Consider the following 72089-nt stretch of genomic DNA (forward strand, 5'->3'; position numbering starts at 1 on the left):
TTATTAATGAAACAATGTCAGTAAAAAACATCCTTAAAATTAAAGGTAACACATAATTAGGGTTATGTTAATGAAGTTAAATGACACCTACATAAACAACAACTAACATGAATCTAGATCATTTATAAAGAGTAATAAGTGTCATCTAATGTGAAAACAAAGAATTGACAAAGATATCAGATATAGACTTCTGTATTTTATTTCTCTGATTGTAAATTAAAAGAAAACATAAAGATTAAACAACATGACACTGACACCTTCTGAAGCTTTTATTAATGCTTATGTAGGTTTATGACAGTAGTAATGAAGGTGTGTTCTGAAGGCTGTGCCCTCTGTGGTGATGATAATCAGACAGAAATCACATGACACAAAGGTGTTTCTGTGCTGTTACCCTGCTCCTGCTCTGACCTGCACACCAAATAATGTGTCATTTTAATGTGACACACTATGACTCGTAGAGTAAAACCATCAGTTATGGTAAATTTAGTAGACATGTTTGTTACATATGTGACTATAATTCAGTTCTCATCAGGACTGTTTGCACACTAAATATAAACTTATATTGAGTATTTAAATGTTTTACCTTTAACATTAATCCAGATGTCTCTGTATTCCCTTAATCCAGTGCTGCACCTGTAGACTCTCTGATCCTCTTCTCTCAGGTCAGATATGACCAGAGACAGATTACCAGGAGAAGTGTGATTAAACAGCTGAAGTCTGTCACGATAGAGCTCATCATTTAACACGTCAGTCCAGTGTCCTGTTCTTTTAGTCGTCCATGTGAATGTCTGAGGATTGTTGTGCAGGTCAGAGCAGGAGCAGGGTAACAGAACTGAACCACCAGGGTGTCCATTAATAACTACCTGATGCTTATCACCAGAGAGATCACAGCCTACAGACACAAACATACAAACACTCAGAATCTACTGAATACAACATGAAGTACAAAGATCAGGACTGAAACATGGACCCTGGAGCTGTGAGGAGACAACACTACACACTGCATGGTGAAAAGTACATGTGAAATATAAGCTGTAGACACACAGAGTTTTGTTTGTGGTTGAGTTTGATTGAGAAAATAATTCATGATATTTTAAAAGTTGAGGTTATTCAATGATTTTGTGTAAAATTAAAGAAAAGTGCTACATAATTCAGTCCACATAGACCGCTGTTGTGTTCACTGTGTGAAAAGATTTAAAAATGTGAACATAGTATTGAGAAATAAATTTAACCAAAAAAATGTAATTAAAGCACAAAGTAGGAGGAGAAGCTGGTGATCACTGAACCGTCACTGATAAATAAAGTTCAAATATTACTTAAGGGACTTCTTCATAGGGCTAAATGGTTCCTTAATAAACTCCTAATAATAAGTGACATGAACCCAAATCAATATTTATAAAGACATGTATTTAAAAAGACTTCCTAATGTATCAGCTGATGTACAGACTGTGTTCATCAATGTTCATGTTAAATTAATATAAACACCAGGTCTAGTGTGTTATGTAGAGTTTCTTTGACTGTAAATTAGAGTTTGGTTTTAATGTTTAATGTCATATTAAAATTTATTCTGATGTATCAGATATTAAGATAAAAAACTCAAGTTGACAGTGACATCTAGTGAAGACTTTATTACTGTTTATGTCTTATGTCAGTTGACATGTAGCTCTATAAACACTACAATGTTATGAGAATAAATCTTAGTTTAGACTGAGAAATATCACAAATCCAATCCAACACCAGTCCAAAGTTCAGGTCAGTCTGATACCATAATCAGTATTTAATGTCATTTATAACTTAATACTGATGTGTCATAGACATTTTATTACATAGGGAACTATAATTTTAAGTATGATCAACGATGATTTTCTACTAAATATAAACTTTTATTGTGTATTTAAATCATTTACCTTTAACATTAATACGCATGTCTCTGTGTCCCTTCTCAGTTCTGCACCTGTAGTCTACATCATCCTCTTCTCTCAGGTCAGATATGAGCAGAGACAGATTACCAGGAGAAGTGTTATTAAACAGCTGAAGTCTGCCACGGTAGTGTTCATCATTTAACACGTCATTCAGACGTCCTCTTATGTAGGCCATCCAGGTGAATGTGTGAGGTTTGGTGTGCAGGTCAGAGCAGGAGCAGGGTAACAGAACTGAACCACCAGGGTGTTCACTGTAAACATATTTAGTTTGAGCAGAGAGATCACAGCCTACAGACACAAACATACAAACACTCAGAATCTACTGAATACATGAAGTACAATATTTTCAAATGCACTATTAAGGTAATATTTATTCTTCAGAACATTTAATTCATACATTTTGAAATGTCCCCTGGACATTTAATCCCCTCGACATTTAAATGCACCATCTCAGCTTTCCAAAGGATTTTTTTTTTTGCTTTAATACCGAATACATGTAGGCTAATACACCTCAAGAGGTGTGTTTTCAAATCCAGAAAATCTAGTGCTAAAAGTTTTGACCCCCCTCAAGATAAACTGAACCGATTACACGATTACCTTCGGACAGCTGTAATGTATGTAAAGATGGGTTTATTGTGGACTTTTAGCTCTATTGAGGGGAAGTGGCTCAGACTGGCATACAGTCATGCGCGCTGTGTCCTGTAGTTAGAGGTGGGGAGACTCCAAAACAAACTGAACACTGCTGGATTTGGATGTAATGAAATTCTATAGTGACATATAAATCAATTATATGAAGTTTTATAGTTCGGTAGCTGAGAAAACTCACATACAGAGGTGTGCCAACATGCACCCACTTGGCACAGGAGTGTGTGCCACTATTAAAACCTCTCTCTAATATCTCTTATACACAATAGATCAATAAATCTTGAACCAGTTAATGGTGAGATGTCATAAAATATATTTATGGAGTTTGAACATATATTTAATAATAATATTTTTTATATACTGTCTTCAAAGTTCGGGACATTTTAATCCCCTGGACATTTAAATGCACCATCTCAGCTCCATCCATCCATCCATCCATCCATCCATCCATCTTCTATCGCTTATCCGTGCCCGGGTCGCAGGGGCAGCAGTCTAAGCAGGGATGCCCAGACTTCCCTCTCCCCAGACACGTCCTCCAGCTCTCCCGGGGGAATACCGAGGCGTTCCCAGGCCAGCTGAGAGACATAGTCCCTCCAGCGTGTCCTAGGTCTTCCCCGGGGCCTCCTCCCGGTTGGACATGCCCGGAACACCTCCCCAGGGAGGCTTCCAGGAGGCATCCGAAACAGATGCCCGAGCCACCTCAGCTGACTCCTCTCGATGTGGAGGAGCAGCGGCTCTACTCTGAGCTCCTCCCGAGTGACTGAGCTCCTCACCCTATCTCTACAGGAGCGCCCAGCCACTCTGCGGAGGAAACTCATTTCGGCTGCCTGTATCCGGGATCTTGTCCTTTCGGTCATGACCCAAAGCTCATGACCATAGGTGAGGGTAGGAACGTAGATCGAATGGTAAATAGAGTTTCTTCACCAGAACAGACCGGTATATCGACCCCATCACTGCAGAAGATACACCAATCCGCCTGTCGATCTCCCGCTCCATCCTTCCCTAACTCGTGAACGAGACACCAATATACTTAAACTCCTCCACTTGAGGCAGGAGCTCTCCACCAACCTGAAGGGGGCAAGCCACCCTTTTCCGACTGAGAACCATGTCCTTGGACTTGGAGGTGCTGATTCTCATCCCCGCCGCTTCACACTCAGCTGCAAACCGTCCCAGTGCACGCTGAAGGTCCTGATTTGAGGAAGCCAGCAGGACATCATCATCTGCAAAAAGCAGAGACGAAATCCTGTGGTCCCCAAACCGGACTCCCTCCGGCCCCAGACTGCGCCTAGAAATCCTGTCCATATAAATAATGAACAGGACCGGTGACAAAGGGCAGCCCTGCCGGAATCCAACATGCCCCGGGAACAAGTCTGACTTACTGCCGGCAATGCGAACCAAACTCCTGCTCCGGTCATATAGGGACCGGACAGCCCTTAACAGAGGGCCCCAGACCCCATACTCCCAGAGCACCCCCCACAGGTCACCACAGGGGACACAGACGAATGCCTTCTCCAGATCCACAAAGCACATGTGAACTTGTTGGGCAAACTCCCATGAACTCTCCAGCAACCTGGCGAGAGTATAGAGATGGTCCAGTTTTCCACGACCCGGTCGTGGAACACTGGACCATCTCAGCTTTCCAAAGGATTTTCTTTTGCATTATTTTCGCTTTTTAAACGCAGAAATCGTGCTGAACCGAATACAGCTGGGATAAAACAACACAAGAGGTGTGTTTTCAAATCCAGAAATCAAAATAAAAAAATGTAAAATAGTTTATGTAATGGTTTAAAAAGATCAATATAATTAACTTAATGTGATGTTTATTATTGTTCTGTTGGTTAACTAACAATGTAATTCAAGGAGTGTCCAGTAGGGGGAACTCAAAGGCCGCCGGAGTTGCTGAGTCAAGCTATGCTGTGTGTCACAGCCAATACAGCTCAGCACACAGACAACAGCATATATATTTTATCCCCTTTTCAAGGTATGGAATTTTTATTAAAGTCTTCCGTATCATAAGTTAAGATTGCACAGTAGTTTGTAATGTTTTCTTTTATATTTGAACGTGTTTGGAATGTGAGGTAATGGTTTGATTGTCCTGTTAAACATGCTAATAGTTTGATTGTAATGTTACACATTATTAAAAATAGAAAACGTTATGAAGATGAACTGATAATCAGCTAATAATATTATTTTAATCATTTTATTTAGTTTTACAAAAAATAAAATTGAATCTATTTTAGTAAATTGTGTCAAAGAAATGAAAAGTGATATATAGGAGACCCCAAATATACCATTGTTGAGAGTGTTATGTTGTTAAATGCATGTAACTAATTCTAAAAAAAATAAAAACTCTAAATATGATTTAGGAAGTGGAGTGACATCAGTGACAGACAGCAGAAAAAGGTGTGAAATTCACACGCATCTATTTACAGCTAAGTCCAGAGTGAAGAAATGACCTACAAGTTACAGGAAATAACTTTTCTACTATGCTTTATGTGAGTTATTATAGATACATTCACATGATCAAATCTGATCTAAATAAGTACATTATAACACAAGGCATGTTGTGTATGTTTACCCATTTTTGAACAGTTTAATGAGAAGAACATTCTGGTCTAAAAATATACAATTTTAGTAAAAATGACATTAAAATACAAAACCACTAATAAATTACTTGTTAACGTTGTTAATTCTCTAATTAATAAACATTTGACAGTGTTTGGTTTATTTTTTAGGAACAGAGCTGAAATCCAGCCTACTGTAAACCCAGTCTGGACAGAAACCACATGAACTAAACACAAAGCAGCTGAAATAAGAACTGGATAATATTCTCTCTCCTTTCTGTAATAGAAAAGAAAAAATAACTTCACTCACCTGCAGTGACGTGAAACACGATATACAAAAGATATAAGCACTTCATCATTACTGATTCTTCTGCACACACACACCAGTCCCTCAGTGTGAAACACACACACTGACACACTGACTGAGTGTCTCTCTTTATACACTTTGTTTTTCAGGAAACCACAACAACCACTATGTCATTTCTCATTTAAAAAAAAACTTACTCCATTACACACACACACACACACACACACACACACACACACACACTAAATATATATATATATATATATATATATATAGAATTTACAAGCCAAACATGTCCTTAAGATATTTGAGAAGATGTACAACATTTAAAAAATGAGAAAATAATAATAATAATAAACAACTGGCATGAGCTGCAACATCAACTTCACTTTATAACACACAGGAATTCTAGTGTTTGGGACAAAGCTGTAATGTTCATCAGTATATTCACCAGCAAGTGTGTTTCCTGAGACTTACAGGAAGTCATAAAGACACATTTACAGCATGTGAGCTGAGGAGAACATAGAGGCTGGTCAAGAGTGATTATGAAAAGTAAGATTAATCAGAGGAGTATAATTTTAATTATTAACCTGTTTTACAGTTTAAAATGTTTTTAAAAAGTGATTAAATGTATTTATTTATTATTTGATTATAAAGCTACGGCTTAGTGACTAAGTAGCGACATCTTGTGTCTAGAAGCTGGTACTACAGCTGGGCTACAGATAATTAATCTAATAATTTAAGTGTACATCAAAATTCTACAAACAGAAGAAATAAGGTACTTTATCTGTTACTGATACCTATAACATTACTCGTACTATCACAACAAGCTTGATAATAATAATAATAATAATAATAATAATAATAATAATAATAATAATAATAGTAATAATAATAATAATAAGCCTGCTGAGATTGTAACTAAAGTAATCGCCATCTTGTGTTACAAATCTGCTACTACAGCTTAACTACAGATAATTTCTCATTAGCGATTTAAATCTAAATACAGATTTTTGCAGAAAGTAGAAAGAAGAGCCTTAATGTCACATGAACAGGAATAGGATAAAATTTCCTTCACATATTCCAGCTTGGTCAGAATTTGAAGTAAAATTTTTAAAGCTGCTTGTGACAATGTTTACTGTTAAAAGTCCTCTATAAATATCATTCTGTTGAATTAAACAGGACAATTTACTAAATCAAGTTCATTTTGTATTAGTTTTCTTTTTTCTCAGAGGAAGTCTGAATCTGATAATAAAATAATTTGAAATCAAGTTGGAGTAATATTCATCTGCAGCATTAATATTGTGTTTGTCAAGATTTGGGGGTCAGATGTAGGACCTGATTTGATCATTATTTTAAAACATCAAGTATCAAGACAATATTATAAATAAATAAATAAATAAATAAATAAATAAATAAATAGCAAGAAATCAAGAATTAAAATTATAAAGGATACAAAACAAGACTCCACGACATCATTAATACAACAGATATTAACCTCTCACTGAAAGGAACGATAAGCAACAAACGATGAACCAATCAGAGGAAACAAGTCAGGTGTGTTCAAGAAATCATTGAAACAACCGAGAAAGAAATTCAATCTACAAGAGACATTTACAAGGTCAATTTTATAAAGCATTAACGTAAACCTGTGATTTCAATTACAACCAGCACTACTGTTAGAGCTGCTGTTATAGAAAACTAATCAGCACCACGTGACCAATTAAATTAGAGAATTTCACACATACCATAACCTCAGTACAGCAACATGTAATTGTAAACAATGTCATGTAAATGTAAACATTTGAGAATTCTGCTTGAATTTGTCACATGTAAAAGTCCATGTTCTACATTGACCACTAGGTGGTGCCTTAACACTTAGAATAATAATGTGGTTCATTTACAGGTTTCTTTATTTAATGATCCCTTTGTGCTCCAGTTAAAGGAATCAGCTATTCATTAATGAATAACAAATAACTGGAAGATTGGTAGACTTCAAATGTCACATTTTATTTATTACACTATTTACTTACCACAAAATCCTGCTTTTGTGATTGTTTGGGAGATTCAGTTTAAATACTATAAATAATTCTATTGATGTAAAATTGTATTTATTTATTAAAAATAACACATTCAGTCCATGCAAATTTAACAATCCTCCTCTTTATTTTTGCTCAAGGTTTTAACAAGTCACAAACAAGAACTTCTTACACAAGCCTATTTACACAAAAGCCTTCTAGCACATTCAGTTCTTAACCTGATATATGCAAGAATGGGACACATAAGATGAGAAAAATGTCACAAACACTCAAAATATAGTTTGCAAATTTATCCATCAGAAGTTTTTAATGATTAACAGAAAAAGTGAATACAGAACAATACCCTTATCTAACATAATGAAGGTGAATATGAAGTAATTATCTGGAACCTTTTCCCTTTTTTAACAGTGCTCCAGTGATCATCTGGACCTGTGCTGCTCCAGCTGTGTTAATGTGGGCCAGTAGAGTAGCTGGTGTAAATGACAGTAGTAAATAAAGTGTCATCACACACAATCTGGGAACAGACAGAACATGTAAATTATACATACAGTAGTGTGAAAAAGTGTTGGCCCCTTCCTGTTTTTTTTTTTTTTTTGCATGTTTGTCACACTTTAATGTTTCAGATCATCAAACAAATGTAAATATTAGTCAAAGATAACAAGTAAACACAACATACCATTTTTAAATGAATGATTTTAAGGGAAAACAAAATCCAAGCCTAAATGGCACTGTGTAAAAAAGTGCTTGCAACCTAAACCTAATGTTAAAAACCGTGATTCTGTGGACCGTGTTCTGTACATGTCTGTGTGCAGGTGGATTCCAGGCCAGAGTTTCCAGCCTGCCTGTACTGTTGTTTTGTATATATTATTTATCTCTAAAATATACCAATACCCTTACCTAGAATTTCTATTTTGTGTTTTTTTCTGCCATTTATAAAAAGGTATCAAATCACTGAATCCCGAGCTATAACTCTGTGCAGCTCAACCCTAGACTGGGTTGTAACAGATTTGTATGACAGATTGGTTGGGCCACCCATAGCATCAAGAACTGCAGTCAAGCGTATGCGATAACGTGCAATGAGTCTGTCACAGCGCTGTGGGGGGAAATTTGGTCAGCCAAATTTGGAGGGTTTTAAAGCATGAACTGCCTTTGTAAGGTCATGCCACAGCAGCTCAATAGGATTCAGGTCAGGACCATGACCAAAGTCTTTATTTTGTTTTTCTTCAGCCAATCAGAGGTGGACTTCCTGAGGTGGCTCACCAGTGTTCCATGTGTTTGCAATTTGTGGATAATGGCTCTCACTGTGGGTCGCTGGAGTTCCAATGCTTTAGAAATGGCTTTATAACCTTTTCCAAACAGATAGATCTCAATTACTTTCTCTCTCATTTGTTCCTGAGTTTCTTTGGATCTCGGCATGATGTGAAGCTTTTTAGGATCTTTTGGTCTACTTCACTTGTCAGTCAGGTCTTATGTAAGTGATTTCTTGATTGTGAAGTGTGTGGCAGTAATCAGGCCTGGGTGTGGCTAGAGAAATTGAACTTGGGTGTAATAAACCAAAGCTAACTTGTGTTTTAACAGGGGGGGGGGGTTTAATGAGATGACCCTTAATTATGAAATTATATAATTTAAAAACTGCATGTTGTGTTTGATCTGAAACATTAAAGTGTGACAAATATGCAAAAAAAAAAAAAAAAAAAAAATCAGGAAGGGGGCCAACACTTTCACACCACTGTATATCACATAGAAATTCTGTGGCTTTTTTTACACTGTGTGTTGCTGGATGGAGACAAAAAGCTCTAATTTGCAATTTTTTGACTGATAACACAATTCTTCTGATAAACACGTACTTCTCTGTGAAACTGCAGAGTTTCTACCCAAAATACATAAAGGACAGCAGGTCTGTCTGCATGTATACTAACCTGTGTGTCCTGTGAATTTAATGTGAAGGGTAAGTCCCTGGTATTATCTTGTTGTCCCTTATAGTCCAGACAACCTTCAGTATTCACCTTCTCTCCACATCGTCCACCTAAAGAACAAATCATCAGAAATGAAACCTTTTAGTGGTAACGTCTGAAGGGATCATGTAACGTGTGCAGGCTGCCGTTCTGTTTCAACTCAAATACATTAATACTGAAAGCAAGATCACACACTGAGTGATACGAAGAGCTACGATTCAGAACTTATTGCCGTGCTTGTTATGAGATGGTATTTATACTGTATAGTGTTTTGGTCTAGAATGCTGGTGAACAGACTCACTGATTGACTGAGGTACTGGTACTGATACATACTGATTTCAAGACTGATTTACTGCCTGTCTTGTCCTGATTTCCAAGGAGGAATTTTGATGATTTTGTGTGAATATGAACCTCTGTTTTATTTCAGTATTAAATGAAGTATGATGTAAAGCTCATTTAAAACAACACCACAGTATCAAAATTCTACCAATTTTTAGTTGAATTTATATTAAAACTGTGTGTGTGTGTGAGTGTGTGAGTGTGTGTGTGTGTTTGTGTGTGTCTGTGTGTGTGTGTGTGTTTGTACCTCTGCATACCCAGCAAATAAATGCCACTACTCCAGGTATCAGCAGCAATAATACAAGCAGAATGCAGAAAACTGTTGAATAAAACACAACCAATATGGTAAAAAAAAAAAAACAGAAATGTGATTCACTGCTTTTTAAAAAGGAAATGTTTTGGCACCCAGAGGGAGGCTGCTGTGAGTTTGTTGTTTATCTTGTTCCAGTGTTGTTGAGGATGATGCAGGTGGAGAGTTTGTTGTTTTACTTGGAGGCTGTTCTGATGGAGGTCTTCTGTCTGTTTTCCCTGAGCGTGTTGAAGTTTCTCTTCTTCCTCCTGAAAACACAATCTTAAATAAATCTAAAGTCTGTTTTTAATCACTGTTAGTAATATCACATGACACACACACTTAGACATTAATGAAGCATTGTCTGTAAAAACCTCTTTAAAAATGAAGGTAAAACATAATCAGGGTCATGTTAATGAGGTTAAATGACACCTACAAAATTGACAAGTGACATGAACCTACATGAAGTTTAATAAAGTGTCAGCTGATGTGAAGACAGAGAATTAACAAAGATATCAGACATATATTTCTGATAAATCAGAAGAAAACATAAAGACAGATTAAACAACCGGACACTGACATCTTCTGAAGCTTTTATTAATGTTTATGTCAATAGTAATGAAGGTGTATTCTGAAGGCTGGGCTCTTTGTGGTGATGATAATCAGACAGAAATCACATGACACAAAGGTGTTTCTGTGCTGTTACCCTGCTCCTGCTATGACCTGCACACCAAATAAGAGTTAGATAATCTTATTACTAAAGCTAAACCAACAACTTGTTCACTAGACCCCATTCCAACTAAATTACTGAAAGAAGTGTTATACACTGTAAAGCTGGTGAGCCTCTTCTTAATATTATTAACGCCTCACTATCTTTAGGTCATGTCCCTAAATCTTTCAGGTTGGCAGTCATTAGGCCACTCACCAAAAAACCTAATTTAGATCCCAATGAACTATCAAATTACAGACCTATTTCACATCTTCCTATTATGTATAAAATACTAGAGAAGGTTGTGTCTGTTCAACTGAGCTCCTTCTTACAGGAGAACAATATCTTTGAAGAGTTTCAATCAGGTTTCAGGCTTCATCATAGCACAGAAACAGCACTTGTGCAAGTTACAAATTACTTGTTCCTAGCTTTAAACAAAGACTGTATGTCACTTTTAGTCCTACTTCACCTTAGTGCTGCATTCGACACTATAGATCACAACATTCTCCTAGATCGCTTACAAAATTACACAGGTATTCATAGACAGGCTTTAAGTTGGATTAGATCCTACCTGTCTGATCGATACCATTTTGTAGAATTAAATGGTGAATGGTGGATCAGTTCTAGGACCTCTGCTTTTTTCGATATTCATGCTTACATTAAGGAACAATATTAGAAGACATGGGATTAATTTCCACTGTTATGCTGACGATACACCGTTATATCTCATCAAATCCAGATGAAATAGCTAAATTGTCAGAATTAACTCAGTGCGTTAGAGAGATACAAGATTGGATGAGCTGTAACTTTCTGTTGTTAAACTCTGATAAGACAGAAATACTACTTATAGGTCCAAAAACCAGTATACAAACTCTCACAACTTAACTTCCATTTAGAGAGACGTACTGTTACTAGTAGCTCGACAGTGAAAGACCTGGGTGTTATATTAGATAGCAACTTGTCTTTTAAAAATCATATCACTCATACTACAAAAACAGCCTTCTTCCACCTTAGAAATATTGCCAAGCTGAGAAACATCCTGTCTGAGGCTGAGAAGCTAGTTCATGCGTTCATGACCTCTAGACTGGACTATTGTAATGCATTACTAGGTGGTTGTCCTGCATCTTTAATAAATAGGTTACAGTTAGTCCAAAACGCAGCTGCCAGAGTTCTCACTAGGACAAGAAAGTATGACCATATAACCCCAATTTTATCATCTCTACACTGGCTACCTGTTAAGTTTAGAATTGATTACAAACTGCTGCTACTTACATACAAGGCTCTTAATGGTTTAGCTCCCATGTATCTAACTAGTCTTCTAACACGTTACAATCCTTCATGCTCTCTGAGATCACAAAACTCAGGACCTCTGGTAGTTCCCAGAATATCTAAGTCTACTAAAGGCGGTAGACCGCTTTCTTATTTAGCTCCCAAACTTTGGAATAGTCTTCCTGATAGTGTTCGGGGCTCAGACACACTTTCCCAGTTTAAATGTAAATTAAAAACACACCTCTTTAGTCAGGCGTACACACACATAATACATCCTATAATACTGTGCACTATTACATCAGACTTGCACATTTTTATGAACAGCAGATATGTTAATTCCTCTCCACTGCTTCTCTCTTTCTACCCATCCCGAGGCATCCAGACATTGTCTTCTGAGCGATGAAGATTTTGGACCTCCATTGAGACGAGGCCGACTCTGTGAGAATCCTGATGCATCTAGAGATCTACCAGCTCCAGTTGGACTCTGTGATACTATAGAGATGTGAACTCCATTTGATCTTTTACATCAATACAACATTTATCAGACTGAATATTTATAATCACACCCCCCAGTGTCGCCCAGATGAGGATGAGGTTCCCCTTTGAGTCTGGTTCCTCTCAAGGTTTCTTCCTTTACCATCTAAGGGAGTTTTTCCTCCCCACAGTCACCTGAGTCACCTCAGACTTGCTCATTGGGGATGAATATCATTGGGCTCATTGGGGTTAGAAGAAATCTACATGGGTAATAATCTTTATATTTTTCTTATAATAACCCTTTGTTGTATGTTTATGTTCTGTAAAGCTGCTTTGACACAATGTCAAGTGTAAAATGCGCTATAAAAATAAACTTGAATTGAATTGAAATACAAACACATTGTGAATTAAATATATCCAATATTAATCTTGAATTTTGTATTCTATTAATCTTTTGTTCTATGTTTATGTTCTGTAAAGCTGCTTTGAGACAATGTCAATATGCTATACAAATAAACTTGAATTTAATTGAAATCTAATTGAAATAGGTGTCATTTTAATGTGACACTATGACTTGTAGAGTAAAACCATCAGTTATGGTAAATTTACTAGACATGTTTGTTACATATGTGACTACAATTCAGTTCTTATCAGGACTGTTTGCACACTAAATATAAACTTTTATTGAGTATTTAAATGTTTTACCTTTAACATTAATCCTGATGTCTCTGTATTCCTTTAATCCAGTGCTGCACCTGTAGACTCTCTGATCCTCTTCTCTCAGGTCAGATATGAGCAGAGACAGATTACCAGGAGAAATGTGATTAAACAGCTGAAGTCTGTCACGATAGTGTTCATCATTTAACACGTCAGTCCAGTGTCCTGTTCTGTTAGTCGTCCAGGTGAATATCTGAGGATCGGTGTGCAGGTCAGAGCAGGAGCAGGGTAACAGAACTGAACCACCAGGGTGTCCATTAATAACTACCTGATGTTTATCACCAGAGAGATCACAGCCTACAGACACAAACATACAAACACTCAGAATCTACTGAATACAACATGAAGTACAAAGATCAGGACTGAAACATGGACCCTGGAGCTGTGAGGAGACAACACTACACACTGCATGGTGAAAAGTACATGTGAAATATAAGCTGTAGACACACAGAGTTTTGTTTGCCATTGAGTTTGATTTAGAAAAAAATTCATGATATTTTAAAGTTGAGGTTATTCAATGATTTTCTGTAAAATTAAAGAAAAGTGATACATAATTCAGTCCACATAGACCACTGTTGTGTTCACTGTGTGAAAAGATTTAAAAATGTGAACACAGTATTGAGAAATAGATTTAACCAAAAAATGTAAATAAAGCACAAAGTAGGAGGTGAAGCTGGTGATCACTGAACCGTCACTGATAAATAAAGATAAAATATTACTTAAGGGACTTCTTCATAGGGCTAAATGGTTCCTTAATAAACTCCTAATAATAAGTGATATGAACCTAAATCAATATTTATAAAGACATGTATTTAAAAAGACTTCCTAATGTATCAGCTGATGTACAGACTGTGATCATCAATGTTCATGTTAAATTATTATAAACACCAGGTCTAGTGTGTTATGTAGAGTTTCTTTGACTGTAAATTAGAGTTTGATTTTAATGTTTAATGTCATATTAAAATTTATTCTGATGCATCAGATATTAATATTTAAAAAAACTCAACAAGTTGACAGTGAAGTCTTTATTACTGTTTATGTCTTATGTCAGTTGACATGTAGCTCTATAAACACTACAATGTTATGAGAATAAATCTTAGTTTAGACTGAGAAATATCACAAATCCAATCCAACACCAGTCCAAAGTTCAGGTCAGTCTGATACCATAATCAGTATTTAATGTCATTTATAACTTAAAACTGATGTGTCACTTATATATACATTTTATTTATTATACATATTTATACATATGACTCCTAAATTAATTCCCCTTCAGTCCCCTTCATCGTAAATGGAGTAGACATTTTATTACATATGTAACTATGATTCATTTTAAGTATGATCAAGGATGATTTTACACTAAATATAAACTTTTATTGTGTATTTAAATCATTTACCTTTACCACGAATATCCATGTCTCTGTGTCCCTTCTCAGTGCTGCACCTGTAGTCTACATCATCCTCTTCTCTCAGGTCAGATATGAGCAGAGACAGATTACCAGGAGAAGTGTGATTAAACAGCTGAAGTCTGCCACGGTAGTGTTCATCATTTAACATGTCATTCAGACCTCCTCTTATGTAGGCCATCCAGGTGAATGTGTGAGGTTTGGTGTGCAGGTCAGAGCAGGAGCAGAGTAACAGAACTGAACCACCAGGGAGTCCATTGTAACGATGTATAGTTTCAGCAGTGAGATCACAGCCTACAGACACAAACATACAAACACTCAGAATCTACTGAATACAACATGAAGTACAATATTTTCAAATTAACTATTAAGGTAATATTTATTCTTCAGTACATTTAATTCATAAATTTTGAAATGCAAGATAGTAAGCAAATGAGCTTCATAAGTATGTATTATATATCTAAACATGCAGCATGCTAAAACAGGAAAAAAATTTACCATGTGACTATAAACACGATTTCTAATAAAATAAAGCATTATTTCAACACCAAGCACTTAAATGGACACCCCCACACTTCATAAACATGTCATCTGTAGCACTTTATAATCCTGTAATCATCTGTTACGCGACACAAACACAACTTCTTCTTCATTGGCAGGTCGCATACCAACTTTATTACATACCTACACCACCTGTGCTGGAGTGTGAAGTGATTTCAGTCTAGAAGTATGTCAAAAGATGTCTATATCCTATTTCTAAGACCACTATGCTTAATGAATTTTAAAACTAACCTTACAATTTTCCCGGATCCAGGTTTTATGTTTAATAGGCTATTGATTGTAAATACTTTGCAACCTATTCCCTGTAGCTCTCTTATTAACTCATTCCTTTCCAGATCATACTTGGGGCAGAAAACCAGCACATGTTCAAATGTTTCCTTTACTTGGCATAATTCGCATAATCCTGTATCATGTTTCCTTATAATATAAAGTGTAGAATTGAGTTTATTATGTCCCATCCTTAGTCTTGATAAAATAACCCGATCCTCTCTACTTAAATTTAATGTCATATTACTTTGTCTTACAGTTTTATGTATATTATATAGTCTTCCTGTTTTACACTCATTCCAATTCATTTGCCATTTCTGATTACAAGCTTCTTTAATGATACTTTTCCCTTCCATCCTACTTAATGCAACAGTAATATTGGGGAAGTTCAGTTTAAGTGACTCTTTAGCCGTTCTATTCGATCTTTCATTTCCTGGTATATCTGCGTGAGCTGGTACCCACACAAATGCAATTATTATTCCAATTTGCTTTAATCTATACAAAATATTCAATATTTCTACATCAATATCAGATCTAACTGTTTGGTAAGTTAGTAGGCTTATAAGTGATGCCATAGAATCTGAACTTTGTTTGGCATCACCTCTTCCACCCAACTAAGTGCCATCTGAATTGCCACCAGTTCAGCAGTATATACTGAGGTCCCGTCAGTTAATCTCCCATATTTTCCTATTTTAAATTCAGGAACATAAAATGCTGATCCAGTACGACCTATCTCTGGGTTTCTTGATCCGTTCTTAATATCAATACTGCTGTTTTCTCTTCATCTACTACTACTGGTATATTCTGAGTTCTGTAAACCCCAACCATTTTTTGAGGACACCCCATACCTCTCCTAATTGGGTTTCCCTTGACTGCTTGAGTATATGATATATTCTGTACTGTTTTGAGCTTCATTGCTTCCGTTGCTTGCTTTTGGGCTTTACAGCCTATATACGCTGCACTGTGTGGCCCTCCACAATTACAACATTTAGGTTCAACCTCCACATTTTCCATAATCATGTTCTCCACCACATCTACAACATCTTTATTTCCAACATGCCCCAATCTTTGGCAATTAAAACATCTCAATGCTGGTCTAACAAATGGTCGTACCGTATAACACACATATACAATTTTAACATGTTCTGGTAAGTTTTTACAAGTGAAAGTTAGTACAACAGTCGTACTTCTCTCTTTTTTACCATTTCTGCTAGAAAGCAGACGCTTCACTTCTGTCACCTACCTCATTCTATTCTACCTCAATTTTCCTTACTTTGTTTATTCCTACTCTAGTATTGTCATCTGACTCAGAATCTCTATTTTTCCTTTTGTTTGTTGAATCCGTAATACAGGATATGACCATGCCTCACTATCAATTACTGAAGAATCATCTTCATCATCCATACTACCTGCTTCCATCCTCTCCAGTCTCATCACAGTTGATGCTAGCCCGCTTTTGTGTGTTTTCAGATTCTGAATTACCCGCCTGCTCTTACCTTCGGCAGGGCTGCAAACTTTTGAATTCAGCTTAGAGTGAGATTTTGGGGGCGGGTTTTGGTTATGGGGAGGGGCTTGTGGAGGGGCGTGGCTTGTTGTAGAAAAAAGAGAGAGAGAGAGAGAGAGAGAGAGAGAGAGAGAGAGAGAGAGAGAGAGAGAGAGAGAGAGAGAGAGAGAGAGATTATGACTGGTGTTTATTGTAAGTGTTTGCTGCCTTTTGGACTCCTTTATCATTTGTAATGTTGCTCCCATTTAAAACAGTTCGGCTCAAGCCCAGCCATTTTTAGGGTTATTATTGAGGACAATGTCCCGTCCAGAGACAAGCTGTTTTGTGTTGGGGTTTTGTTCACACACCGACCATCGAATATACCCTTTTTTCATTGGTTGTTGCGTTAAATCTTAACCAGATAGTGCTATCTTCTGATTGCCTATTGTGTAGCCTCTTTTTTTGATTGGCTGATAAGTGTCAGGCTCGACTAAGAACTCCAGGGGAGACACGCTTGATTCCTGCCCAGTTCCACAGAGACAGCAGTGCCGACAGAGACATTTTGGGCGCTGCGGCATATTTTATATCTGATAAATACTAAGTTTTTCTGCGTGAGAAATACAATGTGTGGCGAGAGAGCGTGACAAAAGACCCAAATGCGTGACTGTCACTCTCAATGCGTGACAGCTGACAGCCCTGAAGTTATGTAATAACTGACGCTGAATGTGTGAGAGTTGGCAGCCTTTGGCTTTCAGGATGATAAAACATATTCCAAGAGAAAATTCCGGTTATTTACAAAATTTCACTTCTCTGCCGCCAAAAGAAATTGCTGATTATTGTCTGTGTCCTTCTTGTAGTTGTCTGTGGCTGAACAAAGCCAAACACGAACTTTACTGCTTTAACATTAGATCAGGTTTCAAAACACACAAATCTGCTGATTCGAAAACTAGAGGGTAATTTTTTTTTTTTTTTTTTTTTTTTTTGCTTTATTTGGGCTTTTAAAAGCTTGCCTTTAGCTCTATCGAGGGGAAGCGGCTCAGACTGGCATACAGTCATGTGCGCTGTGTCCTGTAGTTAGAGGTGGGGAGACTCCAAAACAAACTGAACACTGTTGGATTTGGATGTAATGAACTCCTATAGCATGGGCGAGGCTAGCCCCCTTTTAGTTAAGGCTAAAGTAGAAATCAGCAGTACTTTTTTATTTGCTTTAAGACAAATGCATATTATTAAAAGACCTCTGACTTTTGAAAAGGTGAACAAAGTGTTTATACATTTACAATTAATTACATGCAAAAAAATAAAGACTTTAAATGTGATATAGGAAGTGAAGTCGGTGGTCAAAAAGACAGCAGTGACAGAGAGACATCAGAAAAAGGTGTGAAATTCACACATGTATTTACCACTAAGACCAGAGAGAAGAAGTGACCCAGAAGTTACACCAGGCCACCACACTGCTCATAGAGCCACACATTTATACTTTTGTAAAATAGTTTACACATTATTAAAAATAGAAAACGTTATGAAGATGAACTGATAATCAGCTAATAATATTATTTAGTCATTTTATTTACTTTTACAAAAATTAAAATTAAATCTATTTTAGTAAATTTTGTCAAAGAAATGTAAAGTGATATATAGGAGATTTCAAATATACCATTGTTAAGAGTTTTATGTTGTTAAATGCATGTAACTAATTCTGAAAAATAAAAACTAAATATGATGTAGGAAGTGGAGCGACATCAGTGACAGAGAGACAGCAGAAAAAAGGTGTGAAATTCCCACACATCTATTTACAGCTAAGACCAGAGTGACAAAGTGACCTACAAGTTACAGGAAGTAACTTTTCTACTATGCTTTATGTGATTTATTATAGATACATTCAATAAGATGGAAATTGTGAGAGATGTAATTCAGTAAATATGTAAAAACATACACTGTAATATTATAGGGATGTAAAATAATCTCACTGTAGAATCCTCCTTATTCATTAGCCCACCTCTCTTCATCAGTACATTTTAGACTGAAGTTAATCAGGAAGAAAAAGTCCACATGATCAAAGCTGAACAGGTCTAAATAAGGACATTATAACACAAGGCATGACGTGAATGTTTACCTTGTGTATAAAGATTAATGCTGTCTTAAAATTTACATATTTTATGTTATTTATTCTCTAATTAATAAACATTTGACAGTGTTTGATTTATTCTTTAGGACCAGAGCTGAACTCCACCCTACAGTAAACCCAGTCTGGACAGAAACCACATGAACTAAACACAAAGCAGCTGAAATAAGAACTGGATAATATTCTCTCTCCTTTCTGTAATAGAAAATAAAATATAACTTCACTCACCTGCAGACATTTGAAACACGACATACAAAAGATAAAAGCACTTCATCATTACTGATTCTTCTGCACACACACACACACCAGTCCCTCAGTGTGAAACACACACACTGACACACTGACTGAGTGTCTCTCTTTATACACTTTGGTTTTCAGGAAACCACAACAACCACTATGTCATTTCTCATTTTTTAATCTGTCTTTTATCACTTGCTGTATTATTATAGTAATAATACAAATAATAATAATACAAATAATAATAATAATAATAATAATAATAATAATAATAATAATAATAATAATAATAATAATAATAATAATAATAATAATAATAATAATAGATTATGTGACATTAGCAAATTTATTGAAAGCAAAATTTGGCACGAGCTGCAACATTAACCACAGGAATTCCAGTGTTTGGGACAAAGCTGTAATAAATTCATTTGTTTATTCTTTGATTAGAGACCTATGGCTTAGTGACAAATTGGTGATATCTTGTCTTACAAAGCAGAATTAAAGGTAAAAAGTAGCATTTCTAAATTTATATGAACTATTAAATCAATATGTGTTTGCTTTAGATCAGTAAACATACTGATATTCACTTTTTAAATCTATACCACTGACTATACAAGTCGTTGCAATGCAATGCAATGCAAGTCGTTTCCAGGGAAAGATGTCCATATGACAGTGAGATACTGTAAATACTGTGACATACTGTACATGACATCGCTTTGTGACTTGTGTTGAATTGTATCAGCATGTACACATGCAAACACTCACACAGGACAATATCTGGGTGATTTTCACCAACTGTGAGAAAGAACATTTTGTTGATAAGATGTTGATAAAAACACAGTTGTGCATATAACTAGTGTTCTCATGTTAGAGCCAGTGTGAGACACTCGGCATGTCAGAACGACCAGAAGACTGTGGTCAGGGCAGCATTGGGGCTGATGGGAGAATGAATACTTCCCCTTTCTCAGGTTTCAGTTAACCATCATTATGCCATGCACAGAATACTGTGTAATGCTCCACATTCAACGAACACACTCTCATACATCCTCCTGTTATTATTTTTATTTTTTCTTAATAAGTCAAAAAGGGGATTTCTGTAGCAGCCTATATACACAAAAGCCTTCTAGAGCATTCATTTCTTAACCTGATATATGTAAGAATACAAGATACAAAATGTCACAAATACTGAAAATATAAAAGTGAATAGGGAACAATACCCTTAGCTACCATAATGAAGATGAATATAACACAATAGGAACAGATCGTGGTCGGGGTGAGGAGTCGAACTTGGGTCTGCATTGTGAAAGTCAGAAATAGCTCCACAGTGTGAAGGACAAAAACAAGAAAAAATTCAACAGAAACAGATTCTCTAATCAAAAGGTAAAAATTCACAAAAATGGTTGAAATCATCTGCAAGGTAACAAACAGCAAAATTATTAATAGCCCAAAAAGTCTGGCCTTAATTTAACCCAACACCAAGCGACTAAATTGAGAAACAGAAGAAATAACCACAGGAGAAATGAGACACAGGTGACACCTTTAACAGACTGAGGGGAAAACACATGTGGGTCCAGACTATAGTAGTAACTGGTTTAATGATCCCTGGCTAACCAGAGTAAATACTAGTAGGTTTCAGGAAAAAAAAATGTTCATATGACAGTGATATTTATTGCAAATAGTATGTCATACATCACTTTGTGGATTTGGTGACTTTGTCTTAACATGCACGAGCACACACGCACATACAGAGAGCTACCTGTTGGCAGTTTTAACCACACGCAGAAATATCCACTTGCTCTCGTGGCACTTCAGAGCCAGTGTGAGACACTCAGCATGTCAGTGACCGCATGTCTAGTCAAGACAGTGTGGAGGCTGATGGGAAAATGACTAATTCCTCTTTCTCACAGCTTCAGTTAACCAACATTTTTATTGCCACACACAGGGTATCATAACATGTAACATCTGTAACAAACTACAAGGATTATTAGGCAAAATTTCACAAAAGCTAGGTCAAAAATACACAATTAATTTGGTCCAATTCAGTAATCATCCTTCCTTTATTTTTACCCAAAGTCTTTGTAGCCAAAGTCAAAGTCACAAAAAAGAACTTCTATAGCAGACTTCTTACACAACAGCATGACGGCAGAAGCTTTCAAGAGCATTTGATAATTAACCTGATATAGAATCTGTTTTATATATTTAAAATGTACATATAATTGTATTATACATACAAACTATTTGATGCAATTGTATATCCCATACTTGGCCATGGTGTGTAATCAATACATGTATTCAACATTATTCTATAACATCTGAGAATGTGTCTATATTTACATTGGATTAGTTTGTAACAATGTGCTCCAGTGATCATCTGGACCTGTGCTGCTCCAGCTGTGTTAATGTGGGCCAGTAGAGTAGCTGGTGTAAATGACAGTAGTAAATAAAGTGTCATCACACACAATCTGGGAACATTTTTAAATGAAGGTTTTTAAGGGAAAACAAAACCCAAGCCTAAATGGCACTGTGTAAAAAAGTGCTTGCAACCTAAACCTAATGTTAAAAACCGTGATTCTGTGGACCGTGTTCTGTACATGTCTGTGTGCAGGTGGATTCCAGGCCAGAGTTTCCAGCCTGCCTGTACTGTTGTTTTGTATATATTATTTATCTCTAAAATATACCAATACCCTTACCTAGAATTTCTATTTTGTGTTTTTATCTGCCATTTATAAAAAGGTATCAAATCACTGAATCCCGAGCTATAACTCTGTGCAGCTCAACCCTAGACTGGGTTGTAACAGATTTGTATGACAGATTGGTTGGGCCACCCATAGCATCAAGAACTGCAGTCAAGCGTATGCGATAACGTGCAATGAGTCTGTCACAGCGCTGTGGGGGGAAATTTGGTCAGCCAGATTGGAGGGTTTTAAAGCATGAACTGCCTTTGTAAGGTCATGCCACAGCAGCTCAATAGGATTCAGGTCAGGACCATGACCAAAGTCTTTATTTTGTTTTTCTTCAGCCAATCAGAGGTGGACTTCCTGAGGTGGCTCACCAGTGTTCCATGTGTTCGCAATTTGTGGATAATGGCTCTCACTGTGGTTCGCTGGAGTTCCAATGCTTTAGAAATGGCTTTATAACGTTTTCCAAACAGATAGATCTCAATTACTTTCTCTCTCATTTGTTCCTGAGTTACTTTGGATCTCGGCATGATGTGAAGCTTTTTAGGATCTTTTGGTCTACTTCACTTGTCAGTCAGGTCTTATGTAAGTGATTTCTTGATTGTGAAGTGTGTGGCAGTAATCAGGCCTGGGTGTGGCTAGAGAAATTTAACTTGGGTGTAATAAACCACAGCTAACGTGTTTTAACAGGGAGGGGGGGGATAACTTTTTAATGAGATGACCCTTAATTATGAAAATATATCATTTAAAAACTGCATGTTGCATTTACTTGTCTTATCTCTGACTAATATTTACATTTGTTTGATGATCTAAAACATTAAAGTGTGACAAATGTGCAAATAAAAAAAAATCAGGAAGGGGGCCAACACTTTCACACCACTGCATATCACATAGAAATTCTGTGGCTTTTTTTTTTACACTGTGTGTTGCTGGATGGAGACAAAAAGCTCTATTTTGCAATTTTTTGACTGATAACACAATTCTTCTGATAAACACTTCTAAGTACACTGATAAGAACTTCCCTGTGAAACTGCAGAGTTTCTACCCAAAATACATAAAGGACAGCAGGTCTGTCTGCATGTATACTAACCTGATCATCCTGTTGTCCCTTATAGTCCAGACAACCTTCAGTATTCACCTTCTCTCCACATCGTCCACCTAAAGAACAAATCATCAGAAATGAAACCTTTTAGTGGTAACGTCTGAAGGGATCATGTAACGTGTGCGGGCTGCCGTTCTGTTTCAACTCAAATACATTAATACTGAAAGCAAGATCACACACTGAGTGATACAAAGAGCTACGATTCAGAACTTATTGCCGTGCTTGTTATGAGATCGTATTTATACTGTATAGTGTTTTGGTCTAGAATGCTGGTGAACAGACTCACTGATTGACTGAGGTACTGGTACTGATACATACTGATTTCAAGACTGATTTACTGCCTGTCTTGTCCTGATTTCCAAGGAGGAATTTTGATGATTTTGTTTGAATATGAACCACTGTTTTGTTTCAGTATTAAGTGAAGTATGATGTAAAGCTCATTTAAAACAACACCACAGTATCAAAATTCTACCAATTTTTAGTTGAATTTATATTAAAACTGTGTGTGTGTGTGTGTATTTGTACCTCTGCATATCCAGCAAATAAATGCCACTACTCCAGGTATCAGCAGCAATAATACAAGCATAATGCAGAAAACTGTTGAATAAAACACAACCAATATGGTAAAAAAAAAAAAACAGAAATGTGATTCACTGCTTTTTAAAAAGGAAATGTTTTGGCACCCAGAGGGAGGCTGCTGTGTGGTGGTTGTTCATCTCGTTTCAGTGTTGTTGAGGATGATGCAGGTGGAGAGTTTGTTGTTTTACTTGGAGGCTGTTCTGATGGAGGTCTTCTGTCTGTTTTCCCTGAGCGTGTTGAAGTTTCTCTTCTTCCTCCTGAAAAGACAAACATAAGTAAATATCAAGTCTGTTTTTTAATCACTGTTAGTAATATCACGTGACACGCACACTTAGACATTAATGAAGCATTGTCTGTAAAAACCTCTTTAAAAATGAAGGTAAAACATAATCAGGGTCATGTTAATGAGGTTAAATGACACCTACAAAATTGACAAGTGACATGAACCTACATGAAATTTAATAAAGTGTCAGCTGATGTGAAGACAGAGAATTAACAAAGATCTCAGACATGTATTTCTGATAAATCAGAAGAAAACAAAGACAGATTAAACAACCTGACACTGACATCTTCTGAAGCTTTTATTAATGTTTATGTAGGTTTATGTTGGTAGTAATGAAGGTGTGTTCTGAAGGCTGTGCTCTCTGTGGTGATGATAATCAGACAGAAATCACATGACACAAAGGTGTTTCTGTGCTGTTACCCTGCTCCTGCTCTGACCTGCACACCAAATAAGAGTTAGATAATCTTATTACTAAAGCTAAACCAACAACTTGTTCACTAGACCCCATTCCAACTAAATTACTGAAAGAAGTGTTACATAAAGCTGGTGAGCCTCTTCTTAATATTATTAATGCCTCGCTATCTTTAGATTACGTCCCTAAATCTTTCAGGTTGGCAGTCATTAGGCCACTCACCAAAAAACCTAATTTAGATCCCAATGAACTATCAAATTACAGACCTATTTCACATCTTCCTTTTATGTATAAAATACTAGAAAAGGTTGTGTCTGTTCAACTGAGCTCCTTCTTACAGGGGAACAATATCTCTGAAGAGTTTCAATCAGGTTTCAGGCTCCATCATAGCACAGAAACAGCACTTGTGAAAGTTACAAATTACTTGTTCCTAGCTTTAAACAAAGACTGTATGTCACTTTTAGTCCTACTTGACCTTAGTGCTGCATTTGACACTATAGATCACAACATTCTCCTAGATTGCTTACAAAATTACACAGGTATTCATGGACAGGTTTTAAGTTGGATTAGATCTTTTGTTGTCTGATCGATACCATTTTGTAGAATTAAATGGTGAATGGTGGATCAGTTCTAGGACCTCTGCTTTTTTTCGATATACATGCTTCCATTAAGGAACAATATTAGAAGACATGGGATTAATTTCCACTGTTATGCTGACAATACACAGATGAAATAGCTAAATTGTCCAAATTAACTCAGTGCGTTTGAGAGATAAAAGATTGCATGAGCTGTAACTTTCGGTTGTTAAACTCTGATAAGACAGAAATACTACTTATAGGTCCAAAAACCAGTACACAGAAACTCTCACAACTTAACTTCCATTTAAAGGGATGTACTGTTACTAGTAGCTCGACAGTGAAAGACCTGGGTGTTATATTAGACAGTAACTTGTCTTTTGAAAATCATATCGCCCATACTACAAAAACAGCCTTCTTCCACCTTAGAAATATTGCCAAGCTGAGAAACATCCTGTCTGAGGCTGAGAAGCTAGTTCATGCGTTCATGACCTCTAGACTGGACTATTGTAATGCATTACTAGGTGGTTGTCCTGCATCTTTAATAAATAGGCTACAGTTAGTCCAAAATGCAGCTGCCAGAGTTCTCACTAGGACAAGAAAGTATGACCATATAACCCCAATTTTATCATCTCTACACTGGCTACCTGTTAAGTTTAGAATTGATTACAAACTGCTGCTACTTACGTACAAGGCTCTTAATGGTTTAGCTCCCATGTATCTAACTAGTCTTCTAACACGTTACAATCCTTCATGCTCTCTGAGATCACAAAACTCAGGACTTCTGGTAGTTCCCAGAATATCTAAGTCTACTAAAGGTGTTAGGGCGTTTTCTTATCTAGCTCCCAAACTTTGGAATAGTCTTCCTGATAGTGTTCGGGGCTCCTCTCCACTGCTTCTCTCTTTCTACCCATCCCGAGGCATCCAGACATTGTACGAGAAGACATTGTCTTCTGAGCGATGAAGATTTTGGACCTCCACTGAGACGAGGCCGACTCTGTGAGAATCCTGATGCATCTAGAGATCTACCAGCTCCAGTTGGACTCTGTGATACTATAGAGATGTGAACTCTGTTTGATCTTTTACATCAATACAACATTTATCAGACTGTATATTTATAATCACACCCTCCAGTGTCGCCCAGATGAGGATGAGGTTCCCCTTTGAGTCTGGTTCCTCTCAAGGTTTCTTCCGTTACCATCTAAGGGAGTTTTTCCTCCCCACAGTCACCTGAGTCACCTCAGACTTGCTCATTGGGGATGAATATCATTGGGCTCATTGGGGTTAGAAGAAATCTACATGGGTAATAATCTTTATATTTTTCTTATAATAACCCTTTGTTGTATGTTTATGTTCTGTAAAGCTGCTTTGACACAATGTCATGTGTAAAATGCGCTATAAAAATAAACTTGAATTGAAATACAAACACATTGTGAATTAAATATATCTAATATTAATCTTGAATTTTGTATTCTATTAATCTTTTGTTCTATGTTTATGTTCTGTAAAGCTGCTTTGAGACAATGTCAATATGCTATACAAATAAACTTGAATTTAATTGAAATTTAATTGAAATAGGTGTCATTTTAATGTGACACTATGACTTGTAGAGTAAAACCATCAGTTATGGTAAATTTAGTAGACATGTTTGTTACATATGTGACTATAATTCAGTTCTTATCAGGACTGTTTGCACACTAAATATAAACTTTTATTGAGTATTTAAATGTTTTACCTTTAACATTAATCCTGATGTCTCTGTATTCCGTTAATCCAGTGCTGCACCAGTAGACTCTCTGATCCTCTTCTCTCAGGTCAGATATGAGCAGAGACAGATTACCAGGAGAAATGTGATTAAACAGCTGAAGTCTGTCACGGTAGTGTTCATCATTTAACACGTCAGTCCAGTGTCCTGTTCTGTCTGTTGTCCAGGTGAATGTCTGAGGATTGGTGTGCAGGTCAGAGCAGGAGCAGGGTAACAGGACTGAACCACCAGGGTGTCCATTAATAACTACCTGATGTTTATCACCAGAGAGATCACAGCCTACAGACACAAACATACAAACACTCAGAATCTACTGAATACAACATAAAGTACAATATTTTCAAATGAACTATTAATGTAATATTTATTCTTCAGTACATTTACTTCATAAACTTTGAAATGCAAGATAATAATCAAATGAGCCTCATAAATATGTTAATGTATTATATATCTACACATGCAGCATGTTAAAACAACAGGAATAAACTTTACTATGTGACTATAAATATGATTTTTAATAAAATAAAGCATTATTTCAACACCAAGCACTTAAATGGACATCCCACACTTCATAAACATGTCATCTGTAGCACTTTATAATCCTGCAATCAGCTGTTACGTGACACAAACACAATCTTTCAGTGTTTCAGTCAGAAAGCCGAGATTCCACAGAATCCAACGGTATAAGGATCATCACTGTGTGACCAATATTCACAGATATACAAGGAAAACACCACAAAGCAACTGAGCAGCCATGGCACCACCTTTACTCTTACCTTTCTTCGTCTTCTTCTTCTTCTTCGGATTTATTGGCAGGTCGCATACCAACTTTATGGTGCATACTGTACCTAGACTACCTGTGCTGGAGTGTGAAGTGATTTCAGTCTAGAAGTATGTCAAAAGATGTCTATATCCTATTTCTAAGACCACTATGCTTAATGAATTTTAAAACTAACCTAACAATTTTCCCGGATCCAGGTTTTATGTTTAATAGGCTATTAATTGTAAATACTTTGCAACCTATTCCCTGTAGCTCTCTTATTAACTCATTCCTTTCTAGATCATACTTGGGGCAGAAAACCAGCACATGTTCAAATGTTTCCTTTACTTGGCATAATTCGCATAATCCTGTACCATGTGTCCTTATAATATAAAGTGTAGAATTGAGTTTATTATGTCCCATCCTTAGTCTTGATAAAATAACCCGATCCTCTCTACTTAAATTTAGTGTCATATTACTTTGTCTTACGGTTTTATGTATATTATATAAATGCCTTCCCATTTTACACTCATTCCAATTCATTTGCCATTTCTGGTTACAAGCTTCTTTAATGATACTTTTCCCTTCCATCCGACTTAATGCAACAGTAATATTGGGGAAGTTCAGTTTAAGTGACTCTTTAGCCGTTCTATTCGATCTTTCATTTCCTGGTATATCTGCGTGAGCTGGTACCCACACAAATGTAATTATTATTCCAATTTGCTTTAATCTATACAAAATATTCAATATTTCTACATCAATATCAGATCTAACTGTTTGGTAAGTTAGTAGGCTTATAAGTGATGCCATAGAATCTGAACTTTGTTTGGCATCACCTCTTCCACCCAACTAAGTGCCATCTGAATTGCCACCAGTTCAGCAGTATATACTGAGGTCCCATCAGTTAATCTCCCATATTTTCCTATTTTAAATTCAGGAACATAAAATGCTGATCCAGTACGACCTATCTCTGGGTTTCTTGATCCGTTCTTAATATCAATACTGCTGTTTTCTCTTCATTTACTACTACTGGTATATTCTGAGTTCTGTAAACCCCAACCATTTCTTGAGGACACCCCATACCTCTCCTACTTGGGTTTCCCTTGACTGCTTGAGCATATGATATATTCTGTACTGTTTTGAGTTTCATTGCTTCTGTTGCTTGCTTTTGGGCTTTACAGCCTATATACGCTGCACTGTGTGGCCTCCACAATTACAACATTTAGGTTCAACCTCCACATTTTCCATAATCATGTTCTCCACCACATCTACAACATCTTTATTTCCAACATGCCCCAATCTTTGGCAATTAAAACATCTCAATGCTGGTCTAACAAATGGTCGTACCGTATAACACACATATCCAATTTTAACACGTTCTGGTAAGTTTTTACTATTGAAAGTTAGTACAACAGTCGTACTTCTCTCTTTTTTACCATTTCTGCTAGAAAGCAGACGCTTCACTTCTGTCACCTACCTCATTCTATTCTACCTCAATTTTCCTTACTTTGTTTATTCCTACTCTAGTATTGTCATCTGACTCAGAATCTCTATTTTTCCTTTTGTTTGTTGAATCCGTAATACAGGATATGACCATGCCTCACTATCAATTACTGAAGAATCATCTTCATCATGCATACTACCTGCTTCCATCCTCTCCAGTCTCATCACAGTTGATGCTAGCCCGCTTTTGCGTGTTTTCAGATTCTGAATTTCCCGCCTGCTCTTACCTTCAGCAGGGCTGCAAACTTTTGAATTCAGCTTAGAGTGAGATTTTGGGGGCGGGTTTTGGTTATGGTGAGGGGCTTGTGGAGGGGCGTGGCTTGTTGTAGAAAAAAGAGAGAGAGAGAGAGAGAGAGAGAGAGAGAGAGAGAGAGAGAGATTATGACTGGTGTTTATTGTAAGTGTTTGTTGCCTTTTGGACTCCTTTATCAATTGTAATGTTGCTCCCATTTAAAACAGTTCAGCTCAAGCCCAGCCATTTTTAGGGTTATTATTGAGGACAATGTCCCGTCCAGAGACAAGCTGTTTTGTGTTGAGGTTTTGTTCACACACCGACCATCGAAAATACCCTTTTTTCATTGGTTGTTGCGTTAAATCTTAACCAGATAGTGCTATCTTCTGATTGCCTATTGTGTAGCCTCTTTTTTTGATTGGCTGATAAGTGTCAGGCTCGACTAAGAACTCCAGGGGAGACACGCTTGATTCCTGCCCAGTTCCATAGAGACAGCAGTGCGGATAGAGACATTTTGGGCGCTGCGGCTTATTAAATATATGATAAATACTAAGTTTTTCTGCGTGAGAAATACAATGTGTGGCGAGAGAGCGTGACAAAAGACCCAAATGCGTGACTGTCACTCTCAATGCGTGACAGTTGACAGCCCTGAACTTATGTAATAACTGATGCTGAATGTGTGAGAGTTGGCAGCCTTTGGCTTTCAGGATGATAAAACATATTCCAAGAGAAAAATCCGGTTATTTACAAAATTTCACTTCTCTGCCGCCAAAAGAAATTGCTGATTATTGTCTGTGTCCTTCTTGTAGTTGTCTGTGGCTGAACAAAGCCAAACACGAACTTTACTGCTTTAACATTAGATCAGGTTTCAAAACACACGAATCTGCTGATTCGAAAACTAGAGAGTCTTTTTTTTTTTTTTTTGCTTTATTTTGGCTTTTTAAAAGCTTGCCATTAGCTCTATCGAGGGGAAGCGGCTCAGACTGGCATACAGTCATGCGCGCTGTGTCCTGTAGTTAGAGGTGGGGAGACTCCAAAACAAACTGGACACTGTTGGATTTGGATGCAATGAACACCTATAGCATGGGCGAGGCTAGCCACCTTTTAGTTAAGGTTAAAGTAGAAATCAGCAGTACTTTTTTATTTGCTTTTATACAAATTCATATTATTAAAAGACCTTTTGACTTTTGAAAAGGTGAACAAAGTGTTTAAACATTTACAATTAGTTACATGCAAAAAAATAAAGACTTTAAATGTGATATAGGAAGTGAAGTCGGTGGTCAAAAGGACAGCAGTGACAGAGAGACATCAGAAAAAGGTGTGAAATTCACACACATGTATTTACCACTAAGACCAGAGAGAAGAAGTGACCCAGAAGTTACACCAGGCCACCACACTGCTCATAGAGCCACACATTTATACTTTTGTAAAATAGTTTACACATTATTAAAAATAGAAAACGTTATGAAGATGAACTGATAATCAGCTAATAATATTATTTAGTCATTTTATTTACTTTTACAAAAATTAAAATTGAATCTATTTTAGTAAATTGTGTCAAAGAAATGAAAAGTGATATATAGGAGAGTCCAAATATACCATTGTTAAGAGTGTTATGTTGTTAAATGCATGTAACTAATTCTGAAAAATAAAAACTCTAAATATGATGTAGGAAGTGGAGTGACATCAGTGACAGCGAGACACATCTATTCACAGCTAAGACCAGAGTGAAGAAGTGACCTGCAAGTTACAGAAAGTAACTTTTCTACTATGCTTTATGTGAGTTATTATAGATACATTCAATAAGATGGAAATTGTGAGAGATGTAATTCAGTAAATATATAAAAACATACACTGTAATATTATAGGGATGTAAAATAATCTCACTGTAGAATCCTCCTTATTCATTAGCCCACCTCTCTTCATCAGTACATTTTAGACTGAAGTTAATCAGGAAGAAAAAGTCCACATGATCAAAGATGAACAGGTCTAAATAAGGACATTATAACACAAGGCATGATGTGAATGTTTACCTCGTGTATAAAGATTAATGCTGTCTTAAAATTTACATATTTTATGTAATTAATTCTCTAATTAATAAACATTTGACAGTGTTTGGTTTATTTTTTAGAAACAGAGCTGAACTCCGGCCTACTGTAAACCCAGTCTGGACAGAAACCACATGAACTAAACACAAAGCAGCTGAAATAAGAACTGGATAATATTCTCTCTCCTTTCTGTAATAGAAAATAAAAAATAACTTCACTCACCTGCAGTGACGTGAAACATGACATACAAAAGATATAAGCACTTCATCATTACTGATTCTTCTGCACACACACACCAGTCCCTCAGTGTGAAACACACAGACTGACACACTGACTAAGTGTCTCTCTTTATACACTTTGGTTTTCAGGAAACCACAACAACCACTATGTCATTTCTTATTTCTGAAAACATAATTTAACACTTACTCCATTGCACGTACACACACACACACACACACACACACACACACACACACACACACACACACACACACACACATATATATATATATATATATATATATATATATATATAGATATATATATATATATATATATATATATATATATATATATATATATATATACGTATATATATATATATATATATAATTTACAAGCCAAATATGTCCTTAATATATTTTTTAAGATGTGAAAAATTAAAAACTTCACTTGCTGTAAAGCTGTAATGTTCATTAGTTTATTCACCAGCAAGTGTGTTTCCTGAAACTTACAGTAAGTCATAAAGACACATTTACCACATGTGAGCTGAGGAGAACTTAGAGGCTGGTCAAGAGTGATTATAAAAAGTAAGATTAATCAGAGGAGTATAATTTTATGTATTTACCTGTTTTACAGTTTAAAATGTTTTTAAAAAGTGATTAAATTTATTTACTTATTTGGTTATTCTTTGATTATAAAGCAACGGCTTAGTGACTAAGTAGCGACATCTTCTGTCTTTAAGCCGATACTACAGCTGGGCTACAGATAATTAATCTAATAATTTGTGTCCATCAAAATTCTACAAACAGAAGGAATAAGGTACTTTATCTCTTACTGATACCTATAACATATTACTCGTCCTATCACAACAAGCTTGATAATAATAATAATAATAATAATAATAATAATAATAATAATAATAATAATAATAATAATAATAATAATAATAATAAGCCTGTTAATATAGTAACTAAACTAAACGCCATCTTGTGTTACAAATCTGCTACTACAGCTTAACTACAGATAATTTCTCATTAGTGATCTAAATCTACATCCAGATTTTTGCAGGAAGAAGAAAGATGAGCCTTATTGTCACATGAACAGGAATAGGATAAAATTTCCTTCTCATATTCCAGCTTGGTCAGAATTTGAAGTAATTTTTTAAAGCTGCTTGTGACAATGTTTACTGTTAAAAGTCCTCTATAAATATCATTCTGTTGAATTAAAAAGGACGGTTTACTAAGTCATGTTCATTTTGTATTATAGTTTTCTTTCTTCTCAGAGGAAGTCTGAATTGTTAATAAAATAATTTGTAATAAAGTTGGAGTAATAATCATCTGCAGCATTAATATTGTGTTTTTGTCAAGATTTGGAGGTCAGATGTAGGACCAGATTTTAATCATTATTTTAAAACATCATCAAGTATCATCAAAAAAATATTATAAACAAACAAACAAATAAATAAATAGATAGATAGCTAGATAGATAGATAGATAGATAGATAGATAGATAGATAGATAGATAGATAGATAGATAGATAGATAGATAGATAGATAGATAATAATTAAAATTTAAAAAGGATACAAAACAGACTCACTGAAAGGAACGATAAGCAATAAATGACGAACCAATCAAGGAAACACAAGACAGGTGTGTTCAAGATATCAGTGAAACAACCGAGAAAGAAATTCAACCTTCAAGAGACATTTACAAGGTAAATTTTTATAAAGCATTAACATAAACCTGTGATTTTAATTACAACCAGCACTACTGTTAGAGCTGCTGTTATAGAAAACTAATCAGCACCACGTGACCAAATAAATTAGAGAATTTCACACATACCATAACCTCAGTACAGCAACTTGTAATTGTAAACAATGTCATGTAAATGTAAATATTTGAGAATTCTGCTTGAATTTGTCACATGTAAAAGTCCATGTTCTACCTTGACCACTAGGTGGTGCCTTAACACTTAGAATAATAATGTGGTTTATTGACAGGTTTCTTTATTTAATGATCCCTTTGTGCTCAAGTTAAATGAATCAGCTATTCATTAATGGATAACAAATAATTGGAAGATTGGTAGACTTCAAATGTCACATTTTATTTATTACACTATTTACTTACCACAAATTCCTGCTTTTGTGATTGGTTGGGAGATTCTGTTTAAATACTATAAATAATTCTATTGATGTAAAATTTTATTTACTTATTAAAAATAACACATTCAGTCCATGCAGATTTAACAATCATCTTTTTATTTTTGCTCAAGGTTTAAACAAGTCACAAACAAGAACTTCTTACACAAACTCATTTACACAAAAGCCTTCTAGCACATTCATTTCTTAACCTGATATATGCAAGAATGTGACACATAAGATGAGAAAAATGTCATGAACACTCAAAATACAGTTTGCAAATTTATCCATCAGCAGTTTTTAATGATTAACAGAAAAAGTGAATGCAGAACAAAACCCTTAGCTAACATAATGAAGGTGAATATGAAGTAATTATCTGGAACCTTTTCCCTTTTTTTAACAGTAAAATTAACCACATACAAAAATCCCACCAGAAATAATGTTTTCAGCATTATTCTATAATATCTGATAATATTTACATTGGATTACTTTGTTATAATGTTGGTGTTCTCAGTTTTCTGTCCAGTGTTAATCTGGACCTGAGCTGCTCCGGCTGTGTTAATGTGTTATTTAATACAGAAAGTGATAAGATCAGGTTCAGGCTGTGGAAAGACAGAAGAGGAAAATTACACATATAACACAAATTCTGTGGGTTTTGCTGTTCACTCCAAGAAGCAGGTAAAATCCTGTAAAGACGACACAAATCTCCAAATCTGACTTCTTTCTTTACACCATGTGTTGTTCTGATAGAAGCAGCAGAAGATCATTTCCTATAACTCAGTGTTCAGTGAAAGCATATGTGAGTCATGTGTGTTACCTGAAGAGTATCACAAATACAACAAAAACTCTAAAGATGGAAACAGATCTGTTATAACTTATTTTACGTTTGCTAACCTGATCTGTTGGCTTTCCCTTACAGTCCGGACGTCCTTCAGTAATCATGTTCTCTCCACATGTTCCTGGTGAAGAGAAATAAACCCTCAGAAATCACACCTCTAGTATTAACAACAATATTTTACTGTCTGAAGTGATCAGGAGGCTAAAGCTCTGTTTGTCTGAAACTCGGTGACGTGTGTGTGTGTGTGTGTGTGTGTGTGTGTGTGTGTGTGTGTGTGTGTGTGTGTCTTTGTGCTTTGAAATATCTACCAAACAGAATAGTAAAACTGTGTATTAATAAATAAATGTAAGAATGTAGATACGTTTTATCACTTCTGATTAAAAAGGAAAGTTAAGTCAACTAGAAGGAAGTTGATGTGAATTTGTTGTTTATCTTGTTCCAGTGTAGTTGAGGATGATGTAGGTGGAGAGTTTGTTGTTTTACTTGGAGGCTGTTCTGATGGAGGTCTTGAGTCTGTTTTCCCCGAGCGTGTTGATGTTTTTCTTCTTCCTCCTGAAAAGACAAACCTTAATAAATATAAAGTCTGTTTATAATCACTGTTAGTAATATGGCACATGATACTCACGCTCATTCATTAATGAAACAATGTCTGTAAAAACTTCTTTAAAAATAAAATTTAACATAATTAGGGTCATGTTCATGAGGTTAAATGACACCTACAGTACCCCAGAGTACCCAGAGGAAACCCCTGGGGCATGTGGAGAACATGCAAATTACACACACACAAGGCGGAGGCGGGAATTGAACCCCCAACCCTGGAAGTGTGAGAAGAACATGCTAACCGTGCCCCCCAGTTCTGTTGTGTTCACTGTGTGAAAAGATTTAAAAATGTGAACACAGTATTGAGAAAATAAAGCACAAAGTAGGAGGTGAAGCTGGTGATCACTGAACCGTCACTGATAAATAAAGTTAAAATATTACTTAAGGGACGTCTTCATGGGGCTAAATGGCTCCTTAATAAACTCCTAATAATAAGTGACATGAACCTAAATCAATATTTATAAAGACATGTATTTAAAAAGACTTCCTAATGTATCAGCTGATGTACAGACTGTGTTCATCAATGTTCATGTTAAATTAATATAAACACCAGGTCTAGTGTGTTATTGTTAGGCGAAGTGAAGGAGGCGGAAGCCGAGGCACCAGCAAAACAGAGTTTAATGAAAGAATACGCAGAGTATACACACTGGAAACAGTAAACAATAACGGACGCTGGAATGGAGCAAATGTCGTGCTTATATAGGCCAGTGAAATGAGGAGCAGGTGTGGTAATCAGTACGCTGGTGATGCGCTCCGCGCAGGCGGGGCGTGCACAGGAGAAGAAGCTGGGTGCTCCCTGACAGTTATGTAGAGTTTCTTTGACTGTAAATTAGAGTTTGGTTTTTTATGTTCAATGTCATATTACAATTTATTCTGATGCATCAGATATTAAGATAAAAAAAAAACACTCAACAAGTTGACAGTGACGTCTAGTGAAGTCTTTATTACTGTTTATGTCTTATGTCGGTTGACATGTAGCTATATAAACACTACAATGTTATGAGAATAAATCTTAGTTTAGACTGAGAAATATCACAAATCCAATCCAACACCAGTCCAAAGTTCAGGTCAGTCTGATACCATAATCAGTATTTAATGTCATTTATAACTTAATACTGATGTGTCACTATATGAATTAACTCCCCTTCAGTCTCCATTCATGGTAAATAGAGTAGACATTTTATTACATATGTAACTATAATTAATTTTAATTATATGATTTTACACTAAATATAAACTTTTATTGTGTATTTAAATCATTTACCTTTAACATAAATCCTCATGTCTTTGTGTCCCTTCTCAGTTTGACACCTGTAGTCTACATCATCCTCTTCTCTCAGGTCAGATATGAGCAGAGACAGATTACCAGGAGAAATGTTATTAAACAGCTGAAGTCTGCCACAGTAGTGTTCATCATTTAACATGTCAGTCGCAGGTCCTGTTCTGTAGGACATCCAGGTGAATGTGTGAGGTTTGGTGTGCAGGTCAGAGCAGGAGCAGGGTAACAGAACTGAACCACCAAAATGACCATTGTATTTATATTTAGTTTCATTAAAGAGATCACAGCCTACAGACACAAACATACAATCACAAATCAGAATTTACTGAACACAACATGAAGTACAATATTAACTATTAAGGAAATATTTATTCTTCAGTACATTTAATTCATAAATTTTGAAATGTCTCTGTTTTACTTCTACTAAGCCCCACAGACCCCAGAACCGGGGGCAAGATGAGCTTTATGTTTATGTATAGTATTATGTATCTACACATGCAGCATGCTAAAGCAACAGGAAAAACTTTACTATGTGACTATAAACATGATTTTTAATAAATTGAAGCAGTATTTCAACACCAGTCACTTAAATGGACACCCCACACTTCATAAACATTTCATCTGTAGGACTTTTTAATCCTGTAATCATAAACACAACCTTGGTTCAGTCAGAAAGCAGAGATTCCACAGAATCTAAGGATCATCACTGTGTGACCAATATTCACAGAAATACAAGGAAAAAACCACAAAGCAACCAAGCAGCCATGGCACCACCATTGCTCTTACCTCGCTTGATTCGAAAACTAGAGGCTTAGAGCTTTCTATAGAGGGTCAAACCTCAGGAAATTCTGTTGAGAAGTCGAGCTATCGATCTTCAACGTTCGGAAAATTTAAAAACACTGGACATTTAAATGCACCAAATCAGCTTTCCAAAGGATTTTTTTGCTTTATTTTGGCTTTTTAAAAGGCTGGCTTTTCGATTTGGATGCAATGAACTACTAGTGACATATAAATCATTTATATGAAGTTTTATAGTTCAGTAGCTGAGAAAACTCATATACAGAGATGAGCCAACATGCACCCACTTGGCACAGGCGTGTGTGCCACTACTAAAACCTCTCTCTAATATCTCTGATACACAATAGATCAATAAATTTGAAACCGGTTAATGGTGAGATGTTATTAAATATATTTATGGAATATTTAATATATATTCAATAACAATATTTTTGATATATTGTGTTCCATCCTCTCATATATATATACAGACCAAAAGTTTGGACACACCTCATTCAAAAAGTTTTCTTTATTTTCATGAATATGAAAATTGTAGATTCACAGTGAAGGCATCAAAACTATGAATTAACACGTGTGGGATTATATACGTACATAACAAAAAAGCGTGAAACAACTGAAAATATGTCATATTCTAGGTTCTTCAAAGTAGCCACCTTTTGCTTTGATTACTGCTTTGCACAATCTTGGCATTCTCTTGATGAGCTTCAAGAGGTCGTCACCTGAAATGGTCTTCCAACAGTCTTGAAGGAGTTCCCAGAGATGCTTAGCACTTGTTGGCCCTTTTGCCTTCACTATGCGGTCCAGCTCACCCCAAACCATCTCGATTGGATTCAGGTACAGTGACTGTGAAGGCCAGGTCATCTGGCGCAGCACCCCATCACTCTCCTTCATGGTATAATAGCCCTTACACAGCCTGGAGGTGTGTTTGGGGTCAAAAGGTGGTGTATCCAAACATTTGGAAGGTGTGTCCAAACCTTTGGTCTGTACTGTATATATACACACTTATTTTAACACTTCTGCAGCAATCCCACATGTGTTACCTTTATTTTGACACCAGAAGTACTGGAATACAACATGTGCCATCATGAAAACAGAAAGGTCGGCGTGGACATTCTTCTACAAAAACCTCTCTTTAATATCTCTGTTCCCCAATAGATAAATCTGGCTTTAAACAGTTAATGGTAAGGAGTTATATAATTGATTTCTGGAGTATGTACAGTAGGCGTCAGTATGAAGGTTTAGATGGGGCTATTCTCCTTTGGATTGAAAATTTTTGTCAGACAGAATTTGTTTTGACTTTTTTCTGTCTCCCAGCTTCTATTACTCTGGTCTGGTAATAGATTTACTTATTTTATATCTATTCTGCTGCACTTCTGCAGCAATCTCACAAGTGTTACCTTAATTTTGGTACCAGAATTATTCAAATACACCTTTTAGTTTTTGAGATACTCATTTAAATAGAGCGTCATTTTCAAAAACCAATCTAATTAAGAATTATTAGTTCATGTGAAAAATAGAGATAAATAAGTATTTAGTAATGAATAGAGAATTGGCACATCCAGCAAACAGATAATTTGTTTCTTTGTTTATACAGTAATTTGTTTATTTATAATTGTTCTATCTCAGTATTGGTATAATTAATAAAGGTTCACTGGTCAATATAAAGCTCACAGTTGATGGTAAGAGAAAAAATACAAGTCATGAGGTTGAAGAAATTGTCTAGTTTGTCATTAAGAGGTTTACTTAAACACACAGGGTCAGTAGTGGAACATCATCAGCTGATCTCAAAAAGTGAATCTTTTTGTTTCTCAGCCCAGTTCCTAACTACTGTGTGTGTTACACTATCCTGTGATCATGTGTGTATTTGTTCCACTTGCGTTTGACAACTACATCTGAAAATAAAGACCACTTGGAGAGAATAATACAACACAAAGTGCGGATTTCTTTAAGCTGATCAGTTTCCAGTATTTTTATAATAACTTATAAACAGTTATCAATACTATTGTTACTTTTACAAAGCTCTTTACCAGTGTGCAGCTCATTACTGCAGTTAACCTCACATCCATAATGCACTATAACCATCAAAACATTTCACAGGCTTCAAAACAACTTATTTTACCAGAACACCAGTAAAATCTCTCTCAACAACATAACCTGGAAATACTGGATATAAACCCTGGATTGTATTTCTGTCTCATGTACTCACACACTCAGTCATTATTATTGAAGTTAAATTGAAGCTGGAGCTGAACTGGACCTTGCAACATGACAATGACACAAATCATACCAGTAAATCCACCAAGGACTCGATGAAAAGTAAAACAATGGAGATTTCTGTAATAGCCAAGTCAAAGCCCAGATCTAAACCCTATTGAGATCCTGTGCTGTGATATGAAACACACTGTGCATGCAAGAAACCCCTGAAACATCACACAGCTGAAAGAATCCTGCGTTGAAGAGTGGAGGAAACTTTCTTCCAGTCAATGTCAGAAACTGGCAGATGGATTCAAGAAAAGTCTCATTGAAGTTATTTCAGTCAAAGGGGGAAACACTAGCTATTATGGCACAGGGTGTCCAAACTTTTACCTCAGTTAAAATACTCATTTTGTTGCTTTCTTTTTTTTAATAATAATGAAAACAATGTGGATTTTTTTTGTTGTTTACAAGCAATTACATCACTTTCTACTTTCTGAAGACTGCTGTTATGACTTTTGAAAATGTGAACAGTGTTTATACATTTACAATTAGTTACATGCAAAAAATAAAAGCTTTATTTACTTATACAAAAAATAAAAAATAATTTAAAGAAATGTATTGAATTGATTTTACTGAATTGTGCCAAAGCAATGAAAAGTGATACATAGGAGAGTCCAAATATACCACTGTTGTGAGTTTTGAAAATGGTAACACAGTGTTGTTAAATGCATGTAACTAATTGTAAAAAATAAAAACTGTAAATATGATGTAATGCAGGAAGTGAAGTTGGTGGTCAGAGCGACATCAGTGACAGAGAGACAACAGAAAAAGGTGTGAAATTCCCACACATCTATTTACAGCTAAGACCAGAGTGAAGAAGTGACCCACAAGTTACAGGAAGTAACATCTGTAATATTTTTTATATGAGTTATTATAGATACATTCACATGATCAAAGCTGAACAGGTCTAAATAAGAATATTATAACACAAGGCATGATGTGTACATTTACACGTCTTTAAAAAGTTTAATTAGAAGAACATGCTGGTCTAAAAATATAATATTTCAGTAAAAATGACATTAAAATACAAAACCACTAATAAATTACTTGTTAACGTTGTTAATTCTCTAATTAATAAACATTTGACAGTGCTTGGTTTATTTTTTAGTCTGGACAGAAACCACATGAACTAAACACAAAGCACTTGAACTAAGAACTGGATAATATTCTCTCTCCTTTCTGTAATAGAAAATAAAAAATAACTTCACTCACCTGCAGTGACGTGAAACACGACATACAAAATATATAAGCACTTCATCATTACTGAGTGATGAAGGACCCTCATTGTGAAACACACACACTGACACACTGACTGAGTGTCTCTCTTTATACACTTTGGTTCAGGAAACCACAACAACCACTGTCATATCTCATTTTTTAATCAATTTTTTATCACTTACTGTATAATAATAATAATAATAATAATAATAATAATAATAATAATAATAATAATAATAATAATAATAATAATAATAATAATAATAATAATAATAACAGATTATGTGAATTTATTGAAAGCAAAATTTGGCACGAGCTGCAACACTATCCACAGGAACTAGTGTTTGGGACAAAGCTGTAATAAATTTATTTATTTATTCTTTGATTAGAGAGCTACAGCTTAGTCACTAACTGGCAATATCTTGTGTTACAAAGCAGAATTAAAGGTAAAAAGTAGCATTTCTCAATTTAGATAAACTATTATATCAATATGTGTTTGCTTTAGATCAGTAAACATACAAACATTCACTTTTTAAATCTATACCACTGACTATACAGGAGTAAATGAAGTCGTTTCCAGGGAAAGATGTGACAGTGACATATTGTAAATACTGTGACATACATGATGTCGATATGTGACTTGTGTTGAATGGTTTCAGCATGTACATGTAACCCAGAGAGATTACGATAAGAAAAAAATAATAAGGAGAAAGTGGTAAGCCTCAGGGATTACTAAAAGAACGAAAAAATGCAAATTTAAAACTTTTCATAAGTGATAATTATAGAGTATGTTTTCTTTTCTGGTTGTTTGCATATGTTGTGAATGTAAGACATGTACATAGTTAAAGGTGGGGTCTCCGATATTTAAGAAATGCTTCAGAAAACTGAGTCGGGACGACAAACAAAACAAAAATCAAAACAAACGTGTAGCCAATGAGCAGTAAGAGGTGGGTCTTGTCAATATGGGTGGAGAGATTGTTCAGTGCGCATGTGTGACATCCGCAGAAAGCGGATTTAACATTGACATGGAGGATAAAAACAAAGAAAGAAAGCAAAAAAAAGGCTTACGATAAGGCAGGAAGTAGGACGTGTTAATATAGGATCAGCTTTCCAGCGCTGGAGAGAACTGAAGGAGCAGGAAGTTGGCCGCATTTTCACAGATTGAACTAAACGCTGTTACTACACAAATAACACCTCTTTTCTGTCATAGTAATGTAGAGAGGCAGCTACAGCCGCGTTTTGCTAGTAACAGCGTTTAGCTCAGGAGTTATTGACTCGGGAAAATCAAATCTGTGAATATGCAGCCGACTTTTCTTAAGACACCGAGGCACTTTTTTCCTTGTCTTTGCATGATTATGCTTGTGTGTCATTTTTGCTTGTTTGTTTATCTGCAATCGTATTGTTCTTCCCTTCAACTATGATAAAGACACATTTCTTTCTATTAGATGCCTGGGTTACGTATGTATGTGTGGGCGGAGCTATCAATATTGGGATGAGACCCATTTGGGTTAGGGGCGTGTTTGTTTTAGTGATTTCAAATGTCAACATTGGCTTTCAAACATCGGAGACCCCGCCTTTAATGTTCCTTTAAGAAAATGTGAGGTGGAGCTCACTGCTGACCGAACAATCAGGAAAGCAACTAGCGAGAAAACAGAGAGAGAAGAGGGAAGATACAAGCAGAAAGATTCTGATAAAATATATCAGTGATTGTGAGCGAAAACCAGACAAAACGTCTTGAAAGACTTTGGTTATAACTTTTGAACTGAACTTCATTTTGTTTTTGAGTTATTTTAGAGTTTTTCAATGTGAACACGGCGATGACACATATAAAGCTCATCACCTCGTGGGAAATGGCGAAGCCTCACAGAGAACTATTATTTCAACACAACCATCGAACGTTTTCAGCGGATTAATGCTAGTTTTCCCGGACGGAGGAAAAAGAAACTGTGAGTGAACTGAAGTTGAACTGTTTTTCTCTCTTTTTGTCCACATTATTCTGTTCAATACGACAGAATGAAGCCTGAACAGTCCAGGCTTCCTTCTGTTGTATCGAACAATTCGTCCATACTTTTTTATTTCAGAGACTAGTATTTATTTAAAAAAAAAAAAAAAAACACTACTGAACTGTGTTTGAATTACACATTAACATTTTAATTAATTAATTGTTTTGTTCTTTTTGTTATTTATTCAATACCTGTATTGTTTCGATTTAAAGATGAAGTAATAAGAACATTAAAAGAAAAAATATTAAATTGACATTTAAATTAAAGACAGACTTAGTTTCAAAAAGATTTAAAAAGCAATAAGTCTTAAAAAGGAGATTAATGAAGAATAATAACAGTTCATAATAAGAAAAACTTTCATTGAAAAAGAAAAGTTTAATTGTTCTTTTTTCTCCATTTATTCAGTAATTTCATTGTTGTTTATTGATCACCATTCTTTTTTTTTATTGTCTCCACTTTACCTGAAAGAGAAACAGTTAATTGATTTATTTCATTTATAAATTTTCTTTATATAAATCTTTCAACAAAATTCAAACTTACTTGTGTTGGCTGTCTGTTCTTTTAATCTCTCACCACTTCTCCCTGTGAACCTAGAAGTACTGGTCCTCTTTCCTCTAGTTTAACTCACCTGGGTGTCCATTCATTTACATTTACGGCATTTAGATAACACCCTTATCCAGAGTGACTTACAACTGAGCAACTGAGGGTTAAGCCTTGCTCAGGGGCCCAGCAGTGGCAGCTTGGTGGACCTGGGGTTCAAACCCATGACCTTCCGATCAGTAGCCCAACACCTTAACCACTGAACACCCCTAGCTCACTGTGAGAGAGAACATTTTGTTGACAGGATGTTGATAAAAACACAGTTGTGCATATAACTAGTGTTCTCATGTTAGAGCCAGTGTGAGACACTCAGCATGTCAGAACGACCAGAAGACTGTGGTCAGGGCAGCATTGGGGCTGATGGGAGAATGAATACTTCCCCTTTCTCAGGTTTCAGTTAATCATCATTATGCCATGCACAGAATACTGTGTAATGCTCCACATTCAACGAGCACACACTCGTACATCCTTTATTTTAGGTCTTAATAAGTCACAAACAAGGATTTCTGTAGCAGCCTATTTACACAAAAGCCTTATACAGCATTCATTTCTTAACCTGATATATCTGATGGCTGATATATGAATGGGACACAGAAAATACAAAATGTCACACATACTGAAAATATAATTAGCACGATCAGCCATCAGTAGTTTTTAATGATTAACAGATAAAGCGAATAGGGAACAATACCCTTAGCTACCATAATGAATGTGAATATAACACAATAGGAACAGATCGTGGCCGGAGTGAGGAGTCGAACTTGGGTCTGCATTGTGAAAGTCAGAAATAGCTCCACAGTGTGAAGGACAAAAAAAAAGTCAGTTAAAAATCCAAAGAACGAATTCAACAGAAACAGATTCTCTAAGCAAAAGGTAAAAATTCACAAAAAGGTTTGAAATCATCCACAACATAACAAACAGCACAATTTATAATAGCCCAAAAAGTCTGGCCTAAAAGCAACCCAACACCAAGCAACTAAATTGAGAAACAGAAGAAATAACCACAGGAGAAATGAGACACAGGTGGCAGCAATGACACCTTTTAACAGACTGAGGGGAAAACACATGTGGGTTCAGACTAGGGTTGGGTTATCAAAAGAAATTTTCCGGTTCTGATTCCGGTTCCGATTCTGCCTTACGAATCCCGGTTCTGATTCCATAATTAAAGAAATGTGAAAAATAATGCACGATACTTAAACAATACCATTTGTGTTTATTAATCACTCTTTAAATATTTTAAACAGAGCATTTCAATTCATATCAATTTAAATTTTAATAAGCACATCCTTAAAAATATTCTTGTTTGCCGTAACCTGACCAACCCTGTCAATTTAGGACGGATTAAAGTTATTATTATTTTTTTGCTTTAAGTCCGACCGACTTGCCGGTTGTAAATTTGCATTAAGACTGACCTTTTTTTTTACTCTTCAGTAAACAAAATGTTTGCTGTCGCTATTCAAAGTCATACGAGTTCGGGCATAATACATCTAAAAAATTAATTAAAACAGCTCGACACCACTTTAACTTGGCATGAAATTCTGGAAAAACTGTGCCCAGCATTTGCAATGATGCGCCTGAAGGCACGGGTTGAAGACCCAGTCAGTGACATCACGATATGCTAATTTGTTTAAAGTCATACCTACGTAATCACCATCACCAATTTTTTTTTTTTTTTTTTTTTTTTTTTTACTGTTACTGCAAATCAAAATATCTTTAAGGATTGCCTAAATCCAACATCAAATTTAACATCCAGAATTACAACTTAGCAAAACAGCAATTTTTCTGAAGAAAAATTAACATGTCCGCACCTTTCCTGGCTTATTGTATATCTAGCTGTGGAGAAAACCCTCTCAGAGGGGGTAGATTTTCTTCATTGTTGTAGCTTTGGATATTAATCCACACTTTTGACTTTTTTTTAGACATGTTTAATACAAAGCGTACCTAGGGTTAGCTGTGGTAAGCTGCGTTAATTTGGTTGCATGACTGTAAACAGTGCAAACAATTAATATTCATGAGGTAAGACGTGGCTATTTAAAGTGACCGCTCCCAGCGCTTTCCCCGGCATCGCATCGGAACCGCGTTTGGAACGGAAACTTAAAAATTCCGGTTCTGGTTCCTGTTAAAAAACAGAACCGGCTCTGAATAAGAACCGTTTCTCGGTTCTCAACCCTAGTCCAGACTATAGTACATATGTTACTATGGTTTAATGATCCCTGGTTAACCAGAGTAAATATTAGTAGGTTTCAGGAAAAAATGTTCATATAACAGTGATATTTTTTGCAAACAGTGTCATACATCCCTTTTTCTCAACACACACACACACACACACACACACAAACACACACAAACAGGAAGCTATCTGTTGGCAGTTTCTGTTTTTTTACAAAACCACACGCAGAAATATCCACCTGCTCTCGTGGCACTTTAGAGCCAGTGTGAAACACTCAGCATGTCAGTGACCGCATGTCTAGTCAAGACAGTGTGGAGGCTGATGGGAAAATGGCTACATCCTCTTTCTCACAGCTTCAGGTAACCAACATTTTTTATTCCATACACAGAGCATACTGTGTAATACTCCACGCTCAATGTGTACATCCTTTACATTTTTATAATCAATAATGTGTTCTTTTTAACATCTGTAACAAACTACAAGGATTATTAGGCAAATTTCACAAAAGCTAGGTCAGAAATACACATTCAATTTGGTCCAATTCAATAATTATCCTTCATTTATTTTTACCCAAAGTCGAAGTCACAAAGAAGAACTCCTATAGCAGTCTTCTTACACAACAGCATGATGGCAGAAGATCTCAACAGCATTTGATTCTTAACCTGATATAGAATCTGCTTTATATATTTAAAATGTACATTTACTTGTATTATACATATTATACATTTAAAATGTATAAAAACAAATGTTGTTGTAGCAAACTATCTGAAGCAATTGTAAATCCCATGCTTGGCCATGGTGTATATTCAATATACAGTGGTGTGAAAAAGTGTTGGCTCCCTTCAGGATTTTTTACTTTTTTTGCATGTTTGTCACACTTTAATGTAACAGATGATCATTCATTCATTGATTCATTTTCTACCGCTTATCCGAACTACCTCAGGTCACGGGGAGCCTGTGCCTATCTCAGGCTTCATCGGGCATCAAGGCAGGATACACCCTGGACGGAGTGCCAACCCATTGCAGGGAACACACACACTCTCATTTACTCACACAATCACACTACGGACAATTTTCCAGAGATGCCAATCAACCTACCATGCATGTCTTTGTACCGGGGGAGGAAACCCCCGAGCCACGGGGAGAACATGCAAACTCCACACACACAAGGCGGAGGCAGAAATCGAACACACAACCCTGGAGGTGTGAGGCGAACGTGCTAACCACTAAGCCACCGTGCCCCCCATCAGATCATCAAACATATTTAAATATGAGTCAAAAATAACACAAGTAAACACAACATGCAGTTTTTAAATGAAGGTTTTTATTATTAAGGGAAAACAAAATCCAAACCTACATGGCCCTGTGTGAAAAAGTGCTTGCCCCCTAAACCTTATAACTGGTTGGGCCACCCTTAGCAGCAAGAACTGCAATCAAGCATTAGCGACAACTTGCAATGAGTCTGTTACAGCGCTGTGGAGGAATTTTGGTCCACTTGTCTTTGTAGAATTGTTGTAATTCAGCCACATTGGCGGGTTTGTGCATGAACCACCTTTTTAAGGGCATGCCACAGCATCTCAATAGGATCCAGGTCAAATTTGCTTCAGCTCGAGGTCACGAACAGATGGCCGCACATTGTCCTTTCTTTGTTCTTTGGGTAGACAGCAGAATTCATGGTTCTATATACCAGGTATAACACAACCAGAATGCTGAAAACTGTGGAATAAAACACAAGCAATATGGTAAAGGATGGAATAATAGAGATGTGATTCAATGCTGTTTAAAAAAAAGTGTCTCACCCATAAGGAGGCTGCTGTGTGGTGGCTGTTTAGCTTGATCCAGTTTTGTTTAGGCTGATGCAGGTGGAGAGTTTGTTGTTTTCTTGTTTTTAGCCAAAGTGGGAAACACTAGCTATTATGGGACAGGGTGTCCTAACTTTTTCCTCAGTTGAAATTAGTAATGGGCGATATAAACGATATACGATATAAACGATACAAAATTGGCCTACGATAGAGATTTTAATTCTATTGCACTATCGCGATAATGCATGTTGATGACGCAATCTACCTGCGAAAGTTAGAGCCACGAGCTGCAGCTGGCTGCAACGAATCATCATATTCGTCATCTTGAATGAACATGGCTGAAAGCATCAGCGAAACAGAGGAGCTCGTGAAAAAGACCGGTGCAACATCTATTATTGGTTTGGATTTAAGCCGTCCGACGAGCAGCAGAAAAATATACTCTGTAGAGTGTGTGGGGCAAAAGTTCCAGCTAAGAGCGGTAACACGACTAATCTGTTCTACCACCTCAAAACTAAACATGTCCTTGAATACCACCAGTATTGCCAGGCAATGCAGCCAACCGCAAGATCCAGTACGAAGAACGCATGACAGAAAAAACAGGAACTAATCCAAACCTAAATCCAACAGTCATTTTCAAAAGGTACTCCTTATATTAGGAAGAGCTAACAGGCTAACATGCTAACACCAGACCATTTTTCCTGTGCTTTGCATATTTTGTGTCATTTGCACTTTTTACTGTATATATGGCATGCCACTACTGTAAAGAAACTTTTATACTTTAAAAATTCTCTTTAGTTGATGTATATGTTCCTTATACTGAAAGTATTTTATTTATTTATTTTGTGCTTTCATTTAGCACTTTATAATGTTTTCATTTGAAGTATGTGCACTACACTTGGAAGAATTTTCTTTATTTAAAATAGCCATGCCTAATACTGGAAGTATATCCCTAATTCACAGTGTCCGTTCCTTTATTAACAAGACACCAGTTTTAATTTCATTAGGAGAACAAAATGTTTAAAACCAAATGTGTTCCCTCGGCTGCAGGTTTGAAATATGCTTTTATTTAAAGTGTCTGTGCATTTACACAGAATAATTTTCTTTGCCTAATTAATACTGGAAGTATTTTCAGTACAGTGTATGTTCCTTAACTAAAAAGACACCAGTTTTTATGTTCTCTGCAACTTGGGTGGCATTTAAGAACCAATGACTTGAACTAAGTATAGTGCCTTTTAGAAGGAAAGACTTTTATTTATCTGCAACATTTTGTTGTATAATTACAGTTTTGCTTTTGCACAATAAATGTTCTCAAAACAACATACGTTTCTTTATTTCTTAAAAAATACATTTAGCAGTTTGGCTTTCCTAAGGGTCTGTGTAACCTGTTCTGAAATGGTTCTAATTATAATTTATATATCACAATATATATCGTTATCGCAAGAGGCTGCAATGTATATCGCAATATGGATTTTAGGCCATATCGCCCATCCCTAGTTGAAATACTCATTTTGTTGCTTTTTTTTGTTTAATAAGTGAAAACAAAGTGAGTTTTTTTTTTTGTTGCTTTCAAGTAATTACATCACTTTCTACTTTTTTGTGCTTTGAGACAAATGAATTTTATTAAAAGACAATGTTATGTGTTTTGACTTGTGGACACTGTTTATACATTTACAATTAGTTACATGCAAAAAATAAAAGCTTTATTTACTTATACAAAAAATAATTTAAAGAAATGTATTGAATTGATTTTACTGAATTGTCAGCAATGAAAAGTGATATATAGGAGAGTCCAAATATACCACTGTTGTGAGTTTTGAAAATGTGAACACAGTGTTGTTAAATGTGTGTAACTAATTGTAAAAAATAAAAACTGTAAATATGATGTAATGCAGGAAGTGAAATACTCATTTTGTTTAATAAGTGAAAACAAAGTGAGTTTTTTGTTCTTTACAAGCATTTACATCATTTTTATCTACAGGTACAAATTAAAATAAGAGACTTATATATTGACATTTCTTAATAAAGAACTGAATATTTAATGGTGTGTATAAAGTTAAATGAAATATACAACACCTTGGTAAGGCTGAAGTAGAACTCAGCTGTTCTACTGTTTTTTATTTGCTGTAAGACAAATGCATTTTATTAAAAGACGCTGTTATGACTTGAAAATGTGAACAAAGTGTTTATACATTTAGAATAGTTACATGCAACTGAGTGTCTCTCTTTATATACTTTGGTTTTCAGGAAACCACAACAACCATTATGTCATTTCTCAGTTTTGAAAACATATTCTATCATTTACTTCATCGCACACACATACAGAAACACACACATACATATACACATAAGTCTTTTTTTAAACAGGCTACAGATGTTACATTTAACAGATGTTTCATAATAGGCCACATTTTATGCTAGTTTGGTTTGTGACATTGTTACGGTTCATAAAATTGTCAAAATGATTTCAGGTTTGAGGTCACTGACAGTCTTTCATCAACCCAGATATATCTATATTATATTTTTAAGTTTATGGTTTGTCAGGTAAAAAAGAATCATTGCAGGAACCCTGACACCCCACCCCCCAAAGACACACACAGTCACGATGGAAATCACAATGAATCAGACCCATGTGCAGGATTAAAAACCTTTCTTGTTTTATTTAGCTATAAAATGACACAACAGAAACAAAACAATACACAAATACTTAGAAACAGGCCTGAAAACAAAGACAATGAAAACAATTTCAAACCCGAACTTGATAATACACAATAAATCGACAAAGACAATTAAAATCGGGTAACATAACACATTACATGATCACATGATGCTTCTACAAGGAGTAAAAATCAATCTGTCTGAAATCTGCCTGAAAGGGAATTGTCCACACACAGACATATTTATGCCTGTGTCTACACACACATGCACAGAAACATACACGTTCACACAGAAAAAGACCAAGTAAGCCACAGACCCTAAGATTTCTAGTTTTTATGGAAAAGAGGACACCATGTCTTACACAAAACAGAGTGATGAACTTTTTTTTTTGCAGAATGCTACACAAAAGATATAAAATAACAAAACACTAAAATCATGATTTGTAAGATTACCCACATGATTACAATCTGCTATTTATGGTTATAAACAAATCACAGGAAATAAACCAAGTCAATATTGTGAATCCAGTGCTTACCATGGTATGTATTTAATCTATTGTATGATTTCAGCATTATTCTATATATTTACTGCAGATTAATTTGTTACAATGCTGGCATATTCAGTTTTCTCTCCCACACTGATCTGGACCCGAGCTGCTCCGGCTGTGTGAATGTGGCTTACAGTAGAGTAAGTAACATCAGGAACAGTCTGTGAAAGACAGAAGAGGAAAATTCTATATATAACATTTCTGTTACTTCTACTGTTGTCTCAAAGAAGCAGGTAAAATCCTGTAAAGATGACGTAAATCTCCAAATCTGACTTCTTTATTTACACCAGGTGTTGTTCAGTACATTTAAGACTTAAAGATGTCACATGACGACAAAAATACAGCTGAATCCAGGCCTAATGTACACTAACCTGATCCTTCTGCTTTGGATGTCCTTCAGTTATCACGTTCTTTCCACATCTTCTTCCTAATGGGAAAAGACCTCAGAAATCACACTATCAAACATATATAGTTACTGACTGACTTTTTTGATTGAGACACAAAAGGAAGTTTGTGGAAATTGTACTAATTAATCGATTTCAAAATCTGTGTGTGTTTTGTACCTTTGCGTCTCCAACAAATAAATGCCATTACACCAACTATCACCAACAGAAAAGCAGCCACAATGCTGAGAACTGGAAAAAACAACAACAACAACAAAACCATATAAAATGTTTTAATAAGGATAATAATACTATCATATATTTTCAGTACTGATTAAAAGTTTTGGCACCCAAAGGGAGGCTGCTGTGTGGTTGTTGTTTAGTTTGTTCCAGTACAGTACAGGATGATGTAGGTGCAGAGATTTTTGTGATCTGGGGCTGTTCTGTTGGAGGTCTTCTGTCTGTTGTCTCTGAGCGTGTTGAAGATTCCCTTCTTCCTACAAAAAACACAAAATTTAAGAATAAAGAATGTTTATCACTGTTAGTAATACGACACATGACCCTGGAGTAAAGCATGGTGTTTACCTTGTTCTAGTGTTGTTGAGGATGATGCAGGTGGAAAGTTTGTTGTTTTACTTGAAGGCTGTTCTGATGGAGGTCTTCTGTCTGTTTTACCCGAGCGTGTTGAAGTTTCTCTTCCTCCTGAAAAGACAAACCTTAATAAATATAAAGTCTGTTTATAATCACTGTTACTAATATGGCTCATGACACTCACGCTCAGTTATTAACGAAACAACCTGTTTTGGGTTGACATTAAAAACTTATTTAAAAATAAAAGGTAACATAATTAGTGTCATGTTAATGAGGTTAAATGACACCTACATAAACAACAACTGGCATGAACCTACATGAAGATTTATAAAGTGTAATAAGTGTCAGCTGATGTAAAGACTGAGAGAATTGACAAAGATATCAGATACAGATTTCTATATTTTATTTCTCTGACTGTAAATCAGAACAAAATATGAAGACAGATTGAACAACATGACATTGACACCTTCTTAAACTTAATTATTAATTAATTAATACCGTATTAATGTTCATTTAGGTTTATGTCAGTATTAATGAAGGTGTGTTCTGAAGGCTGTGCTCTCTCTGGTGATGATAATCAGACAGAAATCACATGACACAAAGGTGTTTCTGTGCTGTTACCCTGCTCCTGCTCTGACCTGCACACCAAATAGGTGTCATTTTAATGTGACACACTATGACTCGTAGAGTAAAACCATCAGTTATTGTAAATTTAGTAGACATGTTTGTTACATATATGACTATAATTCAGTTCTCATCAGGACTGTTTCCACACTAAATATAAACGTTTATTGAGTATTTAAATGCTTTACCTTTAACATTTATCCAGATGTCTCTGTATTCCTTTAATCCAGTGCTGCACCTGTAGGCTCTCTGATCCTCTTCTCTCAGGTCAGATATGAGCAGAGACAGATTACCAGGAGAAATGTTATTAAACAGCTGAAGTCTGTCACGATAGTGTTCATCATTTAACATGTCTTTCAGACCTCCTCTTATGTAGGCCTCCCAGGTGAATGTGTGAGGTTTGGTGTGCAGGTCAGAGCAGGAGCAGGGTAACAGAACTGAACCACCAGGGTGTCCAATGTAAACATATTTAGTTTGAGCAGAGAGATCACAGCCTACAGACACAAACATACAAACACTCAGAATCTACTGAATACAACATGAAGTACAATATTTTCAAATGAACTTTTAAAGAAATATTTATTCTTTAATCCTTTTTGTGTAAAAATAAAGAAAAGTGCTACATAATTCAGTCCACATAGACCACTGTTGTGTTCACTGTGTGAAAAGATTTAAAAATGTGAACACAGTATTGAGAAATAGATTTAACCAAAAAATGTAAAATGGCTGCCCACTGCTCTGTGTGTGTGTGTGTGTGTGTGTGTGTGTGTGTGTGTGTGTGTGTGTGTGTGTGTGTGTGTGTGTGTGTGTGCGCACTTTGGATGGGTCAAATGCAGAGAACGAATTCTGAGTTTGGGTCACCGTACTTAGCCGTATGTCACGTCACTTTTAAATAAGGCACAAAGTAGGAGGTGAAGCTGGTGATCACTGAACCGTCACTGATAAATAAAGTTAAAATATTATTTTAGGGACTTCTTCATAGGGCTAAATGGCTCCATAATAAACTCCTAATAATAAGTGACATGAACCTAAATCAATATTTATAAAGACATGTATTTAAAAAGACTTCCTAATGTATCAGCTGATGTACAGACTGTGTTCATCAATGTTCATGTTAAATTGATATAAACACCAGGTCTAGTGTGTTATGTAGAGTTTCTTTGACTGTAAATTAGAGTTTGGTTTTAATGTTTAATGTCATATTACAATTTACTCTGATGTATCAGATATTAAGATAAAAAAACATTCAACAAGTTGACAGTGACGTCTAGTGAAGATATTATTAGTGTTTATGTCTTATGTCAGTTGACATGTAGCTCTATAAACACTACAATGTTATGAGAATAAATCTTAGTTTAGACTGAGAAATATTACAAATCCAATCCAACACCAGTCCAAACTTCAGGTCAGTCTGATACCATAATCAGTATTTAATGTCATTTATAACTTAATACTGGTGTGTCACTATATGACTCCTAAATTAATTCCCCTTCAGTCCCCGTTCATGGTAAATGGAGTAGACATTTTATTACATATGTAACTATAATTCATTTTAAGTATGATCAAGGATGATTTTACACTAAATATAAACTTTTATTGTGTATTTAAATCATTTACCTTCAACCTTAATACTCATGTTTCTGTGTTCCTTCTCAGTGCTGCACCTGTAGTCTCTCTGATCCTCTTCTCTCAGGTCAGATATGAGCAGAGACAGATTACCAGGAGAAATGTGATTAAACAGCTGAATTCTGCCACGGTAGTGTTCATCATTTAACATGTCATTCAGACCTCCTCTTATGTAGGACATCCAGGTGAATGTGTGAGGTTTGGTGTGCAGGTCAGAGCAGGAGCAGGGTAACAGAACTGAACCACCAGGGTGTCCAATGTATTCATATTTAGTTTGAGCAGAGAGATCACAGCCTACAGACACAAACATACAAACACTCAGAATCTACTGAATAAAACATTAAATTATACAATATTTATTCTTCAGTACATTTAATTCATAAATTTTGAAATGTCTCTGTTTTACTTCTACTAAGCCCCACAGACCCCAGAACCGGGGGCAAGATGGACGCCAATGCAAATGAGCTTTAAAAATATGTTAATGTATTATGTATCTACACATGCAGCATGCTAAAGCAACAGGAACAACTTTACTATGTGTACTATTATTTTCAATTAAATAAAGCAGTATTTCAACACCAGTCACTTAAATGGACACCCACACTTCATAAACGTCATTTGTAGGACTTTCTAATCCTATAATCATAAACACAACCTTGGTTCAGTCAGAAAGCGGAGATTCCACAGAATCTAAGGATCATCACTGTGTGACCAATATTCACAGCAATACAAGGAAAAAACCACAAAGCAACCAAGCAGCCATGGCACCACCTTTGCTCTTACCTCGCTTGATACGAAAACTGGAGGCTTAGAGCTTTCTATAGAGGGTCAAACTTCAGGAAATTCTGTTGAGAAGTCGAGTTATCGATCTTCAACGTTCGGAAAATTTAAATACACTGGACATTTAAATGCACCATCTCAGCTTTCCAAAGGATTTTTTTTTTGCTTTATTTTGGCTTTTTAAAAGCGCTGGCTTTTAGCTCTATCGAGGGGAAGCGGCTCAGACTGGCATACAGTCATGTGCGCTGTGTCCTGTAGTTAGTGGTGAACACTGTTGGATTTGGATGTAATGAACTCCTATAGTGACAAATAAATCAATTATATGAACTTTTATAGTTCGCTAGCTGAGAAAACTCATATACAGAGGTGTGCCAACATTGCACTTGGCACAGGAGTGTGTGTCACTACTATAACCTCTCTCTAATATCTCTGATACACAATAGATCAATAAATCTTGAACCAGTTAATGATATGTTATTAAATATATTTATGGAATATTATATTTTTATTTTATATTCATTCATTCATTCATTCATTCATTCATTTTCTACCGCTTTATCCGAACTACCTCGGGTCACGGGGAGCCTGTGCCTATCTCAGGCGTCATCGGGCATCATTTTTATTTTATATTATATTATTATATTTATATATATTGTGTTCCATCCTCTCTTACTCTGGTCTGGCAATATATACACTTATTTTAACACTTCTGCAGCAATCCCACATGTGTTACCTTTATTCTGGCACCAGAAGTATAAAATACACCCTGAGAAACCTCAGATATTGCAGCCTGATTCCAACACGTACCATCATGAAAACAGAAAGGTCGGCCTGGACGTTCTTCTAAAAAAACCTCTCTTTAATATCTCTGATACACAATAGATCAATCTGGCTTTAAACAGTTAATGGTAAGGAGTTTTAAATTAGATTTCTTGAGGCTTCATTATGAAGGTTTAGGGCTATTCTCCTTTGAATTGAACATTTTTGTCAGACTAAATTTGTTTTGACTTTTATTTCTGTGTTCCAACTTCTATTACTCTGATCTGGTAAAGATAGACTTATTTTAAATAGCAATCTCACAAGTGTTACCTTTATTTTGGTATCAGAATTATTCAAATGAACCTTGTAGTTTTTGAGATATACTCATTTAAATAGAGCGTCATTTTCGAAAAACAGTCAGGAAAATAGGCTTAGGTCTTAAGTGGTTTTAAGAATTATTAGTTCATATGAAAAATATACAGATAAATAAGTATTTAGTGATGAATAGAGAATTGGTACATCCAGCAAATAGATCATTATTTTTCTTTGTTCATATTTTGTTTATTTATGATATCATATTATGATGATTTGTTTATTTCCATATCTTAGTATTGGTATAATTAATAAAGGTTCACTGGTCAATATAAAGCTCACAGCTGATGGTGAGAGAAAAAAAACAAGTCATGAGGTTGAAGGAATTGTCCAGTTTGTCATTAAGAGGTTTACTTAAACACACAGGGTCAGTAGTGGAACATCATCAGCTGAACTCAAAACCTGAATCTCTTGTTTCTCAGCCCAGTTCCTAACTACTGTGTGTGTTACACTATCCTGTGATCATGTGTGTATTTGTTCCACTTGTTTTGACTCAATGTTATAACTACATCTGTAAGTAAAGACCACTTGGAGAGAGAAATACAACACAAAGTGCAGATTTCTTTAAACTGATCAGTTTCCAGTGTTTTTCTAATAACATAAACATTTATCAATACTATTGTCACCTACTATTACTATTACGAGCGTGCAGCTCATTACAGCAGTTAACCTCACATCCTTAATGCACTATAACCATCAAAACACTTCACACATGCCTGATATTGACATTTCTTAATAATATTTATATTGACTGACATATTGACATTTTTTAATAAAGAACTGAATATTTAATGGGGTGTATAAAGTTGAATGAAATATACAACACAGCTTGGTAAGGCTAAAGTAGAAATCAGCTTTTTTACTTTTTTATTTGTTTTAAGACAAATGCATAGTATTAAAAGACGCTTACTACTTTTGAAAAGGTGAACAAAGTGTTTATACATTTACAATTAGTGACATGCAAAAAATAAAGACTTTAAATGTGATGTAGGAAGTGAAGTCGGTGGTCAAAAAGACAGCAGTGACAGAGAGACATCAGAAAAAGGTGTGAAATTCACACACATCTATTTACAGCTAAGACCAGAGAGAAGTGACGCAGAAATTCCACCAGTCCACCACACTGCTCATAGAGCCACACATTTATACTTTTGTAAAATAGTTTACACATTATTAAAAATAGAAAACATCATGAAGATGAACTGATAATCAGCTAATAATATTATTTTAATCATTTTATTTACTTTTACAAAAATTGAAATTTAATCTATTTCAGTAAATTGTGTCAAAGAAATGAAAATTGATATATAGGAGAGTCCAAATATACCATTGTTGAGAGTGTTATGTTGTTAAATGCATGTAACTAATTCTAAAAAATAAAAACTCTAAATATGATGTAGGACGTGGAGTGACATCAGTGACAGAGACACATCTATTTACAGCTAAGACCAGAGTGAAGAAGTGACCTACAAGTTACAGGAAGTAACTTTTCTACTATGCTTTATGTGATTTATTATAGATACATTCACATGATCAAATCTGAACAGGTCTAAATAAGTACATTATAACACAAGGCATGTTGTGTATGTTTACACATTTTTGAACAGAGTAATTAGAAGTACATGCTGGTCTAAAAATATACAATTTTAGTAAAAATGACATTAAAATACAAAACCATTAATAAATGACTTGTTAACATTGTTAATTCTCTAATTAATAAACATTTGACAGTGTTTGGTTTATTTTTTAGAAACAGAGCTGAACTCCACCCTACTGTAAACCCAGTCTGGACAGAAACCACATGAACTAAACACAAAGCAGCTGAACTAAGAACTGGATAATATTCTCTCTCCTTTCTGTAATAGAAAATAAAAAATAACTTCACTCACCTGCAGAGACGTGAAACACGACATACAAAAGATATAAGCACTTCATCATTACTGATTCTTCTGCACACACACACACACCAGTCCCTCAGTGTGAAACACACACACTGACACACTGACTGAGTGTCTCTCTTTATACACTTTGGTTTTCAGGAAACCACAACAACCACTATGTCATTTCTCATTAAAAAAAAAAATGAACACTTACTCCATTACACACACACACACACACACACACACACACACACACACACAAACCCACACTAAATGTATATAGAATTTACAAGACAAACGTGTCCTTAAGATATTTGAGAAGATGTAAAACATTAAAAAATAATAATAAAAATGAGAAAATAATAATAATAATAATAATAATAATAATAATAAGCCTGCTAATATAGAAACTAAACTAAACGCCATCTTGTGTTACAAAGCTGTTACTACAGCTTAACTACAGATAATTTCTCATTAGTGATCTAAATCTACATTCAGATTTTTGCAGAAAGAAGAAAGAAGAGCCTTAATGTCACATGAACAGGAATAGGATAAAATTTCCTTCACATATTCCAGCTTGGTCAGAATTTGAAGTAATTTTTAAAGCTGCTTGTGACAATGTTTACTGTTAAAAGTCCTCTACAAATAACATTCTGTTGAATAAAACAGGACGATTTACTAAGTCATGTTCATTTTGCATTAGTTTTCTTTTTTTTTCCTCAGAGGAAGTCTGAATCTGATAATAAAATAATTTGAAATCAAGCTGGAGTAATATTCATCTGCAGCATTAATATTGTGTTTTGTAAAGATTTGGGGGTCAAGTGTAGGACCTGATTTGATCATTGTTTTAAAAGATCAAGTATCATCAAGACAATATTTAAATAGACAAACAAACAAACAAATAAAACCAAGAATTAAAATTTAAAAAAGATACAAAACAAGACTCCACAACATCATTAATACAACAGATATTAACCTCTCACTGAAAGGAACGATAAGCAATAAACAATGAACCAATCAAGGAAACCCAAGACAGGTGTGTACAAGAAATCAGTGAAACAACCGAGAAAGAAATTCAATCTACAAGAGACATTTACAAGGTAAATGTTCATAAAGCATTAACATAAACCTGTGATTTCAATTACAACCAGCACTACTGTTAGAGCTGCTGTTATAGAAAACTAATCAGTACCACGTGACCATTTAAATTAGAGAATTTCACACATACCATAACCTCAGTACAGCAACTTGTAATTGTAAACAATGTCATGTAAATGTAAACATTTGAGAATTCTGCTTGAATTTGTCACATGTAAAAGTCCATGTTCTACTTTGACCACTAGGTGGTGCCTTAACACTTAGAATAATAATGTGGTTCATTTACAGGTTTCTTTATTTAATGATCCCTTTGTGCTCAAGTTAAAGGAATCAGCTATTCATTAACAAATAATTGGAAGATTCATTCATTCATCTTCTACCGCTTATCCGAACTTCTCGGGTCACGTGGGAGCCTGTGCCTATCTCAGGCGTCATCGGGCATCAAGGCAGGATACACCCTGGACGGAGTAATTGGAAGATTGGTAGACTTCAAATTTCACAATTTATTTATTACACTATTTACTTACCACAAAATCCGGCTTTTGTGATTGTTTGGGTGATTCTGTTTAAATATTATAAATAATTGTATTGATTATATTGATGTAAAATTTTATTTATTTATTAAAAATAATACATTCAATCCATGCAAATTTAACAATCTTCCTCTTTTTTTTTGCTCAAGGTTTTAAAAAGTCACAAACAAGAACTTCTTACACAAACTAATTTACACAAAAGCCTTCTAGCACATTCATTTCTTAACCTGATATATGTAAGAATGGGACACATAAGATGAGAAAAATGTCATGAACACTCAAAATATAGTTTGCAATTTTATCCATTAGCAGTTTTTAATGATTAACAGAAAAAGTGAATGCAGAACAATACCCTTAGCTAACATAATGAAGGTGAATATGAAGAAATTATCTGAACATTTTCCCTTTTTTAACAGTAAAATTAAACACATACAAAAGTCCCACCAGAAATAATCTAGTGCTTGACCACGGTGTGTATTTATTATGTTTTCAGCATTATTCTATAATATCTGAGAATATTTACATTGGATTACTTTGTTATAATGTTGGTGTACTCAGTTTTCTCTCCAGTGTTAATCTGGACCTGAGCTGCTCCGGCTGTGTTAATGTGTTATTTAATACAGAAAGTGACAAGATCAGGTTCAGGCTGTGGAAAGACAGAAAATTCTGTGGGTTTTGCTGGTGACTCCAAGAAACAGGTAAAATCCTGTAAAGACGACACAAATCTCCAAATCTGACTTCTTTCTTTAACCCTCCCTATTGTCCCTCCTATACAAATTAGGAGCACTGAGTCAACTTGACCTTGTCTGTTTTGACTGCTTATAAAAAATGAAGTATATATGATAGCCTTTTTTTTCACCTTTTTAGTCTTGTTTCCAATATATTAACATATATTTTGCAATATTTATATATATGGTATAATAAACCTTATTTATATACAAAAATGCCTCATTTTTTAGTAAAAAAAACAGGAATTTTGAATTATTTTCACGATAGAGGCACAAAGTTTGATGCACAATTACAGGTTGGTATATTTCAAGGGCAGGAGATTGTTTTTAAACCATTTTGACCATTTTTAATGTCAGCAAATAATAAAACCTGTTTTTTTCCAGGCCAAATTGACTTGAATGCTTATAAATCAAAAATTCTACAATTATCACCATTCTGTGTGTAATATCTATTTTGCCCACTTGATGTCATCTGATCAACCAACAACAGGCTACACACACACACACACACACACACACACACACACACACACACACACACACACACTTAAAAACATGTCATAATTTCATGTGAATAAAACTTTGTTTACCTCCTTATGTTTTTTATTATACTTAATTTATCAACGATAAACCTTATGAAATTTTGCCATGTTTTGAGTAAAATAAGCAGAAATTACTAAATATTATTTTGGATAACCACTGACTGATAAATGTCAAACATTACTCAGCATATCTCCAAGCCAAAGATGACTGGTGCAACTAAATTTATAAATAAGAGAGAGGAAACAAATATAATTTGAATATGAAAACACAATGTGTGTGTGTGTGTGTGTGTGTGTGTGTGTGTAGCATCATTTCGGTAGATCATATTTTGCTAGGCGAAGGCATATCAAAAGTGTGAAATATTTACAAATGTATGGCTTTATATTTTCCTGAGGCCCAATGAAATGCAATGCCCAATTTGTGTGTGTGTGTGTGTGTGTGTGTGTGTGGAGGGGGTGTGAGTGTGTGGAGGGGGTGTGAGTGTGTGTTTTGGGTGCGTGTGTTTGTGGACATTTTATGTGTGCATTTTTGTGTCTGTATGTATGTTCATTGTGCTGAAAAGGGCAAAAGTGTGACCTATTGCCCCACTAAATGTGGTCAGGTCAAAATGACCCAGACGGATCCAAAACGCAAAATATATATTGGTCTGAACACATAGTTCAATGAAAATAGATCAAATTAATTTTACTTGCAAAGTTCATCATTTGGAACAATCCTGGTAAATTTCAGGCAAATATGTGCAAGAAAACCCAAGTTATGACACATTAAATCCTTCTGGCCGGGTCAAAAAGACCCAGGGAAAATGGGAAGGTTACAACACGTGTTGCTCTGATAGAAGCAGCAGAAGATCATTTCCTATAACTCAGTGTTCAGTGAAAGCATGTGTGGGTCATGTGTGTTACCTGCAGTGTATCACAAATACAACAAAAGCTCTAAAGGTAGAAACAGATCTGTTATAACTCATTTTACGTTTGCTAACCTGATCTGTTGGCTTTCCCTTACAGTCCGGACGTCCTTCAGTAATCCCGTTCTCTCCACATGTTCCTGGTGAAAAGAAATAAACTCAGATATCACACCTCTAGTGGTTACAACTATATTTTACATTCTGAAGTGATCAAGTAAGGTGTGGAGGCTGCAGTTCTGTTTGACTCACACTCAGTGACTGGTATTTAACAGTAAACTCAGTGATACATGTGTGTGTGTGTGTGTGTGTGTGTGTGTGTGTGTGTGTGTGTGTGTGTGTGTCTGTGTGTGTGTCTGTGTGTGTGTCTGTGTGTGTGTCTGTGTGTGTGTCTCTCTCTTTATGCTTTCAAATATCCAACAAACAGAACAGTAAAACAATTTAATTTAAAATAATTTACTGTATGTAGATATGTTTTTCAATTCTGATTAAAAAGGATGTCAACTAGAAGGAGGCTGCTGTGAGTTTGTTGTTTATCTTGTTCCAGTGTTGCTGAGGATGATGCAGGTGAAGAGTTTGGTGTTTTACTTGGAGGCTGTTCTGATGGAGGTCTTCTGTGTGTTTTACCCGGGCGTGTTGAAGTTTTTCTTCTTCCTCCTGAAAAGACAAACCTTAATAAATATAAAGTCTGTTTTTAATCACTGTTAGTAATATGGCACATGACACTCACGCTCAGTTATTAATGAAACAATGTCTGTAAAAAACATCCTTAAAAATAAAAGGTAACATAATTAGGGTCATGTTAATGAGGTTTAATGCCACCGACATAAACAACAACTAACATGAATCTACATCATTTATAAAGTGTAATAAGTGTCAGCTGATGTGAAAGAAAGAATTGACAAATATATCAGATATAGACTTCTGTATTTTATTTCTCTGATTGTAAATTAAAAGAAAACAAAGATTAAACAACATGACACTGACACCTTCTGAAACTTTTATTAATGTTTATGTAGGTTTATGACAGTATTAATGAAGGTGTGTTCTGAAGGCTGTGCTCTCTCTGGTGATGATAATCAGACAGAAATCACATGACACAAAGGTGTTTCTGTGCTGTTACCCTGCTCCTGCTCTGACCTGCACACCAAATAGGTGTCATTTTAATGTGACACACTATGACTCGTAGAGTAAAACTATCAGTTATGGTAATGTTTGTTACATAAGTGACTATAATTCAGTTCTTATCATCAGGTCTGGTTGCACACTAAATATAACTTTTATTGTGTATTTAAATGTATTACCTTTTTTAACATTAATCCTGATGTCTCTGTATTCCCTTAATCCAGTGCTGCACCTGTAGGCTCTCTGATCCTCTTCTCTCAGGTCAGATATGAGCAGAGACAGATTACCAGGAGAAATGTTATTAAACAGCTGAAGTCTGTCACGATAGTGTTCATCATTTAACACATCAGTCCAGTGTCCTGTTCTGTTAGTCGTCCAGGTGAATATCTGAGGATTGGTGTGCAGGTCAGAGCAGGAGCAGGGTAACAGAACTGAATCACCAGGGTGTCCATTAATAACTACCTGATGTTTATCACCAGAGAGATCACAGCCTACAGACACAAACATACAAACACTCAGAATCTACTGAATACAATATGAAGTACAAAGATCAGGACTGAAACATGGACCCTGGAGCTGTGAGGAGACAACACTACACACTGCATGGTGAAAAGTACATGTGAAATATAAGCTGTAGACACACAGAGTTTTGTTTGCCGTTGAGTTTGACTGAGAAAATAATTCATGATATTTTAAAGTTGAGGTTATTCAATGATTTTGTGTAAAATTAAAGAAAAGTGATACATAATTCAGTCCACATAGACCGCTGTTGTGTTCACTGTGTGAAAAGATTTAAAAATGTGAACACAGTACTGAGAAATAGATTTAACCAAAAAAATGTAATTAAAGCACAAAGTAGGAGGTGAAGCTGGTGATCACTGAACCGTCACTGATAAATAAAGTTCAAATATTACTTAAGGGACTTCTTCATAGGGCTAAATGGCTCCTTAATAAAATCCTAATAATAAGTGACAAGAACCTAAATCAATATTTATAAAGACGTATTTAAAAAGACTTCCTAATGTATCAGCTGGTGTACAGACTGTGTTCATCAATGTTCATGTTAAATTGATATAAAAACCAGGTCTAGTGTGTTATGTAGAGTTTCTTTGACTGTAAATTAGAGTTTGGTTTTAATGTTTAATGTCATATTAAAATTTATTCTGATGTATCAGATATTAGCTCTATAAACACTACAATGTTATGAGAATAAATCTTAGTTTAGACTGAGAAATATCACAAATCCAATCCAACACCAGTCCAAAGTTCAGGTCAGTCTGATACCATAATCAGTATTTAATGTCATTTATAACTTAATACTGATGTGTCATAGACATTTTATTACATGGGGAACTATAATTTTAAGTATGATCAACGATGATTTTACACTAAATCTGAACTTTATTGTGTATTTAAATCATTTACCTTTAAAATTAATACTCATGTCTCTTTCTTCCTTCTCAGTGATGCACCTGTAGTCTACTGCATCCTCTACACAGAACTTTTAAAGAAATATTTATTCTTTAATCCTTTTTGTGTAAAATTAAAGAAAAGTGCTACATAATTCAGTCCACATAGACCGCTGTTGTGTTCACTGTGTGAAAAGATTTAAAAATGTGAACACAGTATTGAGAAATAGATTTAACCAAAAAATGTAAAATGGCTGCCCACTGCTCTGTGTGTGTGTGTGTGTGTGTGTGTGTGTGTGTGTGTGTGTGTGTGTGTGTGTGTGTGTGTGTGTGTGTGTGTGTGTGTTTTTTAGGTGAGGTGATTAGTGTGTCTGATGATTTTAAATGATGGCCTCATATAAAAAAGTTATTTCATGATGCTGTGTGTGTGCACTTTGGATGGGTCAAATGCAGAGAACGAATTCTGAGTATGGGTCACCATACTTAGCCGTATGTCACGTCACTTTTAAATAAGGCACAAAGTAGGAGATAAAGCTGGTGATTACTGAACTGTCACTGATAAATAAAGTTAAAATATTATTTTAGGGACTTTTTCATATGGCTAAATGGCTCCTTAATAAACTCCTAATAATGGGTGGCATTAACCTAAATCAATATTTATAAAGACATGTATTTAAAAAGACTTCCTAATGTATCAGCTGATGTACAGACTGTGTTCATCAATGTTCATGTTAAATTAATATAAACACCAGGTCTAGTGTGTTATGTAGAGTTTCTTTGACTGTAAATTAGAGTTTGGTTTTAATGTTTAATGTCATATTAAAATTTATTCTGATGTATCAGATATTAAGATAAAAAAATACTCAACAAGTTGACAGTGACGTCTAGTGAAGTCTTTATTACTGTTTATGTCTTATGTCAGTTGACATGTAGCTCTATAAACACTACAATGTTATGAGAATAAATATTAGTTTAGACAGAAATATCACAAATCCAATCCAACACCAGTCCAAAGTTCAGGTCAGTCTGATACCATAATCAGTATTTAATGTCATTTATAACTTAATACTGATGTGTCACTATATGACTCCTAAATTAATTCCCCGTTCATGGTAAATGGAGTAGACATTTTACTACATATGTAACTATTACTAATTATTTGATCAAGGATGATCACGGATGATTTTACACTAAATATAAACTTTTAGTGTGTATTTAAATCATTTACCTTTAACATAAATACTCATGTCTCTGTAATCCTTCTCAGTCCTGCACCTGTAGACTCTCTGATCCTCTTCTCTCAGGTCAGATATGAGCAGAGACAGATTACCAGGAGAAGTGTTATTAAACAGCTGAAGTCTGCCACGGTAGTGTTCATCATTTAACATGTCTTTCAGACCTCCTGTTCTGTAGGACATCCAGGTGAATGTGTGATGTTTGGTGTGCAGGTCAGAGCAGGAGCAGAGTAACAGAACTGAACCACCAGGGTGTCCATTGTATTCATATTTAGTTTGAGCAGAGAGATCACAGCCTACAGACACAAACATACAAACACTCAGAATCTACTGAATACAACATTATATTATACAATATTTATTTTTCAGTACATTTAATTCATAAATTTTGAAATGTCTCTGTTTTACTTCTACTAAGCTCCACAGACCCCAGAACCGGGGGCAAGATGGACGCCAATATGCAAATGAGCTTTAAAAATATGTTAATGTATTATGTATCTACACATGCAGCATGCTAAAGCAACAGGAACAACTTTACTATGTGACTATTATTAATTTTCAGCAGTATTTCAACACCAGTCACTTAAATGGACACCCACACTTCATAAACATGTCATCTGTAAGACTTTTTAATCCTATAATCATAAACACAACCTTGGTTCAATCAGATAGCGGAGATTCCACAGAATCTAAGGATCATCACTGTGTGACCAATATTCACAGAAATACAAGGAAAAAACCACAAAGCAACCAAGCAGCCATGGCACCACCTTTGCTCTTACCTCACTTAATTCTAAAACTAGAGGCTCAGAGCTTTCTATAGAGGGTCAAACTTCGGCAAATTCTGTCGAGAAGTCGAGTTATCGATCGTCAACGTTCGGAAAATTTAAATACACTGGACATTTAAATGCACCAACTCAACTTTCCAAAGGATTATTTTTTTTTTTTGCTTTATTTTGGCTTTTTAAAAGCGCTGGCTTTTAGCTCTATCAAGAGGAAGCGCTCAGATTGGCATACAGTCATGCGCGCTGTGTGCTATAGTTAGTGGTGAATACTGTTGGATTTGGATGTAATGAACTCCTATAGTGACGAATAAATCAATTATATGAACTTTTATAGTTCGCTAGCTGAGAAAACTCATATACAGAGGTGTGCCAACATTGCACTTGGCACAGGAATGTGTGTCACTACTAAAACCTCTCTCTAATATCTCTGATACACAATAGATCAATAAATCTTGAACCAGTTAATGATGAGATGTTATTAAATATATTTATGGAATATTATATTTTTATTTTATATTCATTCATTCATTCATTCATTCATTTTCTACCGCTTTATCCGAACTACCTCGGGTCACGGGGAGCCTGTGCCTATCTCAGGCGTCATCGGGCATCATTTTTATTTTATATTATATTATTATATTTATATATATTGTGTTCCATCCTCTCTTACTCTGGTCTGGCAATATATACACTTATTTTAACACTTCTGCAGCAATCCCACATGTGTTACCTTTATTCTGGCACCAGAAGTATAAAATACACCCTGAGAAACCTCAGATATTGCAGCCTGATTCCAACACGTACCATCATGAAAACAGAAAGGTCGGCCTGGACGTTCTTCTAAAAAAACCTCTCTTTAATATCTCTGATACACAATAGATAAATCTGGCTTTAAACAGTTAATGGTAAGGAGTTTTAAATTAGATTTCTCGAGGCTTCATTATGAAGGTTTAGGGCTATTCTCCTTTGAATTGAACATTTTTGTCAGACTAAATTTGTTTTGACTTTTATTTCTGTGTTCCAACTTCTATTACTTTGGTCTGGTAAAGATAGACTTATTTTAAATAGCAATCTCACAAGTGTTACCTTTATTTTGGTATCAGAATTATTCAAATGAACCTTGTAGTTTTTGAGATATACTCATTTAAATAGAGCGTCATTTTCGAAAAACAGTCAGGAAAATAGGCTTAGGTCTTAAGTGGTTTTAAGAATTATTAGTTCATATGAAAAATATACAGATAAATAAGTATTTAGTGATGAATAGAGAATTGGTACATCCAGCAAATAGATCATTATTTTTCTTTGTTCATATTTTGTTTATTTATGATATCATATTATGATGATTTGTTTATTTCCATATCTTAGTATTGGTATAATTAATAAAGGTTCACTGGTCAATATAAAGCTCACAGCTGATGGTGAGAGAAAAAAAACAAGTCATGAGGTTGAAGGAATTGTCCAGTTTGTCATTAAAAGGTTTACTTAAACACACAGTGTCAGTAGTGGAACATCATCAGCTGAACTCAAAACCTGAATCTCTTGTTTCTCAGCCCAGTTCCTAACTACTGTGTGTGTTACACTATCCTGTGATCATGTGTGTATTTGTTCCACTTGTTTTGACTCAATGTTATAACTACATCTGTAAGTAAAGACCACTTGGAGAGAGAAATACAACACAAAGTGCAGATTTCTTTAAACTGATCAGTTTCCAGTGTTTTTCTAATAACATAAACATTTATCAATACTATTGTCACCTACTATTACTATTACGAGCGTGCAGCTCATTACAGCAGTTAACCTCACATCCTTAATGCACTATAACCATCAAAACACTTCACACATGCCTGATATGGACATTTCTTAATAATATTTATATTGACTGACATATTGACATTTTTTAATAAAGAACTGAATATTTAATGGGGTGTATAAAGTTGAATGAAATATACAACACAGCTTGGTAAGGCTAAAGTAGAAATCAGCTTTTTTACTTTTTTATTTGTTTTAAGACAAATGCATAGTATTAAAAGACGCTTACTACTTTTGAAAAGGTGAACAAAGTGTTTATACATTTACAATTAGTGACATGCAAAAAATAAAGACTTTAAATGTGATGTAGGAAGTGAAGTCGGTGGTCAAAAAGACAGCAGTGACAGAGAGACATCAGAAAAAGGTGTGAAATTCACACACATCTATTTACAGCTAAGACCAGAGAGAAGTGACGCAGAAATTCCACCAGTCCACCACACTGCTCATAGAGCCACACATTTATACTTTTGTAAAATAGTTTACACATTATTAAAAATAGAAAACATCATGAAGATGAACTGATAATCAGCTAATAATATTATTTTAATCATTTTATTTACTTTTACAAAAATTTAAATTTAATCTATTTCAGTAAATTGTGTCAAAGAAATGAAAATTGATATATAGGAGAGTCCAAATATACCATTGTTGAGAGTGTTATGTTGTTAAATGCATGTAACTAATTCTAAAAAATAAAAACTCTAAATATGATGTAGGACGTGGAGCGACATCAGTGACAGAGACACATCTATTTACAGCTAAGACCAGAGTGAAGAAGTGACCTACAAGTTACAGGAAGTAACTTTTCTACTATGCTTTATGTGATTTATTATAGATACATTCACATGATCAAATCTGAACAGGTCTAAATAAGTACATTATAACACAAGGCATGTTGTGTATGTTTACACATTTTTGAACAGAGTAATTAGAAGTACATGCTGGTCTAAAAATATACAATTTTAGTAAAAATGACATTAAAATACAAAACCATTAATAAATGACTTGTTAACATTGTTAATTCTCTAATTAATAAACATTTGACAGTGTTTGGTTTATTTTTTAGGACCAGAGCTGAACTCCACCCTACTGTAAACCCAGTCTGGACAGAAACCACATGAACTAAACACAAAGCAGCTGAACTAAGAACTGGATAATATTCTCTCTCCTTTCTGTAATAGAAAATAAAAAATAACTTTACTCACCTGCAGAGACGTGAAACACGACATACAAAAGATATAAGCACTTCATCATTACTGATTCTTCTGCACACACACACACCAGTCCCTCAGTGTGAAACACACACACTGACACACTGACTGACTGTCTCTCTTTATACACTTTGGTTTTCAGGAAACCACAACAACTACTATGTCATTTCTCATTAAAAAAAAAAATGAACACTTACTCCATTACACACACACACACACACACACACACACACACACACACACACACACACACACACACACACACACACACACACACACACAAACCCACACTAAATGTATATAGAATTTACAAGACAAACGTGTCCTTAAGATATTTGAGAAGATGTAAAACATTAAAAAATAATAATAAAAATGAGAAAATAATAATAATAATAATAATAATAATAATAATAATAATAATAAGCCTGCTAATATAGTAACTAAACTAAACGCCATCTTGTGTTACAAATCTGCTACTACAGCTTAACTACAGATAATTTCTCATTAGTGATCTAAATCTACATTCAGATTTTTGCAGAAAGAAGAAAGAAGAGCCTTAATGTCACATGAACAGGAATAGGTTAAAATTTCCTTCACATATTCCAGCTTGGTCAGAATTTGAAGTAATTTTTAAAGTTGCTTGTGACAATGTTTACTGTTAAAAGTCCTCTACAAATAACATTCTGTTGAATAAAACAGGACGATTTACTAAGTCATGTTCATTTTGCATTAGTTTTCTTTTTTTTTTCCTCAGAGGAAGTCTGAATCTGATAATAAAATAATTTGAAATCAAGCTGGAGTAATATTCATCTGCAGCATTAATATTGTGTTTTGTAAAGATTTGGGGGTCAAGTGTAGGACCTGATTTGATCATTGTTTTAAAAGATCAAGTATCATCAAGACAATATTTAAATAGACAAACAAACAAACAAATAAAACCAAGAATTAAAATTTAAAATAGATACAAAACAAGACTCCACAACATCATTAATACAACAGATATTAACCTGTCACTGAAAGGAACGATAAGCAATAAACAATGAACCAATCAAGGAAACCCAAGACAGGTGTGTACAAGAAATCAGTGAAACAACCGAGAAAGAAATTCAATCTACAAGAGACATTTACAAGGTAAATGTTCATAAAGCATTAACATAAACCTGTGATTTCAATTACAACCAGCACTACTGTTAGAGCTGCTGTTATAGAAAACTAATCAGCACCACGTGACCATTTAAATTAGAGAATTTCACACATACCATAACCTCAGTACAGCAACATGTAATTGTAAACAATGTCATGTAAATGTAAACATTTGAGAATTCTGCTTGAATTTGTCACATGTAAAAGTCCATGTTCTACTTTGACCACTAGGTGGTGCCTTAACACTTAGAATAATAATGTGGTTCATTTACAGGTTTCTTTATTTAATGATCCCTTTGTGCTCAAGTTAAAGGAATCAGCTATTCATTAACAAATAATTGGAAGATTCATTCATTCATTCATTCATCTTCTACCGCTTATCCGAACTTCTCGGGTCACGTGGGAGCCTGTGCCTATCTCAGGCGTCATCGGGCATCGAGGCAGGATACACCCTGGACGGAGTAATTGGAAGATTGGTAGACTTCAAATTTCACAATTTATTTATTGCACTATTTACTTACCACAAAATCCGGCTTTTGTGATTGTTTGGGTGATTCTGTTTAAATATTATAAATAATTGTATTGATTATATTTGAATAAATTTTGAATAAATTTTATTTATTTATTAAAAATAATACATTCAATCCATGCAAATTTAACAATCTTCCTCTTTTTTTTTTGCTCAAGGTTTTAAAAAGTCACAAACAAGAACTTCTTACACAAGCCTATTTACACAAAAGCCTTCTAGCACATTCATTTCTTAACCTGATATATATAAGAATGGGACACATAAGATGAGAAAAATGTCATGAACACTCAAAATATAGTTTGCAATTTTATCCATTAGCAGTTTTTAATGATTAACAGAAAAAGTGAATGCAGAACAATACACTTAGCTAATATAATGAAGGTGAATATGAAGAAATTATCTGAACATTTTCCCTTTTTTAACAGTAAAATTAAACACATACAAAAGTCCCACCAGAAATAATCTTGTGCTTGACCACGGCGTGTATTTATTATGTTTTCAGCATTATTCTATAATATCTGAGAATATTTACATTGGATTACTTTGTTATAATGTTGGTGTACTCAGTTTTCTCTCCAGTGGTAATCTGGACCTGAGCTGCTCCGGCTGTGTTAATGTGTTATTTAATACAGAAAGTGACAAGATCAGGTTCAGGCTGTGGAAAGACAGAAAATTACACATATAACACAAATTCTGTGGGTTTTGCTGGTGACTCCAAGAAACAGGTAAAATCCTGTAAAGACAACACAAATCTCCAAATCTGACTTCTTTCCTTAACCCTCCCTATTGTCCTCCTATACAAATTAGGAGCACTGAGTCAACTTGACCTTGTCTGTTTTGACTGCTTATAAAAAATGAAGTATATATGATAGCCTTTTTTTTCACCTTTTTAGTCTTGTTTCCAATATATTAACATATATTTTGCAATATTTATATATATGGTATAATAAACCTTATTTATATACAAAAATGCCTCATTTTTTAGTAAAAAAAAAAACAGGAATTTTGAATTATTTTCACTATAGAGGCACAAAGTTTGATGCACAATTACAGGTTGGTATATTTCAAGGGCAGGAGATTGTTTTGAAACCATTTTGACCATTTTTAATGTCAGCAAATAATAAAACCTGTTTTTTTCCAAAAATTCTACAATTATCACCATTCTGTGTGTAATATCTATTTTGCCCACTTGATGTCATCTGATCAACCAACAACAGGCTACACACACACACACACACACACACACACACACACACACACACACACACACACACACACACACACACACACACACACACACACACACACACACTTAAAAACATGTCATAATTTCATGTGAATAAATCTTTGTTTACCTTCTTATGTTTTTTATTATACTTAATTTATCAACGATAAACCTTATGAAATTTTGCCATGTTTTGAGTAAAATAAGCAGAAATTACTAAATATTATTTTGGATAACCACTGACTGATAAATGTCAAACATTACTCAGCATATCTCCAAGCCAAAGATGACTGGTGCAACTAAATTTATAAATAAGAGAGAGGAAACAAATATAATTTGAATATGAAAACACAACGTGTGTGTGTTTGTGTGTGTTTGTGTGTGTTTGTGTGTGTGTGTGTGTGTGTGTGTGTGTGTGTGTGTGTGTGTGTGTGT

The 72089-nt window shown here is 35.2% G+C and overlaps 3 protein-coding genes and 2 long non-coding RNA genes across 6 annotated transcripts in view; all 5 read right to left on the reverse strand.

The window, feature by feature from the left end:
- Positions 1-5556, reverse strand: part of LOC125145531 — a 5805-nt gene extending 249 nt beyond the window's left edge. The window contains exons 1-3 of the mRNA XM_047818702.1: positions 5442-5556; positions 1908-2210; positions 584-892 (exon numbers count right to left, since the gene is read on the reverse strand). Coding sequence (XP_047674658.1) covers positions 584-892; positions 1908-2210; positions 5442-5490 — 661 coding nt within the window. The 5' untranslated portion in view covers positions 5491-5556. The remainder of the gene's footprint in view (positions 1-583; positions 893-1907; positions 2211-5441) is intronic.
- Positions 5557-7883: 2327 nt separating this feature from the next.
- On the reverse strand, positions 7884-36581 carry LOC113646395. 2 transcript variants are annotated; one of them, XM_047818952.1, is made up of 7 exons: positions 36305-36581; positions 26670-26978; positions 13218-13526; positions 10177-10329; positions 10019-10090; positions 9397-9503; positions 7884-7991 (listed from the first exon to the last, which is right to left on the reverse strand). In XM_047818952.1, exons 1-7 carry the CDS (start codon positions 36492-36494, stop codon positions 7926-7928), a joined length of 1206 nt encoding a protein of 401 aa, XP_047674908.1. In that variant the 5' UTR covers positions 36495-36581; the 3' UTR covers positions 7884-7925. The 2 variants fall into 2 exon arrangements, with proteins under 2 accessions (XP_047674908.1, XP_047674909.1); XM_047818953.1 differs by lacking the exons at positions 26670-26978; positions 36305-36581 and adding an exon at positions 14627-15091 and having other exon boundaries at positions 7911-7991.
- Positions 34137-34990, reverse strand: LOC125145567. Its single transcript, XR_007143965.1, has 3 exons — positions 34924-34990; positions 34497-34561; positions 34137-34204 (listed from the first exon to the last, which is right to left on the reverse strand). It is a non-coding gene; the product is annotated as an uncharacterized LOC125145567 (long non-coding RNA).
- Positions 36582-42932: 6351 nt separating the features above from the next.
- On the reverse strand, positions 42933-44468 carry LOC125145566. Its single transcript, XR_007143964.1, has 2 exons — positions 43135-44468; positions 42933-43055 (listed from the first exon to the last, which is right to left on the reverse strand). It is a non-coding gene; the product is annotated as an uncharacterized LOC125145566 (long non-coding RNA).
- Positions 44469-49229: 4761 nt separating this feature from the next.
- Positions 49230-69156, reverse strand: LOC113646337. The gene is made up of 9 exons (XM_047818949.1): positions 68752-69156; positions 64946-65248; positions 53584-53886; positions 52155-52460; positions 51337-51453; positions 51102-51248; positions 50932-51003; positions 50740-50795; positions 49230-50529 (listed from the first exon to the last, which is right to left on the reverse strand). The coding sequence occupies exons 1-9, from the start codon at positions 68798-68800 to the stop codon at positions 50416-50418; spliced, it is 1467 nt and encodes a 488-aa protein (XP_047674905.1). The 5' UTR covers positions 68801-69156; the 3' UTR covers positions 49230-50415.
- Between the last annotated feature and the right edge of the window lie 2933 nt (positions 69157-72089).

Source organism: Tachysurus fulvidraco, chromosome 9 (genome assembly GCF_022655615.1).
Source record: "Tachysurus fulvidraco isolate hzauxx_2018 chromosome 9, HZAU_PFXX_2.0, whole genome shotgun sequence".
Taxonomy (NCBI): Eukaryota; Metazoa; Chordata; class Actinopteri; order Siluriformes; family Bagridae; genus Tachysurus; species Tachysurus fulvidraco.

Bases quoted from the DNA above. Each gene is read 5' to 3' on its own strand.
- LOC113646395 (XM_047818952.1), bottom strand. From the start codon at position 36,494: ATGTCCTACAGAACAGGACCTGCGACTGACATGTTAAATGATGAACAC. The intron at 10,091-10,176 runs GTGCCAAAACAT...TTTATTCAACAG, and splicing joins TCACAGCAGCCTCCCTCTGG to TTTTCTGCATTCTGCTTGTA. The intron at 7,992-9,396 runs GTTAGTATACAT...GTCTGTTCCCAG, and splicing joins TAAATTCACAGGACACACAG to ATTGTGTGTGATGACACTTT.
- LOC113646337 (XM_047818949.1), bottom strand. From the start codon at position 68,800: ATGATGAAGTGCTTATATCTTTTGTATGTCGTGTTTCACGTCTCTGCA. The intron at 65,249-68,751 runs GTGAGTAAAGTT...TTGTGTCTGTAG, and splicing joins CGTGTTTCACGTCTCTGCAG to GCTGTGATCTCTCTGCTCAA. The intron at 51,249-51,336 runs GTAAACACCATG...TGTTTTTTGTAG, and splicing joins CTCAACAACACTAGAACAAG to GAAGAAGGGAATCTTCAACA.